The sequence below is a fragment of the Salvia miltiorrhiza genome, chromosome 1 (assembly GCF_028751815.1).
Source record: "Salvia miltiorrhiza cultivar Shanhuang (shh) chromosome 1, IMPLAD_Smil_shh, whole genome shotgun sequence".
Classification (NCBI taxonomy): Eukaryota; Viridiplantae; Streptophyta; class Magnoliopsida; order Lamiales; family Lamiaceae; genus Salvia; species Salvia miltiorrhiza.
Window position 1 is genome coordinate 11,030,417 of NC_080387.1, and position 72,089 is coordinate 11,102,505.

The 72,089-nt window shown below is 41.2% G+C and overlaps 3 protein-coding genes across 3 annotated transcripts; 2 read left to right on the plus strand and 1 right to left on the minus strand.

The window, feature by feature from the left end:
* Positions 1–26,057: 26,057 nt before the first annotated feature.
* On the minus strand, positions 26,058–26,849 carry LOC131019184 (uncharacterized protein At2g29880-like). Its single transcript, XM_057947875.1, has 2 exons — positions 26,766–26,849; positions 26,058–26,666 (listed from the first exon to the last, which is right to left on the minus strand). The coding sequence occupies exons 1-2, from the start codon at positions 26,847–26,849 to the stop codon at positions 26,058–26,060; spliced, it is 693 nt and encodes a 230-aa protein (XP_057803858.1).
* Positions 26,850–33,523: 6,674 nt separating this feature from the next.
* Positions 33,524–35,200, plus strand: LOC131006586 (trihelix transcription factor ASR3-like). The gene is made up of 2 exons (XM_057933747.1): positions 33,524–34,213; positions 34,532–35,200. The coding sequence occupies exons 1-2, from the start codon at positions 33,655–33,657 to the stop codon at positions 34,843–34,845; spliced, it is 873 nt and encodes a 290-aa protein (XP_057789730.1). The 5' UTR covers positions 33,524–33,654; the 3' UTR covers positions 34,846–35,200.
* Positions 35,201–42,407: 7,207 nt separating this feature from the next.
* LOC131019338 (protein FAR1-RELATED SEQUENCE 5-like) lies at positions 42,408–44,041 on the plus strand. Its single transcript, XM_057947908.1, has 3 exons — positions 42,408–42,563; positions 42,650–42,768; positions 42,919–44,041. Exons 1-3 carry the CDS (start codon positions 42,408–42,410, stop codon positions 44,039–44,041), a joined length of 1,398 nt encoding a protein of 465 aa, XP_057803891.1.
* Positions 44,042–72,089: the final 28,048 nt, after the last annotated feature.

Below are 72,089 nucleotides of genomic sequence, written 5' to 3' on the forward strand. Positions count from 1 at the left end.
ACGATTACTCAAGGTATGGATACATTTACTTGTTGCGCTACAAGTCTGAATGTTTTGACAAGTTTCAAACATTTAAGGCGGAAGTAGAGAAGCGACATGGTAAAAGTATCAAGTCACTGCGATCTGACCGCGGTGGCGAATACCTCAGTAACGAGTTTAGAGCATACTTGTTATAATCTGGGATTACATCTCAGTTGACTACACCGGGTACACCCCAACAGAATGGTGTAGCAGAGAGAAGAAATATGACTCTTCTAGAAATAGTTCGTTCGATGATGAGTTTCGCTACTTTACCTGTTTCGTTCTGGGGATATGCCTTAGAAACAGCTGGTTACATTCTTAACTTATTGCCTTCTAAGTCGGTTGCAAAGACCCCATCCGAGTAGTGGTCAGGGCGCAAGCCTTCTCTTAACCACATCCGGGTTTGGGGCAGTCCAGCACATGTGCTGAACAAGGATGCCGATAAGTTGAGCCCTAGAACTGAAGTAAAGTTGTTTATAGGATATCCTAGAGGAACGAAAGGTGGTTATTTTTATTGTCCTAAGGATCAAAAAGTCGTTATTAGCACTAACGCAAGATTCTTGGAAGAGGACTATGTAAATAATCACAAAAGTAGGAGTGAAATCGTCCTCGGTGAGGTCAAAGACATTGGCTCGACAAGTCAACCAACTCAGCCAATTGTGCAAGATGTAGTACCACAAGTCTCATCAGAAAACGCATAAGCTGTCGATACAGAATCTGTAATAGTACCACGTCGTAGTGAGAGGGCATCAAAGGGCAAACCGCCCAATCGATATGCGTTTGTCAATGAATCTACGGATTCAGTTGATGATGGGCTTGTCGAGGAAGATCCCTGGACTTACTCAGAAGCACTAGCAGATCCAGATGCTCTTGAATGGGAAGCATATATGGTTTCTGAATATGAATCCATAACTGCCATGGATGTATACGAGAAATGTTTGCTACTTGTTGGTCGTGAGGCCATTGGTTGCAAATGGGTATACAAACGCAAGAGAGGACCAGACAGGAAGGTTACGGCCTTCAAAGAGAGACTAATGCCGAAGGGTTATACTCAATGACCTGGTATCGATTATGAGGAAACTTTTTCCCCAGTAGCCATGCTTAAGTCTATTCGATCTCTCTTGGCCATGGCTGCCCATATGAACCTAGAGGTGTGGCAAATGAATGTCAAGACCGCATTCTTGAATGGGTATCTTGAGGAAGATAGAGACATCTATATGCTACAACCAGAGGGGTTCATCAAGGAAGGTGAGGAGCATCTAGTGTGGAAGCTCAAAAAGTCCATTTATGGACTTAAGCAAGCTTCACGATCCTGGAACAAACGTTTCGATGACGTGGTCAAAACTTATGGTTTTGAGCAGTGTGTCAACGATAGTTGCGTTTATAGGGTCTATATCGATGGGAGTCTGGTATTCCTTATACTCTATGTGGACGACATACTTCTCATTAGCGATAATGTGAATGTATTGTCTGGCATTAAGGAGTGGTTATCCCGACAGTTTCAAATGAAGGATCTGGGAGAGGCAGCATATATTCTCGGGATAAAGATTGGTCGTGACCGATCTAAGAGAATGTTGAGTTTGTCTCAAACATCCTACATTGACACTGTTTTGGCGCGGTTCAGCATGCAGAATGCCAAGAAAGGTTTTCTACCTTTCAGACATGGTGTTTCGCTATCTAAGCCAATGTGTCCCACAACGCCTGAGGAGATAGCAAGCATGAAGATAATTCCCTATGCCTCGGCTGTGGGAAGTCTCATGTATGCAATGCAGTGTACCAGGCTTGATATTTGTTTCGCCGTTGGCATTGCAGCAAGATATCAGGCGAATCCAGGTCAAGCTCATTGGACTGCTGTAAAGCACATACTCAAGTACCTTAAACGGACTAAGGAGTATGCGCTAGTTTACCAGTCTGATGATCTGACACCAGTAGGGTATGTGGACGCCGATTATCAAGGTGATAAGGACAAGAGGCGGTCTACTACTGGCTATGTGTTTAAGTTTGGGAGTGGAGCCATTGTGTGGAGAAGTGTAAAGCAGAAATGCAATTCACTATCCACCATGGAAGCCGACTATGTAGCTGCTTGTGAAGCTGCTAAAGAGGTTGTGTGGCTCAGGAACTTCCTAACTGAGATTGATGTGATTCCTAGTTTGCCGAAGTGCATCACAATTTATTGTGATAATGAGGCTGCTATTGCGAATAGCAAGGATTCAAGATGTCATCAATCCATGAAACACATTGATGGCAAGTATCATTACATTCGGTCTGTGGTCAAGCATGGTGATGTAGCTTTGATGCATATTGCGGGAGTTGATAATCTGGTTGATCCCTTCACGAAGAGTCTTCCTGGTGCGGTGTTCAACAAGCATGTTGAAGGCCTTGGAGTTCGTGGCCTCCCTATACTAAATTAAACTTTAGTATAAGTGGGAGATTTAGTAATAGCTAGAGGATATTATCAGTTTTTCAGTCACATTGTATACTAAAAGTTTGCTTTAGTATAAGTGGGAGAATTGAAGGGTTGTATACTGAAAGCAAGACTTTATGCTTGTATACATCGATTCCTTTGTTCACTGTGATTCTTCTATCTGAAATATTGTTATTGTATAATCCTATTATAGTCCAATTTATCTCATACTATAGATTATATGGTGTGTTGTAGATCACAGAAGATCATATAATAGGAAAAAGTTGAGATATAATTTGAGTTCACAATCGAGGCAACTATGGGCGAGTTGCTGGTTTAGATTGTAGCATAAATGGATAAATAGTTTGTCTTGGCTATTTATTTATGCTAGTACCTTCGTGTATTGAATAGGATCACAGTGAGATGAATTCTTATATTCTGACTAATTAAGAATCAAGATCTCGGTGACTTAAATAGTCTTAACCTTAGTTGGATTAATCGGTGTGAATAATAGATTGACTATTGCTTTGATTTATCATGGGTGAGAGTTCTCTTGAAGCTCAATATACTCGATACTTTGGGTGATAGCAATTATTATTTGACATGCGATTATATTGCAATAAGGAACTGTGTCCTGCTAATAACAGGATGATAATATCCTCTCGATGAACTTAATAAGTTTATCGTATTAAACCTTGCAGGTGGAATTAGTTCCGATACGATGATAAGTTTAAGTGGTAGCACTCGAGATGTCGTTTATAATTAAACGACTAATTAATTAATTAATTGATCGTCAGAGAAATTAATTAATTAATGGATATTGGATATCTTAAACACGGAGATTAATTAAGTCTAATACTAGCCCCGACTCACCTAAAGAATAAAGAGGTAATTCAGTATTAATTTTCTAGTGGAATAAATTAATACTTGTGTCTCGATTTTATTCTGGGCTGAATAGGAAAATCGAGCACTGGGAGGCTAAACTTTATTCAAGCTAGTAGATCCCCGCTTGGCCCAATAAAGGTTCAACTCCTTAAGTGGGGCGTCCCCTCCTCTCTTAAGCCTTTGGGCTTGGTTTGATTTAATTATGTTTTGGGCTTATTATTTAGGTATGTCTAATACCTAGTATAAGTAATAAGACAACCCAAAACCTAATTAATTAATCACACACATGAGAGTGAGGAGACGCCAACTTTGAGGGAGAGGGCTTGAAGCACGTTGCCACCCAACGTCGAGCTCTACCGTGAGAACAAGTTGGAAGATCAACACTGGAGTCTTTGATCGTCGAATTTGCAAGTAAGTTTCGAACCCTTGCAATAGGCACTTGTGATTTTTTGTATGTACTTCTTTGGCATCCGGAATGGGTCACGGGCAAATGGATCATACGTCAAACTATGGTTCCTTCAAATTGTTCCTAGGTGTAGTTCTCAATTTGCTCGGGTGTTAGATTCTTCTGACGTGCTTCCCACCAGTAATCGGCTGATCCGGTTAGTTGGAAGGACATGCACAACATCCTCTCCTGATCTTTACACCTGAGGAACTTAAAGATCCTCTCCAAAGCTCTCACCCAGTCTTCCGCCTCTTGTGGACTTCCAGTCCCACTAAATCCGGGTGGATTTTGTCGAAGAAAAAGTTCTTCGACTCTCCTCTCAGGTTGCGGTGGTGGCGGGGGTGTATCTTCCCGCCTATCATCTAAATTACGCCCTTGGTTGCGTCTCGGAGGCATTCTGTATTAACAGAAGATAAATCTCACATCAAACAACCTTCCAAGCTTCATCGAAACTAAACTCAACATACTAACTCAACTCAAGAAAACAATCACACTCAACTCGACATTCATAAAAGAAATAAAGCTCATCAATGCTAACAAAAGACCACTCTGGTCCACCATATATACCCATCATAAGATTGCCTCCTTAGAGGACTTACACAAAAAAAAACCATAGTACTTATTATGATGTCACTCTAAGCTAACATCATAAATAGTATTATGTCTCGGCGTGGACCTCATGCGGTCATTTCTACCGGCTACTCATCTAGTTGCTACTCTAGCATACTAGGAACATCTATCTATGTAGTATCTATAGGACAATATATACACATGCCTATCTAAGCATGCCCAAAACATCAAGTACTAACCTCTCCCAACCATATATACATCATAGCATAAAGGAAACAACTACTGCCAGAGCGTACTTCCCACACTCTTGCGATCCTCCTCGGTCCTAGCCTCCATCGGATCCTCCATCGGCTCCTCCTCGGCTCTAGCCTCTGTCGGATCCTCCATCGGCTCCTCCTCGTCCTCATTCTCGGCTCTAGCCTCTATCGGATCCTCCTCAAATACAGACTCGATGGCTACCAACCTCTCCTGGAGCTCCCGGTGCGAAAGACATCCCGTCAACAGGTCCGCGTAGAGAATCTGAGTGTCTGTGACGAATCCCATCTCATGCGGATCCAGTGGCTCAAGACGGCACATCCCAACTGGAACTTGATGCTCTGGATCATCCTCGGCAAACCTCTGAACTCCGGCGGGGCGAGATCCTCCAGCCTCGCACTGGTCCTGGTGACTAACTCCGGGAACAGCGGGAATAGTAGGTGAGGGTACACAGTATGGAGATGGAGTATAGTACGGAGATGGTGGCCTGTCAACTGAACTAGGCGATCGTACAACTAAAGGGACTGGAGTTGGCACTGACTCGTCACGGTATGACCCAAACTCGAGCGGCTCAATCGCAAAAGCTCGGGCCAAATCAAACGGCTTCTCGTGCGGCCCAATCGGGGGAACTCCCCAAGCCAGAAACTGGTGGCTCACCACGGCCACGAAACCAGTAAAATCTCCGTAGAGATCAAAGACATGCCCCACTCGGTAGATGTAATGGGGGCCATAGCTCCTGCTCATCTCCGCCACTCGTCCGACAGCAAATTGACTAGGCGCATGATGCCATCCAGACCAGTAACCCCTGCTCGAAGGCTGGCCTCTAGCCACAGTCTATGGTAATGTGCCAGAAACTTTGCCAACGTGTCTCTGTGGCAGATGCCGTACGTCTCGTACTCATACCTGACCTGTGCTGGTGTCGATCTCATAGTCGTCCACTTTCGCGCAGTACAAATAATCCTAGCCATCCTATAAGGAAAACTTAAAGAGGACTCGAAGAACTAACTCAGGTCAACTCAGGAAACATAAACAAGCACATCATAACTAAATCAAACAAGTACTTAAACGCAAAGCTAATTCTCTCAAGCTTTAACTCTAAGTTCTCATTCCATCCTTCTACTTAGTAGAAAATCTCTCTAAACAATGATATTAGATTCCTCCATCTAAATCATCGTGACTCATCACAACTGCTCAAGCAATTGTCATCACAAAACATCTGAAATACATCACATCATAACTCATCATATAACCTCAACAGCATGCTCAAAGTGTAACATCATAACTCAACGTATAACCTCAACATCATGCTCAAATTATAACATCATAACTCATCATGTAGCCTCAACATCATGCTCTTCAAAATTTAATAACAATTAAACTTTGAAATTTTACATACCTCGTTGAGCTTGGTGTGATGGTGCGCTGAGCTCACGGTTGTTAATAACTATTAGCCTAGTGACTCATTCTAGACTAAACTCAAGACTTCTAATTCAGAACTTTAACCTGCATGCCAAAGCTCTGATACCACTCTGTCGCGGCCCGCCCTAACTAGGGATAGTTAGGTCGTGTGATCCACGACTAGGGATGGGGTTAAAGAAGAAGGAGAAGAAAAGGGAATCATTTAAAACCGCAAAGCTTACTTATTTTAATAAAACACGTCATTATTACTCATTAATGCTTAGTAAAACAGTCTAATGAAAGACAACGTAAAACTTAATTAAAGCATTAAAGAAAGAAGACATAAAACTTAATAAGACATTAATCAAGTTATTACATCAACAGGAACCATCCTCTCAAACTTAAAGTACGACATGACATAACAAGGTACCAAAAGTACTCTGCAGTGGAAATGTAGCTAGACATATGTATGAGGACATATTCTAGACAGGTTACATATTTATTAACAACCCTGTAACTCCGCTCAATGCAGCACCATCATCACACCGGCTCAACCTGCACATTTTTTAAAAACATATGCAGGGCTGAGTACAAAAGCACTCAGTGAACACATGCCAAACATCTCATCTCATCTCATCTCATCTCATGCTTTATAAAGCTATAAATATTGTCATTGACATACTTTAAACAAAGCATAAGGGATTTATCTAAAGCCTTATGTCTGCAAACTCATTTTTGTTTCTCAAAGTTGACTGCCAGTCTATGTTCTCAAGTAAGTACCATATCTGTTAACTCATGTACTAAGAGGGAGGCCTCCCTCTGCAGCACTGCGATCAGCCAACCTGAAAGCTGACTCACGATCACTGTGTACACTAATTCTACCTCGCGTAGAACCGATATCATTTCTCATACAGATAGATAACATGCTAAAATCTCAAATATTTGGCATTGCAATAACTTCAAAATAGGTTTACAGTTCATCTGCTGAAATACAAATTTTATTGAAGAAAAAAATAAAACCCTTGATAGCACAAGCGCTAACAAGGCGAAAGTCAGAAAAACCCCAAAACGAGGAAAAACAACACCCAAAGCGAAAAACAAACTAAAAAAGACAGCAAAGAACGGAGCCTCCGAGGAAGACAGCCGGGCCCGAGCAGCGGAACCAGCGAAGTCACTCCAGAGACGAAGAAGTTCCAGAGCAGAGAAGTCACTCCAGAGCAGCGAAGTCGATCCAGAGCAGTGAAGTCGCTCCAAAGCAGCAAAGTCGATCCAGAGCAGCGAAGTCTTTCCAGAGCGGAGAAGTCACTCCAGAGAAAAGACGGGACTGCAGACGCCAGAGGAGACGAGGCGCCAGAGGAGCCAAGTCGCCAGAGGAGACGAGGCGCCAGAGGAGACAAGGCACCAGAGGAGACGGGGCGCCAGAGGAGACAAGTCGCCAGCGGAGTCAAGGAGCCAGAGGGGACGAGGCGCCAGAAACGCCAATAATTTAAACGCGTAAACATCTTGATTTTAGCGTAGAAAAGCCCACCTCGTTGCGTCTCTGCAAACAGGTAACGTCACTCTCTCTCTCTCTTTCTCTCAAGTCGTCACTTCTCAAACGGACCTTCATCGTTATGAAGAATCGATGAGAAGAAGGGTCATCATAACAGAAAACTCACATAGGGAAAATAAAACTTAACACTTAAACACTTAACTCCTCTGCCCTGCAGAGCTGAAACTCTCTCTGCAGATCTAACTCGGCAGAGCTGAAACTCACTCTGCAGAGCTGAAACTCTCTCTGCAGAGCTAACTCGGCAGAGTTGAAACTCTCTCTGCAGAGCTAACTCGGCAGAGCTGAAACTCTCTCTGCAGAGCTGACTTGGCAGAGCTAAAACTCTCTCTGCAGAGCTAACTCGGCAAAGCTGAAACTGCAGAGCTGACCACTCGCAGAGCTGAACTGCAGAGCTGACCACTCGCAGAGCTAACTCAACCCGACAGAGCTGAACTTCATCAGTCAGAGCTGAACTCAACAGCACTACAACTGCCAGAGCTGACTCGCCCGGCAGAGCTGAAATCCACACGTCAGAGCTGACCAACCCGGCAGAGCTGAACTGCAGAGCTGACCACCCGTCAGAGCTGGATTTCACGCTGCGAGAGCTGACTATGCTCGGCAGAGCTGGAATTCACGCAGCAAATTCACCAAGTTCAAACTCACACATGCTCTGCAAACTCATGCAAACATCCTACACATTTCCTACCATTTCTCCAAACATCAAACTAACTCTAACATGCTCAACTCTAACTTAGAACACAAAACTCAAGAAAAAACTTAGCATGCATTTCTAAGTTCACGCAAAGTACAGCCATCTCTACAACCTACAACTTAACATGCTTGGTAAATACAATATTAACAAAGAACAAACCTAGCATGCTCCTAAAACACAATCATAAGTTACAACGATTAACAAAAATCGAAGAACGAGTGACGACGACGAAGAACACGGACGGCTGCCCTCATGGATTCCATGGCTAGGGTCCGAACCATCCTTAACTCATTCATTAAACATGCTCGACATGTACCCAAGAACAACATACTAAAAACTCACGATGATCCGACGTCGTTTCAAAATAAAGTCGAGAATTGACGTTTTTCGACGTCGACTAAAAACGAAAATCAAACCATCAAAACGTACGTAGAGATGTTACCTACGTAAAAAGGTGCTCGAAATGGTGCTCGGCGCTCGTCTCGGTGCTCAAAACGGAGCTCAAAAGCTCGAAAAAAGCTTTAATGGAGGTAGTGTGTGTTCTTGGTGTTGTGTGTGTGTTTTGCGTGAGAAAGGTGGGCTGTGGGCTGATCCACAGCCGCCTATTTATATGGGGGGAGCTTTGGGCGGTTGGGGGGTGGTTGATGGTAGGGTAGGCCTAGATATTTAGGATATTAATCCCACTTAGTCGTTCAATATCTCGTTTTAACGACTAAATACCCGTACTCTTCGTCACTCGCCCTCTCGTACCCCACTCACTTTCATCACACTCGTAATTCTATATAAATATAGAAAACGTAAGCTCGTTCTCGAAATTCTGATAAACGAGCTCGGTTCGTTTATCGAGAAATTTCGATTTACTATTCACTCGTCGTCCAAAAATAAAAACTTTTGTCATTGGACTCGTATCGAAAAACTAAGAATATTACTCGACGACGTGCACATAAGATTTTTGAAAATCGACAAAAAGACGAAATAGCAGTATTTTACTATTCATCGTCAAAAAGTCATAAATTCCAAAAATGTCTTAACCGACTCAAATCTCACTTCCGAGTTCACCGTTCTCATTCAAATAATTATCTCGAATTATTTCAAAACTCAAACTCAAAAAATGGATATAAAATCCCACATCATTCTCACATCATCAAACGAACATCTCAACATTAAAAAGAATAACAAGAAAACATCATATAACTCCTCATCTATTTACAAAGTAAAACAAGCAAAGGATCTAAACCCTAATCACTCAAACTCGAGCAATTAAACACGTCATCAAAAGCTCGGGTATTACAATCTCATAGTCAGGAAAAGTGATATCATCTCTATTTTAGCAAACTCGACTGAAGCCTTTACGTGCATCAGTTAAGTTCCAGTAACTTAACTGATAACTCCTTACTGAAGAGTTTTCAGTATCAGTCGTCAACCCTATTTGGTCAAAACTCCTTTTTGTTAACAGGTGTCGTAGTTTGCTTGTAAAGTTTCGTTTTGATCTCTATCTTGAGATCCCTCTGTCTTAGAGGAGAAAAATAGCCCATAGGTGTATTCCTCCCCCCCCCCATACACCTATTCAAGACCCTCCGGACCTAACACATGTGCCTATATATTGGTCCTAGGCTGGGAAAATATACCGAAAACTCGATATACCGGACATACCGTACCGTAAAATACCGAATTTAAGGTATATCGATTTTTTTGGTAAGGTATGATACCGTACCAAAGATTTACGGTAATGTAAAGGTATGGATTTTCCAGATACCGGGGTATACCGGTGTATACCGATACCTCGGTATATACCGAAAAAATCAATAAATATCGTATTAAAGGTATATACCGGAACACGGTATGATACCGTATTACTGGTATACCGAATATTATTATATATACCGGTGATGCGGTATCATACCTTATTCTAGTATACCTTAATATTCGGTATATACCGGTAATAAGGTACAATACCTTATTCTGATATACCGTAGTTGTCCGTATATATTGGTATACCGAAAATCACGGTATATATCGTATCAAAATCTATAATTTTAAAATATATAATATATATTTTTATGTTTATATTTTTAAAAATATTTATAAATTTTATAAAATGATGTATATAATCTATATTATGTGAATATATACAATTGTACATGAATTTATAAATATCATCAAATGATACAAAAATAAATAAAATATAGTATATATATAGTATAAGTCATACAATAAAATAAAATTGTTTATTTTGATATCATAATATAGTTATAATATATAACTAAAATTATTGTTTTACAATAGATTATACATCTAGCATATAATAGTTACATACTATATAATAGCATAGTTATTGATAAAGTATTTTATCAACACCTAATCTAAACTACGAATTTTACCTAGTGTTTGATCGTGTGAAGCGAGAGAAAAAGTTGAATTGCTCGAGAACCGAAAAAAATGTTGTAGTATTAAGAGAGAGCGTAAGTTTACAAGATACAGGTGCATGGGTATTTATAGAATACATGCTAGGGGTAAAATAGTACTTTCGACCTAAAGGACATGCTCCCCGCGTGGTCAGGGCTATAGTGGTAATATTACCTGTAAACGGGTGATTCCTCTGTAAACGGACAATTCTTCTGCTCTGGTGCTTCCCGGGTAAAGTGGTTCCTCTGACTTCAGCGATTCCTCTGACTATGTTCGTTCCTTTGGCTAAGCTCATTTCTCTGACTAAGTCAATTCCTCTGGCTAAGCTCATTCCTCTGACTGAGTCCATTCATCTGGCTAAGCTCATTCATCTGACTGAGTCCTTTCCTCTGATGTAGATAGTTCCTCTGACCCGAGCGGTTTCTCTGTTCAGGTTGATTCCTCTGCTCTGCATATATTACTCCTCATCAGCTACTCCCCCCTCTGGTTTGGCTAGTTACTTTAAAGCGGAGTAACTAGTCAGAGTGTTCACCCGCATTGCTGACGTCACCTACATTAAATGCCTGTCTTCCTACAGCATACTTTTTCATATCCCGAGGTTACCTTTTTAGACCTTCCGTCTTTCCGTGTTCCCGTAGAAATCCTCAACCGTCGATCCTATCCCTGGTGCCACGTGTCATCCATCCCGCTACTTTGCTGTTCCCCGCGTAGGTTATACTTAGCAGTTTCAAACTCAATTTTTCCCACAGACGGCGCCAGCTGATAAAGTATTTTATCAACACCTAATCTAAACTACGAATTTTACCTAGTGTTTGATTGTGTGAAGCGAGAGAAAAAGTTGAATTGCTCGAGAACTGAAGAAAAATGTTGTAGTATTAAAAGAGAGCGTAAGTTTACAAGATACATGTGTATGGGTATTTATAGAATACATGTTAGGGGTAAAATAGTAATTTCGGCCTAAAGGACATGCTCCCCACGTGGTCAGGGGTATAGTTGTAATATTGCCTGTAAACGGGCGATTTCTCTGTAAACGGACAATTCTTCTGCTCTGGTGCTTCCCGGGTAAAGCGGTTCCTCTGACTTCAGCGATTCCTCTGACTATGTTCGTTCCTCTGGCTAAGCTCATTTCTTTGACTGAGTAATTCCTCTAGCTAAGCTCATTCCTCTGACTGAGTCCATTCCTCTAGCTGAGCTCATTCCTCTGACTGAGTCATTTCCTCTGATGTAGATAGTTCCTCTGACCCGAGCGGTTCCTCTGTTCAGGTTGATTCCTCTGCTCTACATATATTACTCCTCATCAGCTACCCCCCCTCTGTTCTGGCTAGTTACTTTGAAGCGGAGTAACTAGTCAGAGTTTTCGCCCGCATTGCTGACGTCACCTGCATTAAATGCCTGTCTTCCTGCAGCATACTTTTTCGTATCTCGAGGTTACCTTTTCAAACCTTCCGCCTTTTCGTGTTCCCGTTGAAATCCTCAACGGTCGATTCTCTCCCTGGTGCCACGTGTCATCCATCCCGCTACTTTACAGTTGCCCGCGTAGGTTATACTTAGCAGTTTCAAACTCAATTTTTCACTTTTCATCTTCTTCATCTTCACTTCGAACCGCTTCAACTGTTCTCTTGATTTTCGGTGATCTTCCGTCTTCAGTTCCGGCGTATACCTCGCGACCTTTGCTTTCCAGTCCCCTCCGCCAACTCACCTAGGTAAATCGCGCATCCTTCTCCCGTGGTACTTATATTTGGTGTAGATTAGTCATATTAAGTCTGTTGGTGCTCTGATTGAGCATGCAAACCCTAGAATTTATTATCCATGGCTTCTTCCTCCGTCGCCCCACCTGCTTTTTCCCCTTCTCCCTCTCCCTCTCCTCCGATTTCTCCACCTTCTTCCCCCGACCCCCAGAATACCTAGGACCTCCCCACTTTTCCCACTCCTCCTAACCCCCAAAACCCCGCGGCCTCTCCTGAATCTCCTCCTTCTGCTCCCAAAATGCCGAAACCCATCCCCGACTCTAGGCTAGATATCGCGGACCTACACCGAATGGCTGAAAAGTGTAGGAACCTGATGAGCACATGTTTGTGCTCGTTTTTCGTGTCTATTTTAGATCTAGATAAAGTATTTTTCCTTTGTTTTGCTAGAGTCAGTCGCCTGGGAGGGCGTAGTTCCAGGGCAGGCCCGTTCTTTGGGCAGAAGGTGCTTTTAAGGCATAATGTTGCTACATTTCGCGAAAGATGCATGAGTTTGAAGCAGAGGAGTTTGGGACACTCAAAAGCTTTTTTTGAAGACCAAAAGTCTGAGAAGCAGGATGTTGGACAAACGACCCTTTGCCCATAAGTACCGCGCGGCATTCAGTTGCATCGGAAGAAGGTTTTGGGCATAATGCGACTACGGTTCGGGGAAGAAGTGTGAGCACAAATACAAAACCGATTGGAGCTTGGAGCAGCAGGTTACAAAAGCTTAGATAAAGTTTGGAGTTGCTTAAGGCAAAACCGACCCTTTGCCCATAAGTACCGTTCGGGACCCAATTGCACCAGAAGATGATCGTGGGCAGAAGGTACAGACGGGGCAGAGAATAAGAGTGCAGAGGATGTAGATAAGGAAAGAAATCCAAAAACCTTATCCCTTGAGGTTTGAATAAGGAAAGAATCAGCCTCCAGCTGCTGCTGAAATAGAAATTTTATTGAAGAAAAACAAAACCCTTGAGAGCACAGGCGCAAACAAGGAAAGTTCGGAAAACCCCAAACCAAAAAACAAAAAACAAAAAACCCAAGCGAAAAAGAAAGAAAAAACAAGAACGAACAAGAGACGGGACCGCAAAGGGTCACAACCGAGGCCAAGCAAAGTCCACGCCAGAGCCGTCCCGGGTAGAGCATGACACAAGACCGCGCGCCAGAAAAAACAAGCGCCAGAGGAATCAAGCGCCAGAGGGAACAGGCGCCAGAGGAACCAAGCGCCAGAGGGATCAAGCGCCAAAGGGATCAAGGGAGCGCCAAAGGAATCAAGCGCCAGAGGGAACAAGCGCCAGAGGAACCAAGCGCCAGAGGGAACAAGCGCCAGAGGAACCAAGCGCCAGAGGGATCAAGCGCCAGAGGGATCAAGGGCCAGAGTAACCAAGCGCCAGGGGAGACAAGCGCCAGAGGGATCAAGCGCCAGAGGAAGCAGGATCAAGCGCCAGAGGGAACAATCCCCAGAGGAAACAAGCGCCAGGGGGATCAAGCGCCAGAGAGATCAAGCGCCAGAGGGATCAAGCGCCAGAGGAACCATGCGCCAGAGGAGTCGGGCGCCAGAGGGATCAAGCGCCAGAGGAAACAAGCGCCAGAGGAACCAAGCGCCAGAGGGATCAAAGCGCTAGAGGAAGCAAGCGCCAGAGGAAACAAGCGCCAGAAGGATCAAGCGCCAGAGGGATCAATCCCCAGAGAAATCAAGTGCCAGAGGAAACAAGTGCCAGAGTGATCAAACGCCAGAGAGATCAAGCGCCAGAGAGATCAAGCGCCAGAGAAATCAAGCGCCAGAGAAAACAAGCGCCAGAGGAGCCAAGCGCCAGAAGGATCAAGCGCCAGAGGAATCAAGCAACCTTTTCTAAGAATTCCGCATCCGGGGAACAAGCCCGCCGCGCTGTCATCAAAGGCTTGTTACCCCCTTTCTTCCCAGGGAGGTCAAAAGAAACTCCACCTGTCGGGGAGGAACTTCGAAAAGAAACATAGCTAAATCGTCCCGAGTCGGCGGTGGACGGGGTTCGCCCACCTCTCCCCCCACGACCCTGGGGTAGCGGGGGACGAGCTGCCAGAACTTTCTTCGGATGGGGGGATGAAGGACCCAAGGGACGCTGCGACCCGGACACCAAAGCACCAGTGACCGCCAACTGCACCGGTTGCGCGTTCTTCGTCAGGGAAGAAGAACCCTCCAATGGGTCCGAGCCAGAAAGATCCGCCTCCGCCGGTACTACCTCAAAACTCTTACTCAAAGTGTGCACGACAGCCGAGGAGCCTTCCACATGAATCACAGAAGAGTCCTTGATGATACTCATATCGTTTGGTCCTTTCCCAACCTCCGTCTCCAGCCCCTCCTCAAGAGCCTCGAACGTATTATACGTGGAGATACCCGATGAAACAGCCACTGGGGTGCGAGGAGAGTCCTCCGAAGGAACCTCCTGAGACAAGGAAGTAGTCTCCTTTGTACCCGGCAAATCAACTGGCTGATCTTTCGTTACCTCCCTGTCTGCCGGCGGATCCGAAGACAGCGCCTGGACAACATTCCTGCTCCTGGTGCGTCTCCGCCTAGGTCGAGCCCGGCGTCGTCTGCCACGTCGACCCCCATTTTGCCCTGCCGGCTGAGTCTGGGAAGACGGCTCACCATCTGTCTCAGAGGGGAGTTTCCTGCAATTCCCAGAAGAGTGGCCGACAGTAGAGCAAAGACAGCAAAAAGAAGGCAACTCCTCATATTTAAACTCAAGTTCAAAAATGTCCCCATCGCACTGCACATCAAGAGAATCAGGTATGGGCAGCGCTAAATTCATTTCAACAAGAACTCTAGCAAAATAACCCACGGACGCCCTTGCCGACAAGCCATCCACAAGGAGCGGAGTGCCCACATGCTTAGCAATACCAACCAAAACTTCTGGATGCCAAAATTCATGTGGTAAATTGAAAATACGAACCCAAACCTGTGCCGTGGAAGACTCCATCTTATTAGGGTTGAAATTTGGAGTCCAGGCTTGCAAGAAGAGAATTCCAACACGAAGACGCCAAGCAGATTTCACAAAAGCAACTTCAAAGTCCGCTGGAGAAGTGAACTTCAGAGTGAAGTAACCCTTTCCCAAGGGAATAACCTCCCAAGCCGAGCTAGGTTGCCAGACAGCGGAAAGCTCTGCGAAAAGATCCGCAGCAAAACGAGGCGCCTCCCCTTTTTTGAGAAACAACCTACCATGGAGAGAAAATTGGAAAGTTTTGATCTGTCTTTGCCGGAAAGCCGAAGAAAGCGACAAGCAAGGGCGGTCCACAAGCATGCCCGGTTTCAGGACAGTAAAGTTATGAGCAGGGACATCATCGGGACGCCCCGAGCCAGCTTTAAGTGTCTCAGCAAAAGACATCCCTTTGGGAAGGTGATCACGGACCTTTCCCATCAGATCCGAAGAGGGAACAGGCTGCACTTCCACGGTGCTGGAAGTAGAGTTCGTCGATCCCACCATCGAGGCAACAGCATAGTCGGCTGGGAACCTAACAGTAACCGGCGGCGTTGAAGATCCGAACTGGGTCGGATCAGAAAAGACAACCCTATTATTGCAAACCTGAAAACCATGGGAGAGAGACGGCGCCTTAAGCAAGGGGGCCTTGAGTTCGCCGAGGGTCGAATCCAAGGCCCTTGTGGCCGAAGACTGCCAGAAAGGGTCATGGCCGGAACTTTCTTCCCTTGGGGCCCGAAGAGCGGTCGGAGCCCTAGACCAGGATTGCTCCTTTTCCAACAGCGGCGGCGGAGCCCTACCCTTAGCGAAGGCCGAACAGAGACTCCAATCGAAAGAAACCTCGTACGCCGTAACTGAAGGCGAGGCTGGCGGGGAGGCCATTCCAGCCGAATTCACCAAGATTCTAGGGTTGTGTAGCAGATTTTAAGAAACCCTAGGTTGCGCCCCAAGAAGATCCGAGAGCGGAGGAAACTCATATGGTAAGAAAGAGGTCATGATGCCGACCAGAGAAGACCGAAGCCGGCCGGCCAGAAAAAAGGCCGGAGAGAGCCGCCTAGGCGGCGGCGGCGCAAAACCCTACGAGAGGCGAGAGATCAGGATGCAATCTCTGGCAGAAGAAGCCCTAATTCCAGCCCACTCCTTTTGGGCCCAGCCTGCGTAGCCCTAACTTATGCCTATAAATACCACATAGATGTGAACCATTCAGAGTGTAGAGAGGAGGGGAGGACACATTTTGAGAGACCATTGCTGTATTTTTACTTTCCATAGTTAGGTAGGAGTAGTCGCCCCTTATGGGCATAGTTGTTTAGTTTTCTGCGGCACTTTTGGCCGTAAGTACCCTTTTGCCTTAAGTAAGTTTCTATTTCAGTTTTTACTTTATGTTTTCCTTTATATCTTTTTCCTTTGTTATTTACTTTATGTTTGGCTAAGTTTTATATTCTGATTTGGGCAAGATGATCTAAGCATGAACACTTAACTCAAGAGGTCTAATTTGGGCATAACAACTGTATGAGCATATTCCCGATACACTAGGTTTGATTCCAATAAGGTTGTAACAACTTGGTTAATTAATTGATCACTAGTTAACTAGGGAGTTCTGGCCACAAGTAATAATTTGGGCACAAGGCGAAACACCATCGACCTCCAAAATAGTACAACGAGTGTTGGAGCCGTGACTACTGTGAAATATCGGCGTAAGAGTCAAGTGGGTCTATCTAAATCCTAAAGCATTCTAGGCAAAGCACAACTAGCGATAGGCCATCGCAGAGAGCGTGGATGTTGCCCGGGGTAGTTGATTTCCATTAGCTGAACCTTCTAAGGGATCATAAACTGAAATGATAGATTGGGCAAGGGGTTTTTGCGTGCGTGACGAGTGACAATAGGGGCGCAACAATTCTTATGCCTATAACCACTGGTATGCGAGTATAGTAATTTATCTTTGCACCAATGATCGAGTGTCTAGTTCATGTTTAGTGATTCAAACCCAAGTCAGAATTGTTTGTTATTTGATTTATCTACTTTTGCAATTTCAGTTTAGGTTGGAAACCTCGTTCTGCCCATAAGCACGTTGTGGTCAGAACACTGCAGGATACAAACCCCTTTTAGTGACACCCGTACAGGAGGAGTTACTGCTCAGTTCCCTGTGGATTAGACTCTGGACTTACCACTAGCTAGTCTAGTTGTGGGCACAGGATATTTTATTTGTGCGAAGCTCAAACGACGGCTTCGTCAAATTGCCGCCTGCCTAAGATTTGAACCCCAATCCAAATCCTTAGAGCCCCTCCAAAAAATGCAAATAACTCTTAGTGGAGGTTTAACGCCGGCTTGAGGCTTCCTCATCCTCCACTCTTAGTGGAGGTTTGTAACTATTTCCAAATCCTTTTTTACCAAATAACTCTCTCAGCCATTCGGAGGCTATTTTCTTTTCACATACTGTGTAGAGCTCACGGTGTTGTAGACACCAAGAAATTATTCCTTCAAACTCAATCCTTGAGACTGCAGGGTGGCCCTCTGTACAGCTTAGCCGCCCGCAAAACCTACCCCACCACTTTCCTCAATTCCTTGAATTCCCTTGACAAGGGCTTCTTGCCCTATTACTGCTCCGTGGTAACCTCTGAGGGTACTTGGCGCCAATACGGTGCCCGAGAACTAAGGTGGCACGAAATCCGAACCAAGTACAAGCCTCTCTCCCAAGGAACCCCCAGTGATGATGATTTGGGGGTGATAGCCAAATTAAACCTGAGTAACGAAAGCCCTTTCCTCTGCAAACAGCTCGCAGAAAGCAACTCGGCCTTAGGAGCCAATGACCTGTTCCCCTTGTATCCAATAGGTAAAAATCACGTGTTAATAAATATGTATATATATAATCATTACTCTGACTCTGATGATATAATGTTATTTATCTGCAGGCATGTCGTGGAGGCAGAAGTGTCGGGCCACTCTCTCATCCGACCGTCCGTCTGGCGCCGGAGGACAGGGTTCTAGAGACACCAGCTCCAGGACAGACACGGCAGAACAGCCTGCCGGCTCGGGGATGGACACCTCCCACACGGTGTCTGACATCGCTGGGATGACTACCCCTACTCAGAGCTTTCCTCCCGGCAGAGGGAAGCCCATGGAAGTTTTATCGTTGTTCAGCCCGAACAGCTAGAGGGCAGGTGGCTCCGACTCTGGCTCTGGCAGGGCAGAGGGAAGGTCCGCCATTTTTGGGGGTACCATCCCTGTAGTGGACATCTCTGAAGATGTCCCCGCTCCCGAGGAAGTCCAAGACATCCCTACTCCTGTGTTTACCAGGAAGAAAAGGAAAGGGGCCTTGCTAGGCCTTGTAGAGAAGAGGAGGAAGGAGAGTCTGCAGAAGGGGAGCAGGCTTGTGGAGGAGGGAGATCCGGCAGGTTAAACGTTGACCACCTCCATGGATGCCGAGGAGGGCACTCCTCTGGCCCTTCCCGCGGAGGCGTCAGAGGCCTCTACTTCAAAGCCTGACTCGTCCATGAAATGACGAGATTATGTTAGAAAGTTGCTGACCTAGATCTACCCCAAGGATCGGGAGGCAACTGTGAAGATGACGAGACCGAGGTTGGCCAGCAGCATCGGCCAATTGTGGATTCAGGTACCCTGCATTTGCATTTGCCTTGTAAGTATTTGGTGTTTACCTTTTGATTACTCTGCTCTGACATTTTTCCCGTTGATTCCCTACAGCTGGAATCCCAGATAGGTGAGGCCATCCAATGCTTCGATGACTACGGTGCATTGGAAAAAGACCTAAAAAAGGAAAGAGAGGCGCAGGCGACACGCGACCAGGAGGTCACGGTCTTGATGGAGCGCTTCAGCAAGGCAGACACGGAGGCGGTCGCGCTGCGAGCTAGGATTGAGGAGTTGGAAGTGGAGAAAGCTTCACTGGCCTCGGAGCTAGAGAGGTCCAAGAAGGAAGGGTACGCGAACTTGGCGCGCTTCCGAGATCGGTACCAAGGGGAGTACAGGGAGTCCAAGCGCCGCTGGAAAGCAGCCTGCGAGGGTGTTCTGAACCGGGGTTACGCGCTGGGTGCCCAGGACCAACGGCTGGAGTTCTTCGTCTCTCCTCGGGGCCAGCAGTTCCTAGACATAATGCTAGAGGATACTCTGGCGGCATTCAAATCCCTGTAATCCACACACATGCGCCAAGTATTTGTCTTCTTAGCCACCATCACAGCATTTGAGATCCATTCTGGGTATTGTACTTCTTCAATGTGACCGGCATCTAGTAATCCCTAGACCTGTTCTCTGATTGCGGTATCTTTCTCGGCCCCAAAGTGCCTTGTTCTTTGTTTTACTGGTTTTACATTGGGATTTACATTGAGGCGATGTTCCGCCAACCCTCTATCAATGCCTTTTAGGCCGGCTGTGCTGAAGGCAAACACGTCCGCGTTCTTTTGAAGGCAGTCAATCAATCCTGCTTTGATTTGTTCATTCATAGATGACCCGATCTTCGTCTGAAAACCCTCCTTTCCCGGGAACAGCTCGATCATGTTACACACGTCGTTAGTAGTTATCAAGGCAGATTTCTCTGAACCTTCCCGAGTATTTGACAACTCTGTCAATTCTAGCCGTTCCTCTGCCAGAGCTGCGACATCACCCGTCTTCCCTCTTTTCCTGGTATCTGATCCCTCTGTTATCTTTTCTCTTTTTCTGGCTTGAGGAGTGTGTAAGCATTCACACATGGCATTCCTTTGACATTTTCTGATCACCCCACTCCTCCCCCATTCTTCTTTCTCTGATCGGGAATTTCATCTTCAGGTGGAACATTGAAATGACTGCTCTGAATGCCATTAGAGCAAAGTGTCCAAATATCACATTATAAGATGGTTTGGGCATATCCACAACCAGGAATCGTATCATCCTAGTTTTGCAAGCATCCGCCATGCATAGGGTAACTGGTAGCTCCACGAACCCCAGCGGCATGACAATTTCACCCCCAAATTCGAACAGAGGAGCGTTCGTGGGCTCGATACTAGCTTCAATCCCCATATTCTGTAAACATTCCAGGTATAGAATATTCACCGCACTCCCTGAATATACAAAAACGCGATGTACAATGCAAGATACTATATGTCCCGTGAAAACCAGTACGTCATCGTGGGGGTGCATGAGCGTTCGCAGGTCCTCTGACCCAAAAGTAATGACCGGCTCCTCCGCTGCACTTGTGATCTCCATTACTTGTTTGGGATAATACCCTGACCTTACCGCCCGCACGACTTGTTTCTTGGCCCGATTGGAAGTTGGTATCCCATTCTCACCGAAAATCATGTGCACTTCCCTTCTGGGCGGGTGGGGAGGTGCCCGACCCTACACGCCCCTCTATGTTGATCGCAGTTTTTCTCCGAGCGTCGGTCCCGATCATTCCCTTGAACTTATCTGTGGTCGTTTCCCTGGGGCGGCTGACTCTAACCCTCATTCCCTCTGGCGATAAACTGGTCCAAGTTGCCCTGGCGCAGTAAGAACTCCAGTTGATGCTTGAGGTGTCCACAGTATCTAGTGTAATGCCCGTAGGCGTTGTGGTATTCACATAATTTGTTGTTGGGCCCCTGCTATGGCTGTCCGTCCCTATAAGTGCTTGGTGCCCGGAAAAATGGCTGATTCTTAATCAGATGGAAGATTTCTTCTTGTGGTTTATTCAGGGGAGTGTATTCAGTGAAGCGGTTGACCTCGTTCACGGTGCGCTGTTGGTGGGGTGGTGTCTCCGTCTGAGGAGAAAGTACCCTAGGGGGCAATCCTCTGAAGGGTACCCGCTCTTGATTCTTGGTGTTCTGTTCAGATGCAGCCTCGGCCCTCCTGGCCCTATGTTTGTCGTTTTCAGCTTTTCGTGCCATTCGGGCGTCTTCCAATTGTAAGTACCCCGATAACCTTGCCATGATGTCGTCAAAATCCCTGGCCGGTCTTATCTGTAATTCATCGAAGAAGAGTTCTGGCTTCAACCCTCTAACGTACGCGCAATTTTTGATTTGTGACTCCGCCTCTGGCACCTCCAGAGCAGCGAGGTTGAACCGGGCAGTGTATTCACGCAGTGCTTCATTTTGATCCTGTTTTAAATCCATCAAAGAGATGGCTAATTTTCCCACCCTCCGCGAGCTTGCAAACTGTTTGACAAAGCGTGTCCGAAGGTCCTCAAAAGAATGAATAGAGTTCGGGGCCAACGTTCCGAACCAAAGCTGAGCTGGTCCAGATAGAGTGGTGGAAAATATATGGCACTTGATGCCCTCTGAGTACATGTGCAGTGTGACCAGTCCTTCAAACCGGTTGAGGTGTACCTCAGGATCAGTGGTACCATCATAATCAAGCGACATAGGCTTGTAGTTCCTTGGCTTTTCATCCGCCAGGATATCCGCAGAGAACGGGCTCCGGCTGTTAGTGGTCTTGGCTCTTGACGTCTTGGCATGTTTTTCATTCCTGTATCTCCCATGTTCCCTTTTTTCTTTCGGCGAATCATGGGCATGGTGGCGTTTGTGGTCTTTGTGTTCGTGCCTGCCAGAGGTGTACTCTTGCTCCGGTTCCTCTGACCGTTCAGTCCGACGGGACTTCTCTGATCGATACGATTTCTCTGCTCTGCGGGATTTCTCTGACCTTCCTGATTTTTCAGTCCTCTGAGACTTGTCCCTCAGAGTATCCTCCAGATCTCTGAGTTGATTCTTTAGCTGTGACACCTGGTTCTTCAGTCTTGCAGTTTCTCTTGGTTTTTCTCCTTCAAAAACAGGGGTAGCGGAATGGCTATCAGATTCACCGACCCTTTCCCTTCGAACGATGCTGCACAGTACCGTACGGCTCCCCTCCGACCTCCTCTCTAGTTCCCTGTCAGCGGGGAGCTTCTGTGTCTCCTTGGGCAGTGCGGGCTGCTTGGCGGTAAATAGTTCGTTCACCTCTAGAGCAGTGTGAGGTAGGAGCCCAATGCCTTGTTGATCAGGCCTTCCCGTCACAGGGGCGGTCGCAGGGACAGTTGGTGCGAGCGGGCCAGCTAGTGCTTGACGCACAGCAGTGTAGTTCAGCAGAGCCATCTATTGCTCCGCCAGAGTGAAGTTTAGCAGCCCACCACCAGACGTGGGGGTTAGGCCTTGTGGTTCGGACCCAGCAGTAACCAGAGCAGATCTCTGGAGGGTGATGTTCTGCCCCGACAGCGGGGTAGTGGAGATGTTGGGGAAGCCCGGTGGTGTCGAGAAGACAGCGCTGACTGGCAGGTTGCTCAGCAGAGACATGGGCACTTCAGTGAGGGCAGCAGAGTTGAGCCCAGTGTTGTCAAAATCCTTCTCAAGAGTGCGGCGAACATAAGCAGAGTCCATGGTACCTACACCTAAAAAATGTGAGAAAAGTCCCAATAAAAGACATATCGAACCACCTTTTATCAGGGGAATCCTTGTTTTAAGAAATCCCAAATACTAGTGCGAAGGCCATTATGAATTTTCTCGTGCTGGCTTAGAAACCACTATGAATTCCCGACCCAAATACATCTATGCACCAGGAAATAAACCCAGGGCATAGATCCAGACACAGAAGATGAATAACAGAGATTTCCCCTTAGATTCAAGTTCGAACTCAACGGAAGAAACGGATCACCCAAAGAATTACCCAGAAAATCCAAAAACAAGTGTAAACAAAGCAACAACCATGAGATCGTTAGCAAAACACATTAGATACGGCAAACAACAGAGATCATACGAGAAAACAGGATATTCGCACACAATTATCATGACAGCATGAAAAATAAACATAGATTAACACCCAATTCTCGATCTCACCCACTTTCTAAACATGCACATGCGAGAAAACGATAAAACCCATGGATTTGTAAATTTTCAAGCGGATCGGAACGGAAAAAGTGGATCTACTGCTCCGAATCCACCTAGGTACTCAGATCATCGGATGAATTGGGGCTTGCGCACACAAATCCGCGCGCAATTGCAGATCTGCATGCGCAAGCTGGACTCACGCCTTAAACTCATAACTTTCCCACAGACGGTGCCAGCTGATAAAGTATTTTATCAACACCCAATCTAAACTACGAATTCTGCCTAGTGTTTGATCGTGTGAAGCGAGAGAAAAAGTTGAATTGCTCGAGAATCGAAGAAAAATGTTGTAGTATTAAGAGAGAGCGTAAGTTTACAAGATACAGGTGCATGGGTATTTATAGAATACATGTTAGGGGTAAAATAGTAATTTCGGCCTAAAGGACATACTCTCCGCGTGGTCAGGGGTATAGTGGTAATATTGCCTGTAAACGGGCGATTCCTCTATAAACGGACGATTCTTCTGCTCTGGTGCTTCCCGGGTAAAGCGGTTCCTCTGACTTCAGCGATTCCTCTGACTATGTTCGTTCCTCTGGCTAAGCTCATTTCTCTGACTGAGTCCTTTCTTCTAGCTGAGCTCATTCCTCTGACTGAGTCCTTTCCTCTGATGTAGATAGTTCATCTGTTCAGGTTGATTCATCTGCTCTGCATATATTACTCCTCATCAGTTATAATATTAGTATTATTATTATAAATAATATTACGTCTAACATATAAATTATATGTAACTTATAACATCTATATAATTTACTATATATATTGCATGAATGCATACAAGTATGCGAATATAAATATCATCAAATGATATAAGAGTGAATAAAATATAATATAGTATGTAAGTTATATAATTTAATATAGTATAAATTATTTATTTATTTTTTACTTGGGGAAATTGGGGAGGGAGAACAGTGGGGTTTGAACCCGGGACCTCACTGTTCACACAGGAGGTCGCACCGCTTGGTGTCCCCTTGGGGACAGTATAAATTATTTATATTGATATCATAACACAGTATATTATTTATATTGATATCATAACACAGTATATAAATAATTTATACTATATTAAATTATATAACTTACATACTATATTATATTTTATTCACTCTTATATCATTTGATGATATTTATATTCTCATACTTGTATACATTCATGTAATATATAGTAAATTATATAGATGTTATAAGTTACACCTGATGGGTGTTAATTTATACTGATATCATTAATAATAAATGTATTACTTTTTATTTATTTGTGATATATTTTAATTATTATGTCATTATTACATTTGTTAAATATTATTCATTATCTAAACATATTTTAAATAAATAAGTTATCAATTTCGTACCGTATTGAATTTTTTCAATTTCGGTAATACCGATTATTTTGGTATACCGTTAAAGTGTGGCATACCGTGAAAGTACAGTATACCGAAATTTGGTAAGGTATACCGAAATAAAGGTACGGTAAAGGTTTTGTATATTCTCCATACTGTACTTAAGGTATACCGAACTAAGGTATACCGTAGGTAAATATAAGGTAAATATACGAATTTTCTCCATACCGGAGGTAAAGGTAAGGTATAAGGTATAGTCGATTTAATAAGGTATACCGTACCATCCCACCCCTAATTGGTCCTCTTTTGACCTATTTAGGGTTCCTAGCTTTAGTTTTTCAGTTTTATAGCTTTAGATTTTTATTGTTTTCCAGTTTTTAGAGCTTGGATTGGATTTCCACAAGATTGAAGATTAAAGATCATTCTTTCAATTTTATTTATTTCAATTCTTTCAATTGCTTTCTTTTTAATTATGTTTATGTTTTATTTTAATATGTCTGGCTAGTTTTCTTATCTGATTCTAGGGTTTGTAAATAGTTAATTAGATTCATGTGATTTATTTGTTAGTACCTATTTACCTTCCAGTTTATGATTCATAATTCCTGGTGTTTGAATTCTTGTGGATTATCTGGCCAATAATTTGCATGTGTAGCTATTCGGTTTGAGACCTAGCGGAGATAACTGTTTAGCGGATTCAGGAATGTATGATATGATCTTAACCTTGAGACCTAGCGGAGATAGGTGGATCATAGAGAGCTATCCTTATGAGCTATTGGGAGTTAGTAGATTTTCTTGAGACCTAGCGGAGCTAGGGAATTTACTAATCTACGATCGTTGATGGTCTAGTGAAAGTAATTGATTAATTAAGTGATCTCTCATCATAACTGGATTAAATTGGTTAATAGGATTAATAGATTTATCATGTGGATTTAGTTAATGAAATTACTACCCTAGGATCAGTTGTCTTTATTATTTGATTTTTTTCTACGTGATTTTATTTGCTGCTGTTTGAGTCTAGTTCTAGTTAAATCCTCCTTATTTTCGTTTGTCTGTCTACTATTTTAGTTTGTTTAGCATATAGCTATCTGAAACATGAGTTTTCTCTCTAATGATCCGGCATAATTTCATAAAGACATCCGGATACATTCTATACAACTGCCGAAAACTGTTTGGATCTCCGTCGAGCATGTTACGTACAAAATGGTATCCTTCCTGAGTCTTTGGTCGTCGCATCAAAGAATTGTCAACAGTGCGCGGCATCATCGTAACATTTCCTAATAAAATTAGTAATGCCTTAGTTGCCATCATCAAGAGCTTAAGCTTTTCATAAAGTTCAAGCTCCTCTTCTGTTTCAATTTCATCTTCAATTTCCTCTTCAATTTCATCCTCAATTTTATCTTCATAATTCATGCTGCCATATAAAAAATAAAACAATAATAAAAATAATAATAAAGGCATTTTACTAAAATACAAAAAAAAATACGAATTCATTAATGATCAAAAGAAAGTTTAAAAATAAAACACCAACAAAACAATGTACTTATAAAAACATGGTCAACCAAAAAAAAACATAGTTTCCAAAACATGACTGAAATTATCACTATCCACTAATCTTTAATCTTAAAAGCTATCCAACGTGCTCGTTCTGCAACAGTCATTTTCAAAAATCCATATTTCTTTGTCTTGGTATCAAGCAAGTCAAATGCTTTCATGCGAACGTCGTCATCCAAATTTAGGATTTCTTTGATAGCATCCCAAGTTGTATAAGATCTTTCTCTTTGTCTTTTCTCTAGCATAGTTTCTCGTTTCTCTAAGAGGCTATGAACTCCATCAAAAGTGTTAGTTATTTTTTTAACTTCTGACATGAAATCATGATGCGAACTATTTTCAGTATAACCAAAATTTATGTCAAACTGTGCTCTACTTCTTTTGGCAACAGCTCTTCTCTGAGTGGAGACCTCAGACACTTCAGGGAATACCAAGGGTGATTTGGATCCAGATGATGGTGGATCATCTTGAGCTAGTCCTACAAACGCCTCATTTTCAGCATCATAATCCAAGTCTTCTATGTGCGGAGCTCTATTTTCATCAACTCCTAATGTCCTCACATCAGTAGCACTACTCAATCCAATTGAATTTTTTCCTACTGCCACACCATTTCCAACAGCAATTCCCAAGTCATAATAATCCGGACAATTCCCTTGGCGCAAGTATGCCTCTTTTGGGTGAGCCAAACATAATAAAGAACAACTTTATTAATTAACTATATTATTTTAAAAAAAATGTTTGAAAAAATTATTGCTACCAATGTTTACCTGGCAGTACTTATCCCATACTTCATCAGGAGCCGTGAACTTTTTGGTATTGTTGTCATATCCAAAACCAGAGTTAAACTTCATAAGTGTTGAATAAGCTAACCAACGGTTCTTAAACCATTTGATACGGCTTAGGTAATTGTTATAAGTCTTATTACACCCAAGTCTTTCATTAAGAACAGGAAGTATTCTTTCTTCAACAGTTGCTTTGCTAAAGATACCACTATTATCACGCCATCCCCGATTCGCAGACTCAACCAAGATTTCTAACAACACTTCGCTTTGTTCCTTAGTCCATGGTTCATAGGCTGCCCTTTTTTCATATCTTTTTGTTGAGAATCTCCCATGATAATATTACTAGACACAAAATACATATACGTATATAGTATATAACAATGAATAAAAGAAAAAATAAAGAAAAACAACAAAAAATAAAATCAACTCACATGAAAATTTTAAATACGATGCTAACAATTTATAAAGATACAAGATTTATGCAATAGAAAAACTGAATAAGAAAATAATATGAAGATACAAGATTTATGAAAGAATACCTTGCTAATAGCCAATGCAGAACACAAAAATTAGTGTTCTTTTTCGTGTAGCCAATGCAGAACACAAAAACTAGGGTTATTTTTCGAGTCTGCTGTGTGATGAAATAAACTGACGGAGGCCACTATTTATAAAAGACATCGCTGGGCCCAGCGATCGCTGGATGCCTCGAGCGGCCACTGGGTGCCTAGCCATCGTTGTAGCTCCTCCATCAGCGGCCGCTAGGTGCTAGGCTGCGCTAGCTTCTTCAGCCGCGTCCGCTGGCACCCAGCGAGCGCTGGAAACTCTCAAGATTTGAATTCTCGTGGTCTGAGGTCGGATTTGTTCACGTGTATTTTTTCAACGAAATCAATGAAAGTCATTCCAACTTTAAAGTCTGCAGATTTTTAAATACCTCTAGATTTTCATAAACTTTTAAAAGTCTTGAACAAATACACCCAGATTTTAAAAGTCTGCATAAATCTATTAAAGTCTTGAACTAATACACCCCCCTTAATTTAAATAATTGAATATATTAAATAGGGCTTTATTAAAAGAAGAAAGAACGAAAAATCCAAAAGAACCCTTGAAAGCACAAAAGAAAACAGACTAAGGGCTGAGCCTCGTTAAAACCTCCAAAGAGAAAACCCGCAAGGGAAAACCTCTAAGGAGGAAAAAGAGTACTCATCTAACAAACAAAAAAACAAAACCACGAGGAATTGTCGAGCGGAGAGGAAGCCTCAGAAACTCCGGCCGAACCATCGCCCCTAGGAAACGCGGCTAAGCAACCCAAAAAAAAGAAAACAGAAAACATCGAAGATGAATGCGAACAAAACTGTGCGTCGCATGAGGCCACCAGCCTGTCGACCTCTCCGTATTAGCCATAATATCAGCCACAGCATTACCTTCCCGGTAAATATGAGAAACCATAATCTGCATATCCATAAGTAAATGCAGCGTACGATTCCACGAAGCCGCAAATCTCGAGGGAACGTCCCGAGTGCGAGACTGTAAAAGCCACACAACATAAGTCGAATCAGCTTCAATCTAAAGGAAGAGCCATCCCCGATCATGAGCAATAGCAATAGCAGTAATGACCGCTAGTAATTCAGCCTCGAACGCATAACCACGACCACCTTTAGTGTGGAAGCAACCATGGACCCAGCCAAACTTATCCCGAAAAACCGCACCCGCAATTATAAGACCTGGCGCACCCGAAGCCGAACCATCAGTGTTGACCTTAATCCAATGACCAACAGGAGGCCACCAATGCACCTCAATCATCAAAGGCGGCAGAGAAGCCCGAGAGACAACTCCAATATTACGAGTGATCAAATAATCCTACCACGAACTAGAAATAGTACCGATTTTATCAATAGTCCCATCCATTTCATTTAACGCCACTTTCACAAAATTAGTAATCGATCTTGGCTCGAACCTGTCATCCTCGAAGACGACATGATTCCTACCCTCCCAGATCCGCCATAACATCGAGATAATCCCTAACTTTCAGAACGAAGCAATCTGCAGACTGAACTTGGCATTCCAAGCCATGACAAGAAAACTATGAATATTCGGGCTCTGCGCAAAGTTATCATGCTGAAACCAACATAAAAACTCCATCCAAATCGGCTTAATCACCGAGCACTCCCAGAAAAGGTGAGAGATCGTCTTCTCTGAATCACCACTAACGGGACACCGGTTAGGCCCCAAAATACCCTGGCGAATGATAATATCCAAAGTCGGTAAACGATTCTGAATAATACGCCAACAAATAATAGAACGCCGCACCGAAATATACGACTCCCAAATCCAATCACCCCAAACGACTTTGGGGTAGCTATGGCAATTATGAGAGTAAGCCAGAGCAGCCGTGACATCACCCCGAACAGAAGGTTTCCAAAATTTAGTGTCTTCTCTCTCCTCAATGGACAAAAGCAAAATATCGCAAACAGTATCAGGAAACCGAATGATGAAGGCCTCAGAGAAGTGCCAAACTCCTTCAAAAAAATAATCCGCAACCGACTGATGAAGAAAGTCATGCATGAAATGCGGGACCTGAAGCTTATCAACAAGCCTATAGCCAAGTCAGTCATCAAGCCAAAAATGAGTACTTGAGCCATCTCCAATCAAAGAGTAAGAATTTTCCACCAACTTACCAACATTCTCACGAATACTCATCCAGACCGGTGAAGAGGCCAAAGAAGTTTTGGCATGACCAAAAATGTTAAGATATCTAGTGCGAAGAATGGAGTAAGCAAAATCATTACCTTTAATCCACTTCCAAGCTATCTTCATCATGAAGCTTTTATTCATAAGCCCAAGGGAACGAAGACCAAGGCCTCTCTCCGTGCGAATAGCACACACATGGGACCAACTAACCGGGCAAGTAGGTCGCTGGTCCACCTTGCTAGTCCATAGGAAATTTCGACACTTCTTGTCCAACCGGCCAACGATAAACCATCATAGAATGAGTCACCGAGCTCTGAATGACCGAACGAATCAGACAAAGTCTCCCAGCCATAGAAAGTTGCAAACCTTTCCAACGAGAGAACTTCTGCACAATCCTGTCATGGATGGCAGTGAAGTAAGAAGCTCGAGAGCGACCGATGAAGATTGGAACACCAAGATAAGTAACCGGGAGACAGCCCACCGCAAAACCAAGCTCACGAGTAATATTACGACGCATGACCGTCGTCACCCCAGAAGCAAAGAAAACGAGATTTCTCCACACTGCAAATCTGACCAGATAAACGCCTATAATAATCCAGGATCTCTTTAATTTTATGCGCATTCTTCAACGAAGCTTTGCAAAATATAAGAATATCATCAGCGTAAAGCAGGTGAGTAGGAAAATTCGTCGCCCATAATGTGAATGAAAAATGAATCTTATTTAAAAATTAATTTTTATAAATAATTAATTGTATAGTGAACAGAAAAAATGACCAATCATGTATAGAAAATTTCTAAAAAATATAAAAGACTAACTTTTGTAGATATCCTAAAGAAAAATTGACTATTTTTTTTTATGAATGGAGAGAGTATATATATATGAACCACATAATTTGTATATATGGCGCACTATAAATGTGACACGTGGCAGATGTCTTTGAAGGCTTCAAAGACAAATACACACATGGGTAAAATAAGAATAATTTTTTTGAAATAATAATAATAATAATAAAAATAATAATAATAATAATAATATTTTTTTAAGCAAAAAATCGGCGTCAAAATTATGCATATAAGTGAACAAAAATATATGTAAACATAAATACAAATATGCATAACATTCGATAGAAATATGCATGAGAATGTATGACCCATCACGTGCTGATCGTCGTTGGTGACTTGACGAGTCGCATAGTATTATGTATATTTGTGTGTAATATTATGTATATGTATATTTGTGTTCAGTTTTATGCATAGGACTATGTGACACCATCATGTAGCTCTCGACGCTGGTCATCTAACTGGTCGCATAGTCCTATGCATATTTGTGTGTAATGTTATGCATATATGTGTTTATGTATATGTATAAATATGGCGGCGGCGAGCAACACCAAGAGACACCTGAGGGGTCGCATAGTGATATGCATATTTATGTGTAATGTTGTGTCTATTTGTATTTTTGTATATGCATATCTATATTCAACTATATGTATATATAATTATGCTAGCGGCCGTGCGAAAAAGAAATTGATTTTTTTTTACCAAAACAAAAAAAAAGTTAAAAAAGAATTATTTACTTTTTTAGAAAATTTTATTTCTATTTTACCCTTACGTGTTGCATGCTTAGTACGCTACATAGTCAAATTGCGTGGTTCATATTTTGAACAGCGAAATGGATATTACATGATCTCATCCCTATATAAGGGTAAAGGTAACTTTCTGTCCCATCGTTTTAGCGAGTTCTAAAAAATGTCTCAACCTAACAATAATACTAAAACGATACCCAACCTATCACAAAAATATCATATGTCCTATTAAAATTTTTCAAAAATCGAAAACTGACGTAGATTACCGGAGTTACAACATGGCATATCGACATGGACGAAATATATCTAGCTAGAATTTTTTTTAATATGCCCCTTGAAATAAAAGCAAAATGATATCGTTTTATATAGACGCGTCTTTGAGATTTCAGGTGTTAGACGCATCTATATAAAACGATGTCGTTCTGCTTTTATTTTAAGAGGCATATTAAAAAGTTTTCCAACTAGATGTATTCCGTCCACGTCGATATGCCATGTTGTAATTCTGATAATTCACGTCAGTTTTCGATTGTCGAAAATTTTTAATAGGACACGGATAATATTTTTGTGATAAGTTGGGTATCGTTTTGGTATTATCATTAGGTTGGGACATTTTTGAGAATTCGCTAAAACGATGGGACAGAAATTGACCTTCAGTGATGGTGATTGGTTATTAGAGCACCTGCAACGCAGCTACTCGAGCGCCTCCTCGAGTAGTGCGTTGCACTCGGGTAAACCGTTGCGGGGGGAGGTACTCGAGTAATACTCGAGTCTTCGAGTATGCTCGAAGGGGGGAGAGGGAGGGCGCGTGCAATGCACGCGCCCTAATTAAAAAAAAAGGAAAATTTGATAAATTCGAATTTAAATTCGAATTTTGACTGCAATTCCTCGATTTGCGCACTTTGACCGACCGTTTCCAATTTTTTTTTTTTTCTTCTTCTCCTCTTTAAAAAACCCCAACTTCTCCCCACCATCTTCACACCTCTTCTTCTCAATTTTTCTTCTCCATTTCTCCATTTCTCCATTTTCTCCTCCATTTCTCTTCAAGAATTTTCTCCGTCATGGATCCACACAACCCTTTCTACGATCCAAATTGGTGCCCCGATCTCTCCTCCAATTATCATCCCGATATGGGAGGAATCAACTTGGAGGAGATCCCGCCCGAGGAGGAACCGGTCAGTGCACAGCAGAGTGTCTCCCCACCAAAGAAAGGCGGCCGGAGGAAGGAAATGGCCACCAAAATCAAGCACGACAAGGAAGGAAGGTACCGTCATACTTACCTTCCCGAGCATACGGATCTCATCATCCAAATTTGGGCGGAGAAGACCAACAACGCCATCCGTGGGACGGATCAGAAGGGAGAGGCGTATTGGGGCCGGATCCGCGCACGTGTGAACCCCGTCCTCGACGTCGACCTTAAGATCAAGCAACTTCAAGGCCACTGGTCCCGGGTGAGCGCGGATGTGCGTCTCTGGGAAGCTATTTGGGTGGAGACGCGCAACAATTGGCCCTCCAGTCATTCGGATGATATGCTTCGTGACAAGGCCCAAATCCTCTTTAGGGCTCGAAGCCCACACAGGGCCTCCTTCAATTTCTGGAACGCGTGGAAATTTCTCCGGAACAATCCCAAGTTCAAGTCGATGTACCTCCTTGGAGACGTGCATGCCTCCAAGAGGACAAAGACTACAGAAGAGGGCGGCTTCACCACCTCGGCGTCGGGCGAGGAGATCTCTTCTGCCCGGCCCATTGGCAACAAGGCGGCGAAGGGGAAGGGGAAGGCATCAGCGTCGCATACGAGCTCGGATCCTCCACCGAAAATAGTGGAGAGGTTGGACAGGTCCGACCAGCAGATGAGGGCATTCACCGCCCAGTACAAGCGGAGGAACGATATCAAGGAGAGGGAGCTCGATATGCAGCTCCTGAACACGGATACGACGCACATGACGGAGGCACAAAGGGCATTGCACGCGTCCATGGTCGCCGACGTGCTCAGGCGTCGTGGTCTAGACTAGGACGTAATATGATGTTTTAGGTGTTTTCGTTCAATGTAATTTTTTTTTTATGTTTTAGGTGTTTTTAAATTTTTATGTAATTTTTTTTATGTTTTAGGTGAATTTAAATTTTATGTTTAATGGCGTATTTAACTAACAAAAATATGTTATTTAAATTATGCAATTAAATTTAAAGGAAAAACATAAAAATCAAAACTAATGTTATCAAGTAGGCTATGAAGGAATCCCAATGCAGCACTACCTACTCAATAACACAACCACTATCAAGTAGGCTATCAAGTAGGCTATCAAGTAGACTATCAAGGAACCCATTGCGGATGCTCTTATACTTGTATAAGAGGTGCCTTTCCCTCTCAATATGTGAATTTGCAATCTGTATATATATATATATATATATATATATATATATATAGCCAACTTGCAAAAAAGAAGGTATTATAGAAACCATGTTTGCGTTAATATCCCTGAATTAGCACTGAACAACACAACGTGTTGGATGAAAATATTCATATATACATTGATCAAACAAAGCTCAAGAACTGAAATTCTTTGTTCATTTTGTCTTTCCCTCACGAGCTAGGCTGGTGTTGCATGGATCTGACAATAGCTAATGAAGGTGGCGTGCAGCGCGACTACAGAAAGGGGAACTGGAACCTTCAAGAAACGATGGTTCTGATCGAGGCCAAGAAAATGGACGACGAGCGGCGGATGAAGCGAGTGGGAGACAGCACGGAGAGGGGGAAGCCGGCGGAGCTGCGGTGGAAGTGGGTGGAAGATTACTGCTGGAGAAAGGGGTGTTTCAGGAGCCAGAATCAGTGCAACGACAAGTGGGACAATCTGATGAGGGATTTCAAGAAAGTGAGGGAGTTTGAGCGGAGAGCCGCCGACAAGTCTTATTGGAGAATGGACAAGATTGAGAGGAAAGACAACAACTTGCCCTCAAACATGCTGCCGCTCATATACGAGGCGCTCGTCGCCGTCGTCGACAGGAAACCTCAAACAACCACGCCGCCGCCGCCACCCAATGTGCCCACCACTCTAATTAATGTTGAAAAATCTACCGCCCCTTCTTTGGGTGTCCAGTCTCCTCTTCACCCTCCGGCCATTCTTCCTCCGCCGCCCACCTCTGCTCGCCCATTCCCTACAGAAGGTACTCCTCTTTCATTCCAAATTATTGCAAATTAATTTACACCACTCTACCCTGAACCTATAATGCAGTTCAAATACAACATAGGTTATAGATGTCTGTGTCTTTTTATAGTTGAATTAATCTTGTTTCGTGATCGTGGGTTTTTCCTTATTCTCTCAGAACCCCAATTTCAGTCAAGATTCTGTACCTTAAAGTGAAAACCCTTGTCTTAATATTTTGCTCTAGCAATTTATTTAAATCTTTAATTATGCATGGATTTGGCGTGTCATTTGGTATTTATGGGATTAATTAATCTAATACTAAGTTTGCGTTACCCAGATTCCGACACTAGTGAGTACTCGGGTTCAGCAGCGAAGAGAAGAAAGAGAAGAGACGGCGGTGAAGGAGGAGAAGTAGGGTCTGCAATATCAAAGGGTGCCTCCATCATTGCAGAAGCAATTCAGTCATGTGAGGATAGAGAGGATGAAAGGCACAAACAAATGGTGAATTTGCATGAGAGGAAACTGCAAATTGAGGAAACCAAGGCTGAGATCAATCGACAAGGCATTAATGGACTCGTCGACGCCATTAACAAGCTCGCCAATTCTATGCTTGCTTTGGCAGCCCACACAACCAAACCCTCTTCAAAATAACATCATTAATTCTTATCCACATGTATTCATATACTCATTGGTATTAATGGTACATAGATTTAGATTAATCATCTATCTCTTATTTTCATTTAATTCTCATGATCGATTAGGTGACGTCGTCTGACAATGTGGGTGTGCCACGTGGCGTTGTGTGAGGGAAAAAGGTGATAGTCAAAGAAGCTAGGAGAGAGAAAAAATAGTCAAGATTTGAGTACACTGCAGCATCATTGCAGAGTAGCGTTATTATTGGTGTCAGTGTTGTTGTTTTGTCAAGGGCCTGCCTGCCTACACTCTCTCACTCACTCTTGTGTGTGTCAAAATAGGGTTGTAAACGAATCGAATCTAGTCGAATATCATAATTTCGTATTCGTATATGAATACTAATCGAATCGAATCGAATATTTATATTTCGAATCAAATATTTATCGAATACGAATATCAAAATTCAAATATCGAATCCAATACGAATTATTTGATTAGTTTACAATCGCAATGACCAAGCGCGACTTGTGATGAAGAATGACTTCAATTTACAATTTTGATTTTATAAATTGTAAAGTTTTACTTTTAAAATTGTGGAGAATTACTTTAATGCATGTATATTATGATTCTTTGCATTTTTTCTTTTTAAAATTGTCAATTATTATATAATATTATAATTCTTTTTATTATATTTCCTTTATAATATTATAATTCTTATATATATAATTAAATATTGATGAATATAATATTAAATTCATCCAATAAAGTGATGAATCCACCACAACATTTACAATCTAAGGGTGAAAATTAGTTCATAATTTATTTTAGCCCCTCCACACACACACACATATATACATATATATAATATTTAAATATTTAATCATGTATTATGCGATTATCGAATCGAATCGAATATCATAATTTCATATAAGTATTTGAATACTAATCGAATCGAATCGAATATTTGTTATCAAATACGAATCGAATAATTTCGAATATGAATAATACAATTTCGAATCGAGCAAAAATATTCGATTCATTTACAACCCCATGTCAAAATTAACAATTTTCACTTCTTAAATAAAATAGAAAACAAAAGGGGTCTTGCCAACTAGTTGTATAATGCGTCCAATTTCCACGAGAACAACTTTACGTAGAGAAAAAAAAAAAAAAAAAAAAAAAGCTAGTAGTAATTAAATAATAGTATCCACTAGAATAACTTTACGTAGTAATTTAAATAATTTTATAGTATTATTTTAATATAATAAAATTATATGTATATAAATTATTATATTAATTAATTTAATTTAATATGATAAAGATATTTTAACTAATTAAATATTATTACTTTTTTGTTGCCATAATAGAACTATCTTATATATCAATTTTAATTTAATTACATACTAGTACGTCTCCCGTGCGATGCACAGAAATATTGTATGTATGGTAAATTTAATATTTTATTAATAAATATAAAAAAATTCTAATCTATTACTTTTATTATGTAATGATAAAATATAAAAATTTTAGAAATATACATACATTGTTTGTATAATTTTTTTTGAGCTTTATATTTAATTTTGGTAAATTTTTTATGTTGAAAATAACTATGTGATTAGGTTAAACATGTGCCCATGTTGGGCCTAGCCCGCCCGACCCCCTTCCCTCTCCTCCCTTCCCTCTTTTTGCCCTTTTCACCAATCAATCGAACAAAGTATCACTTTTTGTTATTAAAAGTGTCATTTACATGCATTAAAATTATTATTAAATGCGATTTTATATACAAAGAAAAACAAAAATCTAAAAAATCCTTAAGAGCACAGAGAAGCAAATTAAGGGTCGAGCCTCGTTAAAACCTTCTAAGGAAAACCCGCGAGAGAAAAAGCCTTAGGGGGAAAAGGAGTAACATGCAAAGAAACACCGGGGAAAATGCCAACTTGAACTCCGGACTAACCATTGCCAAGGCCGCATTATCCCAACAAAAGTTAGAGGCGTTAGGGGACATGCAGAGCTTCGGCATTAATGCACCCCGACAATCTCCAACCCACATGCCAGAAAAACCAAAACATAAAAGGGTAAAAAAAAAAAAGCCCAACGCTCAGAGCAACAATGACAAAAACCACTGAGCACCAAATAACTCTCAATGCCGACGGCCAACAAATAAAGCCCATCACAGAGGTGCCATCGAGGCCCGACCATTTAAACCCCCGCTCTGAGCTCACCCAGTAACTGAAAAAAGATTTAAACGATGCCTCAATCCCAACAACACACAAATCCTCCATATCACCTAAACCTCTGTCAAACTGAGACGCCCTACCGAGCTTAACTAACCATCGACGCCAACCTCCCAAATAAGACGGTCAGCACAAGAAACTGAGCACCAGCCAAGTGTTTGACAAAAAACCCAAACACGGCCATACAAAGATCGTCAACCCCGAAAAAGAAAGACCGAATGCTGCTCAACGCTAGGCCAAAACTCCAGCAGCAACACTCGACATACCCACAAACCATGCTAGCAATTAATTCGCCTTCCGGACATGGCTATGACTCAACATGTCGGTGCGCCTCCAGCTCATGAGACCACCATCCCTCCGTCCGACTATTATTTGCCATGATATCTGCAGCTTGATTCCCTTCACGAAAGATATGAGTAACTTGGATCTGGAAATGAGACAACAAATCAAGAGTCTTATACCACAACGCAACAAAGCGCCAGGGAACCGCTTTCGAGCGATGTTGAATAGTGTGAACAATATATGTAGAATCAGATTCAATCCACAACTGACGTCAATTTCTAGCAGAGGCAATTTGAATTTTCGTAATGATCGCTAAGAGCTCAGCTTCAAAAGCATAATCAATTCCACCCTTCACATAAAAGCAACCGCGGACCCAACCTCAATGATCGCAAAAGATACCTCCCGCAGTAATGATACCCGGGGTCCTCAGAGCCGATCCATCCGTGTTGACCTTAATGTAGGGAGTAACTGGAGGCCACCAATGAACGTTGGTAAAGACAGGAGGCGGAGTCGCACGGGGCGCAACACCAATGGCACACAAGGTAGTGTACTCCGACCAAGAATTGTGCATATGGCCGAGATTAGGAAAGTTATTCAGCTCACAGAAGGTGACTTTCATGATATGAAGCACACACAGATGCTCAAACTTGAGAGAGTCGAAAACATAATTATTACGAGATGTCTAAATTGCCCAAAAAAGAGTGATGATCCCAGCTTTCAAATAATTCATAACCTGCATACTAAGCTGACGACTCCAGGCCGTCACTAAAAACTATGAATATTAGGAATATATATCAATACCATGAGAAAAGTGAAACCAGCTTAGAAGTTCCTGCCAAAGAGAACGAACACAATTGCAGTGCCAAAAAAGATGATCTATACTTTCACTGTCGTCATAGCAAAGCCAGCAGAAATTCGCCGTAATAATCATGTTTCTGATAAGACCGTCGAGAGTGGGCAATCTCTCGTGGATAATCCGCCAACAAATGAGCGACTTCCGTTCTGAAATGAATTTCTCCCAAATCCACTGACCCCAACAAACTTTGGGAAATCTGTGACACGTGTTGGCGAAAGCAAAATCAGACGTGATGTTGTCATGTAAGGAGTGCTTCCAATATCTCGTATCATCCTCCAATCCAATGGGCAGAATAAGAATATCACACACAATGTCCGGGAAAGCATCAATGAAATCATGTATAAAATGCCAAACCCCAAAAACTAATGGAAGATCCATCGCCTATATAGAAATAAGAGTTGTGAACCAGCTTAGGAACTTCATCTTTAATCCCCATCCATACCGAAGAAGGGGCGACAAAAACTTTAATGCGACAGAGAGAAGCCATATATCTAGTCTTCATGAGATCATGCCAAAAACCATTCCCAAGAATAGTACGCTATGCCATCTTCATGATGAAACACCTGTTCATGTGGGTAAAAGAGCGAACACCCAAACCACATTTCTCTTTAATAGTACAAACAGAAGCCCCACTTCACCGGGCATGAAGGCTTCATCCCAATATTTCCACTCCATATGAAATTGCTGCACTTCAAATCCAACTCTCTCAGAAGAGTCCTAGGCCAACGGTAAACCATCAAAGAGTAGGTAAGCGAACTCTGAATCACGAACTTAATCAAATAAATCCTACCAGCCATCGAAAGATGAAGCCCTTCCATTTTGCAAATTTATTGTTGATACGGTCATGAATGGCTCTAAAATAGGAAACACTGAAATAGGAAACAAGAACCCGCCCACTGAATAAGGGCACGCCCAAATGAATGAATGGCAACAACCCAGTGGCAAAATTGAGGATGCGATTAATCGCTCTACGAGAAATTAAAAGTTAAGACTTTGTCAGCAAAGAAAATTTAGGATTTGTTCGGATTGAAGTGCTGCCCAAAAATACCACCATAAAAATCCAGGATGTTGAAAAGAGTTTGAGCATTCCTCACAGTGGCTTTCCCAAAGAAGAGAATATCGTCGGCATAAAGCAAATGAGTAGGAAAATCATGAGCCCGCATGAACTTCATAGGAGTGAGATGACGCGATTGCACACAATTATAAAACAGCTTGCTAAGGACATAGCTGTCGCAGCCCGGCCTAGGATAAGGATAGCTAGACCAGGTATCATACGACTAGGGTGGAGAAACGAGACACAGGAAAATAATTGAAAAGAAATTAAGATAAATAAATAATTAACAACTCACATAATCAATGAATCTTATGAGGTTCACCATCATTAAACTTTAACGAAAGAAGTTTAAACCAAATAGACATCATAACCAAGATTGTCAATTTCATACACAGGTGAAGGTTTTGAAACATTCTACAACACGTCAAAAGTGATAAGAGTAATAAAGTGTTGCAGCGGAGTACATCATTGGACATTATGTATGAAGACACAACATCCTGAGCCTATCACTATTTACATTAACAAAAAGCTCCAGCTCAGCACACTTCCATCTTCATCCCAACTTAACCTGCACATTTAGAAAGATATGCAGGGCTGAGTACCAAAAGCAGTCAGTGAACACGTGTCAAAAATATTTAAAACTCTGCATGATAGTGATATATATTGAACTTGCCACTTTCAGCAATACACAAGTGATTTCTAAAGCGCCTGTGTTTGCTAAACTATTTTTACTAAGTAATAGCAAGTGTCTGCGCCGACTAGGTTCTCATATAAGTATGTACCATATCTACTAATCTCAATAAATACGTAGAGAAGTAGGCCTCCTTCCCAAATGCAACGACAAGCTAACCCAAGGTTAACTGTCAACTGTGTGTACACAAATCCTGACTCGCTCAGGACCCGAATTCGTTCTTCTATGTAGATGGTATCATACAAATTTCAAATATTGGCAAGTCAATAATTTGAAAATAAATGCATACACTTAAACTTTATATAATAAAGTATGCATCTTTACTTCTTGAGTTAGTAAGCCCACCTAATATGTTTCTCAGGTGGGCTTACTAACTCAAGAAGTAAAGATGCATACTTTATTATATAAAGTTTAATTGTATGCATACGAAGTGAGTAAGAGAAACTTTCTCTTACTCACTTCGTACCCTAGTATCACGCTCGTTCCTAGCCGGAACCTTTAAATAGATAAATATTTTTTTGTAAGAAAACTAAGTAAGGAAAAAGATATATATCTAACATTACAACAATAACTCATGTTTAACTATTCATTAGTATCCTAACATTTCCTCACATCATATCATCAATATACTAACACCACTTCCCTGAACTCAATAAGAAAAAAAAATAAAAGAATGAGTTAAGAGATGTTCATCAATTCTCAACAAATATATGCATATATAGTTTAATAAACCAACATTTTTAATCATCTCAATCTCTTTAAAAGAAACCTCAATGAGCTAAAATTAAACTCAATCAATGCTACTAATCTCAACCATATGCATAAAAATAGAAACTTTATCACTTCCCTACTCTCTATACAATAGAGCCTTACAAAAGAATTGGGTAGTAGGGCTGTTCTAATATCAATAATTAATAGGATCATCATAATATACCTATATCCATCAAACAATAGCATATAAACCTTCTCAACTCAAAAGCTCCAATTTCCACTAAACTAACAAAATTAATCTCACAACCTATGTGGTGTAAACTCATAATATACTCATATATGACATAATTCCAGCTCAAGAACACATATATGAACTCAATTATTCAAGAACGTATCATAACTCTTCAAACTCAAACCTAGGGTTTACACTAACTTGAGCAAAATCAAAATTAAGTAAGAATTTATGCAATTAACCATCATAATCATGCTTAGGAAGATTAGAAACGTAATTTATCTCAATATTAAGATCATACTTCAACTCTAGAATAAATCTCCCAAATTTTTGAAAACCCTAGAATTGAAAGAATAAATTTTCTTCAAGCTAGAATGGCAGGAAAACAGAGAATCGAAGAAATTCACCTTTATTTTCAAAGTGGTGCAACTATTGTTTGAGATTTCTCTATGAATCTCAACCTGAAGAAAGAAAGTGATGCCTCTGTTTTTTTTGGGGAAAAAGTCGAGAGTTGTAGAAGAATAGGAATGAAATTTCTTCAATTCTACACCACCTATATAGGTAAAGTCTATGCTACGCTGAGTTTTCTACGCCCCATACTACGATTGCGACACGTATCCTCCTTCTTTGCACCACAACTTTTTATCTTTTCGCCCAAAACTCGGGCCGGTTTAGCAATAGCACTTTGGGCCGTGGTTTCTCATCCTTATACCAGTCTCGATTGCTACGCTGGTATCCGTACCAGCATTATTTTTCATCCCATTAAATTTCGACACGTCACTTAAAATTTTGTTTTGCTTCTTCCCATTAACTTGTTCACCATTCTTCCGACTTTACCTCCAAAGTGGTATTTTTATTGTCCAGAAAAATCTTAACACCTAGATTTTGGCAAGCTTCTAACGAAAGCTCCTTACTCACCGTTGATTGTTTTGTTTTTGAAATTCTTTTCGACCCTTGTCGTCTTTCGTCGTTCATTTATTCCGGAGACTTGTTATACGCAGGAGGAAGAAGGAGGAAGAAGGTAATGAATTTGTTAAATTTTATGATTTGTCAATGAAAATTTTATTATTCCAACATGATATATTTGTTGAGCAATGAAACTAGTTTTGGCATCTTTTAAGAAATTTGGTTTCTGGGAATTTCCTCCCGAGTTCTTATGAAGTATGTGATGTTTAGACTAGGGTTTTGCGAACACCCAATTAATGTTATGTCTTTATTTTTTTTTCGAGAAAATGTTTCCTTCAATTTTGTTTGATAAGCAGACCGAAATACCATGCAATTTTAGGGCTTTATTTGTAATATGTGGAAGTCGTAAAAGATTTGTTATAATTGATTCGTTTTACATGTTTTTTATTTTATTTTTTGCGTTATGATAACCGAGAACTAGTTTTTGTATTAGTAAATTATTTTAGTTTTTGTTTTGCTTTCGAGATTTCTAAAGTTGTCGCGTTCTGTAGGCATGAGTTTTGATTTGAATATATCATATGCAGAGACCATGTTCGAGGGCAATTTTAGTGGTAATGGTAGCCCGGATGCGAGGCAGCATACTGATTCCGGAAATAGCAGCAATGGGAATGGTACCTCTCGTGATATTGACAATAGTGTTGAGAGTGATTCTGTACATGAAGTTCGTTCGGACAGTACAGAATTTGGGAATGGTTGTTAGGCGGATCAAGGTATGGAGGCGGAATGCAGTAGTAGAGGCACGTTTTGTACAGAGACTGAGATTGGTTATGGTATAACTTCCATTGATGCCTTGAAGATTTTAATAGCTAAGCGGCTTGAAGTCGGTAGTCTTGTTGACACCTTAGATGATGTCTTTGATTTATACACCGAGTATGGTCGATTTAATGGTTTTTCAGTTAGGAAAGGAACCCAAAGGTATTTCTTGGGAACAAAGATTCCAAAGATGAAGTTATATCATTGTTCCTGTGATGGGCGACCTGATAACAAGGCCTCAGTTCGGAGAGTTGCCGCTTATAAAAAATAGTCTCATCGGAGTAATTGCAAGGCAAAGCTCTGCGTTAGTAGGCCTGATGAAGATGCTCCATGGAAAGTGCGGACTTTTGCAAAGAAACACAACCATGAACTGTTGAAGCACTCAGAGAGTTATTTGCTTCGATCTGCACGGAAGATGTCGGATGGGAAGAAACGTTTGATTGTTGGCATGAAGAGCAGTGGAATAGGAGTTAGTAAGGCGTTTCGATTTATGGAGAACGAAGCAGGTGGTAGGCAAAATGTTGGGTTCACACGAAATGATGTTTACAATGAGCTTGATCGTGAAAATAGAAAGATGTGTAGAGTTGACAACGCCGATGCCAATAAGTTGGTGGAGTATCTAACTGAAAAAGGCTTGACTGAGCCTTCATTCTATTGGAAGGTAAAACTAAGTGATGATTGTAGACTTGAACACCTATTTTATCGGGATAGTCGTTGTCTAATTGATTACCAACATTTTGGTGACGTCGTATTCGTTGATGCCACATACAAGACGAACAAGTACGACTTGATGTGTGTTCCAATTGTTGGTATGAATCATCATCGTTCTAATGTCATGTTTGGAATTGCATTGTTGTCCAACGAGAGAACCGAGTCTTATCAATGGTTGTTTCGCACTTTTCTTGAAGCTATGTATCAGAAGGAGCCATCTATCATATTTTCTGACCAAGACCAAGCTCTTATGAATTCGGTTGATTTAACTTTCCGACAGTCATCGCATAGGCTTTGCCAGTGGCACATCAACAAGAATGCCGTGCGCCACTTTGGTAAACTAAATTGTGATGCCGACTTCAAGTCATTATGGTATAGATGCATGAATGGATGTGAAAATGGGGAACAATTCGAGTCTACTTGGAGTAGTATGATTGGGCAGCACGGTTTGGCGAAGAATAAGTGGTTTTGCACGATGTATAATTTGAGAAGGCGTTGGTCATCGGCGTTCACCCGAGATAAATTCTCGGGTGGTTTACATGCTACATCTCGCAGTGAAGTGACTAATAGAGTTCTTAAAGAGTTATGCAAATCAACCTCTAGTTTGCATGCTTTTGTCGTTGGGTTCGAGAGGATGCAAAAAACATGGCGCACGGGAGAGTTCGAGGAAGATGCTCTGAATCGAGGCCGTCGAGGTATGTTCGTACAACATACTAGTTTGTAAGCACTTACTCCAACGAAATTATAACATTTTTACTTACAAAATGAAAAAAAATCATAGTTTCGTCAGGATTAGTTTGTACGAGGCTATTTTGAATAAAATGTGATACTGTAGTGATACGTCGTTTTCATCCAGACTGAATAGATGTGTCACACTTTCCAAGTAAATATCTTCAATATCTTAGACAGACTTATACTCCATATATTTATGACTTACAATTTATTTTTTTGATAAGCACTTACCATGTACTTTAATAAATATATAAATATACGATTTGTCTGCACAATGTTATGATATGTCGCTTTCAACAACTTTGCTTAAAATATTTTCGCAGCATGCTTTAATGAAAAAGTTGAACTAGGAAGCGTGTTGGACTTGTCTTCCACAATTCCTTTTAACCTACTGCTACTTAAATTTTTTCGGAAGCAGGTCACCATCGAAACTTTTTCACATGCATCCATTAACACTTGTCCTTGCTATCGGCCTGCAACCCAATGCGTGTCAAATTCCAAATTTTAATTTCTACGTGTCCAAGTAAATTACAATTCACTATGAAAATATTTTTAAAACGCAATTCCTCATTCTGAAACGCTATCGATTTACTTTCCTCAACAACAACAATAAAAAAACCGCTATCGATATACTCTGATGATTATTTTTATATGTTTTGTAACCTTACATTGAAATTAGCATTATATATAGTATAATATTTCGGTATGGTCATGAACAAAATACACGACAAGCCAACATGCTTTTAAGCGCGTTAACGAATATTTTTTAAAGGCGAGAAAGTATAAATATTCGTAGTTTAAACAAATTCCGAAGACGTCATATTTTTTGTTATTAACGTACAGTATTCGCGCGTCCTATTATGGTCAAAATATATACACTATGAATATTAACTTAAGTATGAAAACTACAATGAAACTAAAACTACGAAAAAGAGGAATTACGTGACATTAAAACTAAACAAGAAATTACAATGCTTCGTTACAACAACAATAACATTCTCTCAGATTAATAATTAGATAATATACTGAAAGGAGTGCGGTCTACATGGCAAGACAAAATACAATCCTGGGATACTACGACCGAGATAAATAAACTTCCTACTAGTCGAAAAGCCGTAATTGACCGCGAAATCAATTTCTTAGCGAGGGCCTCTTCATGTTGTTCCTGACCATATAACAAAAAAGTAAATTAAGTGTCGCAGATCTGGTTTAAAAAAATATACCAACAGTGCATTAGTAATATAATTATTCATTGTCTGTATGATGATATGTTAAATTACGAATCAATTGAAATGTGATGATTAATTGTTAGCGTACCCGTAAAATAGAGTTCGTCGAATTTCAGTTCTATGACGTTAGCCCTTGCACTAGGAGTCTTGCATGTGGGACACTAATCAAAGGAATGAAAGTCATATGTAACGTAATTAGCAAACAAGCCTGATATACCACAATCAAATTCCAACGATACATTCAAATATGATAAAGAAATAACATAAAAACGATAAAGAACGTAATTCAAATATTGTTTGGGAATACCTCCATCTCACTGTCGAACCACTTATTGATACATGACAATCCGTAGACATGGCCGCAAGGCAACGTACTGAATCACGGTTAAATTCATGAACGAAACGTATTTACACAATAATATTGAAATACATGTAAAGAGTTATTTAGTCGTCACATAATTTATGATTCATGAGAAAATTGGGATGTACCTCAGTCTGTGACTATCAGCGACAAATGTATGTTTCCGACAGATTCCACATAGAATCGATAGTTGCCCTTCGGGAAGCTGGAACTCCGCTTCGTCAATTTTGCCTTCACCTGATGCCTCACCCTCATCATAATCCTCGTTGAAGTCGTTGTAAAATTTTTCCCCATCGATCCATTCGTAATCGTCGACGTGAGTTCCGGACAAGTGACTTTCAAGCCAATCCACATATTCCTCGATGCTCATGTCGCCTTGATCCATACCGGAATACACAAACGGAGGGGCTGTACGTAATCTAGCAAACTTATGCGAGAGGGCTAGTTCACAAATATTTGAAGAATTCTCAAAGGAATATAAATACATGTACCGACCTTTAAGATGACCAGACTGACCAAATTGTTTACATAATATATTCCACCATTTATTAAGGCATGTGAATAGCGTAGTAAATAAAACTTGAATTTGGAAATCCCCAATTGAATTTCAAGTAATCACACTTGAATTTGGAAATCCCCAATTGAATTTCAAGTAATCAAACTTGAATTTGGAAATCCCCAATTGAATTTCAAGTAATCACACTTGAATTTGGAAATCCCCAATTGAATTTCAAGTAAATTTAATTTTACCCAACAGCAAATTTCCATGCATGTCCATCTCCGAGGTTTCGTCGTACGCAAGTCTTCATCATAACGAATGATAAGCAAATTTATCAATGCATCTAGGTGCTGTGCAGCAACATTAGAAAGAACAAAGTTATTTTATATAGTATTATCAAAGCTTTCGAAAATTACTTAATTTTTACACACACCCAATTGTCAAGCCAACCATCGGGCCTCCAAATATTGTTCAACCACTTTCGATCAGCAAACTTCAAAATTTCAGTTGGCAACAATAGAACACCATCCCTACAAATAATAACATTAGCTAATACTTAATAACATAGTTTTTCAAGAAAAAACATATAACAATAAATAATTACCCAATAATCTTCGAGCAATCGTCAAGCCACGACATATAGGGAATCAATTCCGAAGATTGGAAATCATTTTCATTAGGATCATAAAGACGAAGTGCGGCCATTGTTTCGCGCGGATTGTGTTTCTGTTTACAAGCCGCCACGCCTCCGCCCGGCGCAATGCCCCCGACGAAAAGTTCATCTACCTTTGGCGATTCAACTCCAATCTTACCACTTACCACTTTAATGTCTTCCTTGGAAAATTCAGCATCGGGGACAGAAGTACGTTTCTTTTGCAATGGTTTACGCAACGATTCAAATCGATCGCACGAAGGTAAAAATTCACATTCAATCTCACCATCTTCACCATGACGAACCATTCCGGCACACGGACAAATGGTCCGACTCGAAATATTGTGACACATTGCTTCCAACATATTGAATTTTGAAGCCACTAATTCTTGATGAATCTTGAACTGCTCATTCATGGTCCACATCAAAGATAGTATCTCCTTCATTATAGGGTTATAAAATTAATAATCCACTTATATAAAGTCGTGTAAAGAACAAGTAAATATTAAAGAAAGTAGCTCAAAGACTCTTACATTCAAGCTTGCATCACCAGGAGGTATCCGATTATTAGGGGTGACGTTGTTGATGTTCGAAAAGCTAGCACTTCGCTTGGTGTCGTCACACTTCTTCTTCTTGTTAACCTTGGAATTTATGCTAAGGTTGGGCGAATCACGCAACCGAGAACTTTTCTTCTTACATGGGCGCTTTTTACCTTCCGCAGCATGGCTATCAGTGGAATCAAAATCTAGTCTTCGTCCAACATACTTTGAACTTTCAATATCAATAAAAGGACCCGGCGATGCAACATGCATCGATGAATCCATGCCGCGAGCCAACAATTTCTGCCTCTCAATGTATGTTAATATCAAGCGAACCTACATGCATAAATAAGAATAAAATAAAATAGTGATGAACTAAATTTGTGATGCACAATAAATAGCAAATTTCTTACAGGATTAGAACCGTATTCGGGCAGGAAAAACTTCTATAAAACATCCTCCACTGCTTTCGAATTTTCACTGTATGACCATCTCAAAATCCTAGGAAACATCGTCATTTGATCGGGGTTCAGAGACGCGCAAAATGTGCCAAGGGCGGGTATTACCTCATACACCCAACATTGCAAGGCATACACAAGTCCATAAACTTCACATGAAGTCTGTGAGTTTTGACTATCTACATTTGACACATCTATCTTTAAACGATGCATGGATTTCAACAAACTCTCAAATGCAACAAGCCCCCACGGGAAGTCATTAAATTTTTCCGTATCGTCCAACAAATGCATATAGCCCAACTCAATTCTCCGGAACTAGGATCATTCATAACTAGCAATCCGTAAATAATTAGTAAATAAGCGAGATTCAAACTCTTAACAGATTCACCACGAGTAGAAGCACATTCTTTTCGAAATTCATTTTCTATATCAGCAAATACTAAATTTTCTTGTGATGCAAACACAAGTCCGTGGAATTTCGAGTGTTTAGGTAGTGTTGCGCTACCACTAAATTTTAAACCACTCATGAGACAAAAGTCAGCAGGACCGAATTCAACTAAGTTGCCGGCAAAATTGAATTCTAAAACATTTCTACCCAGACTACTACCATGCAATCGCCGACATAACAAATTAAACAACTCCATTTGGAATTTTATCGCACCAATCTCAAAGAAATGGGCGAAGCATGAGTTCTGGATGAAAGACAAATTGGATTGTGATAATTGAGCTCTAATGTCATCAATATACCACAACTGTGCTCTTGTAGTGATCATGACACCTACGTAAACAAATAAACAAAAAACTTATTACAAATTTACCAAGTCAACTAGAATATAACAATTTCTTATGTAATATAATAAACTCTTAACTCATAAGAGATTACTTTTCAATTTTTTTTAAAACTATATAACATAATATTTGGTATATGAAAAAATCTTCTAAGAGCTTATGATGTTTAATAAGTCGAAAAAAATGAAGAAAAAATTAAGAAATTAAAATCGTGTATGGACAGTAATACTTCATAATGCTAACAACACAAAAATGGGTGCTTTTAATAATTCAAAAACAAAAGATTTATTGGGGACAAGCAAAAAAAATACCACCGCCCAAATTCAAATTTTCCCTTCATTGTTAAAAAAATTAATAAGGACAAATAAATACTTTCACTTAAATTATATTTGAATTCTACACCGGAGGTTTAACTATGGCCCACTATGAATACCATGCAAAAATCATCTTCTAAACAAAAATATTGAATAAAATTTTCAAAAAAAATAAAATTTGCCTCCTGTTAGGTACGAAATTAAATATGATTACAACACATTCAAGGGTTTTTCACTAACAATTTGCGTCATCTTTTCACACAAATTAAATACTAGCAGTAACACACATTCAAGGGTTTGTAAATAACAATTCTCAACAAAAATGAAAATACTTCGCGAACACTATTAACGTCACGGACGATAAACCAAATACATTATTAAAAACAGGGATAAAAATATTAACAACACTAACCCGGTGGTTTGGATATTGATGGTTCCATCAACACATTTGACAATAACAACTCTTTGAAGAAATTTTCAAAAAAAAAAAAAGAAGCTCAAACGTTCACAATACTGGAGAACCCTGGGAAGAATGGTGAACAAGTTAATGGGAAGAAGCAAAACAAAATTTTAAGTGACGTGTCGAAATTTAATGGGATGAAAAATAATGCCGGTACGGATACCAGCGTAGCAATCGAGACTGGTATAAGGATGAGAAACCACGGCCCAAAGTGCTATTGCTAAACCGGCCCGAGTTTTGGGCGAAAAAGGTAAAAAGTTGTGGTGCAAAGAAGGAGGACACGTGTCGCAATCGTAGCTATGGAGCGTAGAAAACTCAGCGTAGCATAAACTTTACCACCTATATAGCTATCCCTTATTTATTGGGAATTGTGCACTAAGAATTAAATAAAAACATTTGATACAATGAATTTGAGAGTCTAATTTGGTGGCCTATTGATCGGCCAACTTAAAGAAAATATCAAAAATATATACTTTAATTTTAATATAATGGAATTCTAAAAACTTTAATAATGAAAGAATCTATCATGAAAAAAATTTATAAATAAAAGAAAACACTTTAGAAACATATTTTGATAAAAATTTTCAATTATAAAAATTTAATAGAGCTATCTATCAACAATTCACCTTCAAGAAGATAAAAATAAATACTCTCATATTATTCACACTATTGATTTAGTAATTGATCTTAATTACTAAACCAATAAACTCATTAGTAGGTAATACTTAGATAATTAAATAGCATCTCAAGCTATTTAATTTATTTAATAAATATATACTAACAAAAATATTATAAAAATATACGAGGTATTACAATAGCAACACACCGATTGAAAAAGCCTATGTTTCTTATTTTGATTTTTCACAGACTTCAGGAAACAAATATGAAGAATAATCTAGTCTATATGACACACCGTATTATGGTGGTTTGAGTTCACATCATGGTGATTAGAGCTCGGCTCCATGACAATAATTTTCATGAGATGACCAACCGTTGGAAGAATCTGCATGGAATCATCCAAAAATCCTTAATGAAATGTGTATGAGAATGAATCAGGTGCAGTCAGATGACGCGTGTAACGAAAAAGCAGAAGTGTCGGATGCTGCAGAAGATGAGGACGATTCTGATGGAGATGATGAAGAATACGTACGAGCCGCACACCGATCCTAATGCCTCTGAAGATTTATCAGACGATGACGTTATAGATTTTATGGCGACTGAGCGAGGATCTAACTAATTGGTTATTTCCGATGATTCCATCGAATGCGATAACTTCACTCCTTGCTCTCAAAAATGACTCTTCAAGAGTTGTGGATCTGGTAGAGAATTCTTTTTACAATAGCAAAAAAAGAACTATACCTTGTTGTCGGGTACATGTTACACTACGCCAAAAACGCGCATACATAACACTACATACATAAGTAACATGACAGATATTTTGAAAAACCGTTATGTATGAGCGCACTTTTAGGAAAAGATAACGGTTTTGACAAAAATCCGTTATCTATGTAGCGTTATCCATTAGCATAGATAACAGTTTGAGTTGATGCGTTATGTTTATGCGTCATCTATTAGTTGCATACATAACGGTATTACAAAACCGTTAAGCCGACCGTTATCTATGAGCATCTTTTTATGTTATTCCGATGTTAAGAAAAACGTTATATATGAGTGTCATTTACAACGGTTAATTAAACCGTTATGTATCAGCCCTTTGAAAACTGTTATGTATAAATATAGTATATAGTATTTTTTAAAAACTTATATTATATTATATTATATTTAAAAATAATAAATAAATTGATGATTCTAAAATATGAATCTATTTATAAATATAGACTTTGAAAAATTAAAAACTCATAACATTTTTTTTTTCATTAAGTAAAAGTTATATAAAATCTGAAAATATTATTAGAAACCTAAATATCAAAAATTGATTAATAGTAAAAGTGAAAAAAAAAAGATTTGACTTAACTTTCATGCTTAACCCTATTCACCTTATTCTCACTCCCGCTCAAAATTTTTGTTCCCTCAAAATTTCCTAAGTCCTCGCTCCCTCAACACCAAATTTCTACAGCACAGTAAAGACCGTCCCACCGCCACCGGCGTCTCACCCACCGTCGCACCGCCACCAGCGTCTCACTCACCATTGCCTCTGTGTTCGCGGTCCCTCTCTCTCTCTCTCGCAACACAGGATTAGCCCTAATTTTTTCTCTGTGTTCGCTATCTCTCTCTCTCTTTGAGAGAGAATCACCGCCTCTGAAATCCACGCTGTCGGGGAGGGCGAGTCGGCGTCCTCATCTTCCTTGTTGTTATGCCTTTCGCCGCCTCTGAAATCCACGCTGCAGGCGAGGGTGAGTCGGCATCCTCATCTTCCTTGCCGTTATGCCTTTCGTCCGACCTCTCTTCTCACTCTTCGCACATTTCTTCTCCCAATTCCAAAAATTTCAGAAAACACACGGTCACAGGTTGAGCCCTAGCACTCTATTCTGTTCGATTCTGGCCTTCCCTGACTCCGGAGAAGCCGACATTTGGTAGCCTCTAAAATCTGGTGAGGTGTGCCTGACCCGTTTGCTATGCTCTCACCAAATCAAAAACTTTGCTCACAAACCGGAGAACCCACTCTCCCTGTTCTTTCCAAGATATCCACTGCCTCAGTGCCGTCGGAGGAAGGTTCCTCCGCCCCTATGGACAGGCAGCTAGCCTCCGTCCTATTCCGAATTTCTCATTCGCAAAGGTTCGGTTTTAACTCAAGGTGTTCTAAACGAAAATGCATCAGTTTGATTTCTAGTGTTATTCCAGTTTGGTGCAGTCTGTATCTCAAACTATCTTGGTTCGAATTTGATTATGCTAGAGATTAAAACTAGGCATGTGGTTCTACTACTTTATCATAAAGTTTTCATGAAGAAGAAGATATATATACTGATGAGGACTGTAATACCCATCAGCGCTGTGCTTAGCAATAATACAGGGACATTTTACCTAATTATTGTTATTATTAATTATTGTTATTATTAAATAAACTAACCAGCGCAGGTTTAACTAAAGACTTGGGATAATAAATGAATACGAAGAGCCTGCGTAGTCGAGAGGTGTCAGCGCAATTGAAGATACTTGAAGAGCTCGCTTCACCAGAGACAGCCCTGCCAGAGGAAGCGCCTCCAGATACAACATAGCCAGAGCTACCCGCCCTGCCAGAGACAGAGCTACTCGCCCTGCTAGAGCCAGAGCTACCCGACATGCCAGAGCAGAGCTACTCGCCCTGCCAGAGCCAGAGCTACTCGACATGCCAGAGCAGAGCTACTCGCCCTGCCATAGACACAGTTACTCGACCTGCTAGAGCCAGAGCTACCCGACATGCCAGAGCAGAGCTACTCGCCCCTGCCAGAGCCAGAGCTATCCGACATGCCAGAACAGAGCTACCCGCCCTGCCAGAGCCAGAGCTACCAGAGACAGCCAGAGAGAGAGTTCAACCAGAGACAGCTCTGTCGAGAGCCCTACCAGAGTGAAGCGCTTCCAGAGCCAGTCTTGCTAAGAGTCAGCTGATGCAACCAGAACAGAGCTAAGTTCGTGCCAGAGCAGAGCTGAATCCCGCGCCAGAGCAGAGCTGAATCCCGCGCCAGACCAGAACCTAGCTCGCTAGAGCGGATTTCCAGAGCAGAGCGGACTTTCCAGAGCAGAGTGGACTCTACAGAGCAGAGCAGAGCATACTTCCAGACGAGCAGTCCGAGTTCCAGAGCTGACGGAAGTCCAGGCAGAGCTGGTGTTCCCAAAGCTGGTGTTCAAGAGCTCGCGATTCCAGAGCTGGAGTTTTCCAGAGTTGGAGTTTTCCAGAGCTGGCGTTTTTCCAGAGTTGGCTTTCCAGAGCTGGAGTTTTTCAGAGCTGGAGTTTTGGGCAAGCCAATCCACTTTTGATTGTCTCTGATCAACATATCTCCATTGCCAATGCTATCAGGAATGAGTTACCAAATGCCACCCACGGCCTATGCTACTACCATTTGCAAAATAACCTGAAGCATTACGGTAAGGCAGTGGTAGAGTTGTATCGACAAGCTGCATTTGTGTATGAAAAATCTGACTTCACTAGGGCTATGAACGCCCTAAAGGTTATGAAGAGAGCCGCGTACGATAAACTAATGGGGATTGGGCTAGAAAAGTGGGCTCGTTCGATGTATCCTATGCCTGTGCGACGGTACAGTTTTATGACATTAAATGTTGCTGAAGTTTTTAATGCCAGATTGTTGTGGGCAAGAAGACTTCCTATCTGCTCAATGTTAGAGGCAATCAGACTTGTTATTGAAAAATGGTTCAGCGAGCGACTAAGAGCTGCACAACAAAACGAGGAACCCTTGACTGCTGAGGCCGGTAAAAGGGTAGCTATTGAAGTCCAAAAAAGTCGTCGATACACTGCACAAAGGTTGAGTGGTCTAGCCACATCGACAACTGAAGGACACGCGACAACAATCTCAGAATAGGTAGTTGACCAACTCGAAAATGTTGCAACTCTACACTAAGATTGTGCGCTACTGGGTCATACACCTCGCAAACGGCTTCGCCCAACCGAATCCGACAGAGGAGAAAATGGTTGTCAATTATGACTGGCATGAGAACCTATGACAAACCACAATGAATTGATTTGAAACAACGATAAATCACAAATAATTAATGACAAATAATTATTTAATATATCTTTAATCATTACATGTGGGGCATCCAGCCATCCGGTTTGAACAGGAGCAAGTTCATGGCCCGGAAGTGCTTTTTCACGTACAGCGGAGATCCAGTCTATCTCAGGCTCCCAACCCTCAGCTATTCCGGTATGCGTCAATACATGCCACTCCTTGGGAGTAAACTCACTTCCTGCATACTTGGCCAATAAAGCTTCCCACTCTTTCTTGAGGTATATCTACAGATCAAATAAGTAATTAATAATTTATATCCGCACCAATGAAAACATATAAATAATGAAAGTTTAACCAATCCGTGTCTACTATGACTGTGTTATTCATATTTACGTCATTAAGTAAATCCCAACAACTTGAAAGTCTATGTCTCAATGTCATAAAATACAAGTCAATATCATGCAACAAAGTTAAAATCAGTACGTTAGTAGAAAATAATTTAACAAAGTTAAAATCAATAGATTATTTACTCCAGTTGTGAATTCCTGACTGACATTCTCCACCCGCGTGAAGTCGTCGTACACCCGCAAACCACCACTGGCCCTGACATACACCTCACGACCCTTACCAGCTCGATAATTAGCCACCCACTTCTCATAAGTGTCATTGCAGTGTTGTGTCACTGGACGTGGCTCTGGGCTATTAACCCAAGGCGATCTCCGAAATGTAGACGGAGGTCTCACCCTCCGGCTGTGACGCAGTGGCTGCTCTGCCTGTGGCGCTTCTTGTGCCTCAGGCTCCTCCGTCTGAGCCGGCCCTGCAAAACTAGACTGTCCCCACTCATATGTGCAACAGAGATGAGCGGCTCAGCAAAGTATATCGGCTGCTCTATCCTATACTCCGGTCGCAGGAATGGGAAGAGGCATGAGGGTAAACATAGGTTGACCAGTTAAAATTCTGCATAGTCGGTGTGTAGTCGCTCTGACCCTGTATAATGGCCTGCCACTGCTCGTTATAATCCCGGGTCTCTGCAGGGTGAGAATCATAATCTGAAGGGCGTGGATCATAATGTTGGGTCTCTGGATGGCGTGGTTCCTCATCGCGGGTATCGTCATCGCAGGGACGTGAAGCGCTTGGCCCTGAAGCGCTGGGATCGGCTCTGTTCTTTGGAGGAGACCGTCGCTGGTAATCATCAGGGGAGTCAGACCCTCGAAAATGTTTGCTCTTGCCCCTATCCTTTTTGCCCTTGCCCTTCAGTTTATCGTATAATTTGCCAAAGAACTTCTTCATCTCCTAACAGATCGTCTTCTTGACCCATTTACGGTCCACCTCACCCTCGCTAGGACTGGATACAGGCCAAGATTCGCTCGACAATGAAGAAGTATACGGCGCTGGGCACTTTCCCAGATCAACTGAATGATGAGCCGGCTCGTGGGGTCGAGCATCCCTCACAGGGCCCCGAACACTCTGACTGCGAGTCATACGAGGTTGTCTAGCTACATCCTCCTTGTCCCCGCGCTCCTCCACAACACGGGATCTGGTGTGTTGTGGAAATTGGACACCACGAGCTAATGGGTTCTCGGGGGATTTGAATCTCACCGAGAGTTCACCCGGTGTCAGCGCTGATATGAAGTAGTTACTCTCCTTCTCGTACTCGTCGGGGTTCAGACCCAGGACACCACCCTAGAAAGCAACATAGATAATATCTTAGAACATAAGTAAAACCAGTAACTATGAAACACTAAATCTGAAATAATTGATTACCTGTCCCTCAAATAGATCTCGCAAACCGTGAAGCCGGGGCTTACCCCTGAAAATCTATCTCAAACATCTAGGGTGCACTGTCGGATCACCACTAGATGCTGCCACCATCTGTCCGAAGCCCGGGACGCGCTCCAATGCCCAAACAAATAAAGCCCACGAAGGACCGTAGAAGTGATACTTCTCGCCGATTTCTATCTCTGTCGTATAATGGCATAACATCTTATATGAATACGCGCCCCAGGGGAATCTATCAAATGCATCCAGATCATCCACCAACACCCAAAGCCACGGATGTACCCGCATATCCAACCCAAGAACAATGGTGTGAGCCACACACACGAGGACAACACGAAGGTACATGCTCCCATCCTCATCATCTACTCAACGATCCAAATTGCACACGTGTTTAATGAGCGCGTGTATGGTCATGGTTCGCCCACCGCAGAATCGTCGGTATGCCTCCACGCGACTGCAGTCGTGCTGTAATATCGCATCGAACATCGTTGGACCGAAATTGAGCCCAGTCACTAAGGCGTAGTTTGTGGGGGAAAATCTGACTTGTGCTCCGCACAGAAAGAAGCACATCTCATCGTCTTCTGACACAATCTGCCTCGATACAATCTGGTGCAATGCTCTATTGCTCTTCATGCCGGGTCTCCAATCAGTGAAATGGCCAAAACATGACTCTCTAAATCTTCCCAATAACCCTTCATTGCACTCATTGCCGACCAAAATTAAAGTGTGCATCAGATCCGAAAAAGCAGAATCCATATAGTATGTGCTGATAGTTACCTCCGTCTGGTCAATAGTGTCGGGACGAAGATATGGGACATCCGCCTATTCATTTACAAAATGAAAACCATATTAAATTTAGTAAAATATTTAAAAATAATACAAATAAAAAAATACATAAAAACAGTAAAATATGCAGCAAAAATGTGTCCGGTCGGGTACAGAATGTGTCCGGCCGGTGAAGTTTTCGGAAAAATATGTCCGGCCGGGTACATTTTCGCTAAACAATGTTCCGGTCGGACACATTTTTCCGGCCACTTCACCGGCCAAACACATCTTTTTTATTCATATTTTCATGTTTTATACACGATTTAATAGTTAAAAATTTGAAAAAATAAATTCTATATCAAAAATGCCTAATTCGAGACTCATCTAGATCAAAATGCACAAACTAACATCTCAGGTATATAATTTCATAAAGCAATACTAATTCTCGACAAAATGAACATTGTTAACATCATATATAATTTCACACCGAGCAATATAATTCATACCAAGCAATTATTCGTTAAAACTAATTAATTAATTAACTACACTTTTGTGAGAAACTTCATATATAATTATTCGTACAAAAATAATGAATTAATTAACAAACACTGTTAAACAATATAATTAACACTTAAACAATTTAATTCATAAGCAATATTAATTCAATAATTAACACTTAAACAATATAATTAAATTAAATTCAGTAAAATAGTTATAATTACTACAAAGATAATAGTAGATAAAATAGAAGATTTTATGCCGATATAGAATGTGTCCGGCCGGTGAAGTTCCACGAAAAATGTGTCCGGCCGGATACATTTTCTCTTAACAATATTCCGGCCGGACACTTTTTTCCGGAGACTTTCTCGGGCGGACACATGATATTTCTGCATAGAATAGAGTTTTACACAATTTCATAGTTAATGTTTAACTCAAAAAAATTAAAACCTGTGAAGAAGATGATGATGAAGAGGCCATGGAATTCTCTCGATTTATTTTGTCTCTAGCGTGAATGATGCGTGTGAAGTTCATTCTTCCTCTCTCTCTCGCCGTTAAATTCAAGTTTTGCCCTACCTCAATGAATTGAAGATGTGAATATAATTTGTCCCCAAGGGGACACCAAGCGGCGTGACCTCCTGTGTGTGAACAGTGAGGTCTCGGGTTCAAGCCCCACTGCTCCCCCTCCCCAACTCCCCCAAATCAAAAAAAAAAAAAGTTGAAGATGTGAATATAATGACATATGAATTGATATTCCTTTCCAACCGATGGGATATGGGTCGGCTTTATGTCTATCACCAAATATTTTTTTGAAAAAATAGATTATCCCTTCAATTAGATGAGGACGATTCTTGGGCAAAGAAGAAGAATATATTGGAAATCTCCAAAATATTTGCTTATGATTGGTGGTATAAGAGGTGAGTTGTATTGGAAAAGATATAGATATATATATATATATATATATATATATATATATATATATATATTATTAAATTGAGATTTTATATAAAAAGGAAAAGAGAAAAAACACGTGAAAGAACAAGAACGCAGACAAGGGATCCGAGACTCCAAAAGAAGCTCGTCAAAGAAAGAAAAACGAAAAGGAGCAGGAAGCCTAAAGCTTCAGCTCGCTAAACTCTAACGCAAAAATACCTAACAATAAGGATAATCCATATTATCGTGGAAATCTTCCATCTCCATTGCATCCAACCAACGTCCTTTGGCGATATTATTCATAACATGCAAGCTAGCACTTCTGCTATTATCGATAACAAAGTCCCTCGGCTTATAACCCATTTCCTCCGCATTTCGGAGTCGACTTTTTATGCTATCTTCTAGAGGTTGTGGGATGCGCGGACGCTCCATATCTTTTGGAGGACGGCCGCGTCGTTTAGGCGGCGCCTGATGAGCAAGCAATTGCATTCCCTGGTTAACCTGCTCCTCCAATCGACTGATACGACTATAAAAATCTTTTAGTTGCTGACTAACCACCCCTTGCGGGCTCACCGCAGTAGCAGTCTCAGCCGTCTTCTCAGCCGACGTCTCCATCACAATTTCCTCGTCCACCTCCTCGTCACTATTATCCAGCTGATCTGACCCTGACATCTTCTTCTGCCCAACACCGTGATCATCTGACTTTAGGAAGCCCAAATCCACGCTGTTCTCCACTCTCTCTTCCTGAAGGTCTGAAGGAATATTAAACTGAATTAACGTTCCGCTTTGCCCGATGATCGTTTCTTGGATTATTATCAATTTATCATACAACGATTAATCCTAACATGCTCCTATGAATTTAACAGCTGCACGTTGGAGTTCAGAAATACCTGAAGAATTCAGAAGAATTCGTCAATCTGTCGCTGAACAGGTCAGCCAACTTCAACGCTCCGTTTGACCCCTCAAACGACCTCCAATCGTATTTTGTGCAGAAATACGACTTCTTCGTCTTCGAAAGAGCTTTCCGTGGTCGTCTGATTCGTCTGAATCGGAGTTCTGTGGAGGAAGTTATGACCGTTTTACGGAGACTGCCAGAACTTGGTTTCCTGCGAAAATCTGACTCCAGCTCTGATCTTCTCGACTGTATCCCGCTCAATTCCCAACGTTGGATGGACAACGAGCTATGGAAATTCCCAAGACAGAATGACCACTCACGATTTCCTGCGCCTCTCTCTGCTCTCAAAACCCTAATTTTATCAGTGTGTTTTCCTGAGAGCTGACAGTTGTATTTAATAATACAGAAAAGAGGAGGAGACGCCACTTTACATGTGAGGGCCGAAAATTCTGTCTTCTTGGGCTAGGAGACATTGGGCCAGCCCAGGGACCAGATACAAGGAATAAAGATGGGCCTCAAATAAATTAATTTATCCATGGTCAGCCCAGACCATAATTAATTTATAAATATTAGTTCATTCCACTAGAGAACCGATACTGACTTACCCCTTTATTGCCGGTGATGAGTCGGGGCTTGTATTTAGACTTATTAAATCTCCGTATTTAAAATATCCGACATCCATTAATTAATTAGAGCTCTGACAGCTTAAATTAATTAATCTCTTAATAATTCCTTAAGCAGTACCACTCAAACTTTATTATTACGCCTGAACTTAATCAACCTGCAGGGTTTAGCGTAATAAACCTTATTGAGCTCCTTAAGGGGATGTCATTATCCTATACCGGATACGGGTACTAATACAGATAATCAAATATCATATATTAACCGCTATCACCCAAGATACAGAGTACTCGAGTTAGTATATAACCTTCACCCATAGTAAGTCAAAGTGATATACGAGTTAACATATATATCTGAATACTTATTAGTATTAAGATTTATAAGTCACCGAGATCTTGATTCTTCACTTAAGTCAGATAGAAGAATACATCTCAAACTGTGGTCCTATCAATACGTAATGACGTACCAGTATAGACAAGTAGCCAAGACAAACTACTTCCATCTATACTGCAGCCTAAACCAATAACTTGTCCTAGAGTTATTTCGGTTGTGATCATATTATATCTCTTAAGGTTATTCCAATTTATGGTCTTCTATGATCTACAACACACCATATAATCTACTTATATAGAGATAAAGAACATACATATGCAATCATGAATACAATCAGATAGGAGATTAGATAGTGAACTTAGGAAACATTGTATACAAGCATAAAACGTTCTTGCTTTCAGTATACAAATCCAACAATCTCCCACTTATACTAAAGCAAACTTTTAGTATACAATGCGTCTATTTACCAATCACCTAACACTTCTCCCACTTATACTTAAAGTTTCCTAAGTGGGTGCCATCAATCTGGCATCAATCGCATTACCATCTTTCAATGACCATTTGCGATAAGCCTTTTGTGAAAAGATCAGTAGGTTTCTCCAATATGTGAGAGTTTATTCTTTGAGCACATAACCTCGATTTACGAATCGTATAACTTGGTACTTACTCTCCATATGTTTGACCCCTTGTGGTTCTAGGATTCCTTAGAGTTTGCAACTGCACTTGAGGTACCACGAAGGTGATGCTCTCACGCAAACTAGGAATCACTCTTAGACCCTGGAGGTAGTGGTCAAACCAAAAGGTTTTACCTCCCAAGGAAAACACATAGCTCGAGGTAATTATTCTTTGTTCCGGTCAGCCTGGGAATCCGAAATCATATAATCCAAAAAGGAACTAAACTGTCTAACTAGTAAACTATCCTTATTCTCTAGTCATGGACTTGAGAATATAATTTACCACAGTTCAGTGTCCTTAACTAGGACTATACAGATATCTTACAACCATGCTAACTGCATAGCAAATATAAGATCTCGTACATAGCAACCCATACATGAAGCTATCTACTGCGGAAACGTAGAATACTGCCTTCATTTCCTCAACCTTAATAGGCATCTTAAGACATAGTCTTTAGATAAAGGAACGCCATATCTAAAAGGTAGCAATCCTTTCTTGGCGGTATTCATACTACAACGAGTATTCTCAGTATCAATGTAAGACACTCGAGATAAGCCCAACATTTTTTTCTAGTGATCCCTTATAACCTTGATCACAAAGGTGTATACTGTACCTCCTTAGTCTTTCATCTGAGACTGTTCGGATAACCATTACTTTATGTCTTGACAATAGCTCCATATTGTCGCCAATTAGGAGGATATTATCTACATAAAATGCAAGATAAACCACATCACCGATGACACGAGAGCGATTGACACGAGATGTTTCTCTCCCTCCCTCACATAACCTCGATGGTTTAAGTGAGCTGCTATGGGTAAAATGATCTGAATGTTCTGAGCATGGTACTTGCGAAAATATCATCATAACCTATACCCTTACATTGGGCATAACCTTTCGCCACCAGTCTAGCTTCAGAAGCTACGACCTTGCTCATTCGGGCCTGTCATTATCTTGCATACTCACTTACAACCTAAGGCATGACTGCCTCCTGGTAGCAAGATTTTCTAGTATACACCCATATTCTTAATGGATTGCTCCATTGAGGTGTGCCAAGAATCTACATTCTCGTCTTCCACTAATTCCAAGTAGATATCTGGGTCGATTCTCTTATATTCACTACCAGGGACTGAATCCAAAGATTCTCCCAAGAACATAAATCGATCGGGTTGTCCCACAACCCTCCCACTACAATGGATCTGTGGTGGCACATGTGTGTCAACAGTGCGTGCAGTGTCTTGTGGTACAACTCTTGCATACTTGGCTTGGGTGATGGAATCGCCTGTCTAATGTCTTCAATTTCTTGAAACACACTATCTGACTTGGATTAGTAATTATTCCCATAGTCCACTTCTAAGAATCGTGTGTCATTGCTAATAACCACCTTCTGATTCTTTAGGACTAATTGCAAAGATGCATAACTCATCATCGGACATATTTTTCCAAGAGTGACCTATTTCTTCTCTCCACCACACCATTTTATATAGGGATTACATGGTGTAGTAAACTGGGTTGGAATCCCAAACACTGACAATGAATCAGAAAAGATCATTCCTAACACATTATTGGCCCTTTATCCCCTTTGTCATGAATGACCTGGTTTCCATCTTTTCCTCTATACAGGATTCGCAGGTTCGAAATAGTACAACCTGGATTGAATCCAATGTACTTATTTAGACACGAGCCTTTGGATCCTATTAAGATAGATGTGACCTATTTCTAGGGTATCAATATATGTGTAAGATCCTCATGAGAGATTAGCCTTAACTTTTCTCTTTCTTTTGTTCGATGATGTAAATGCAATATAAAGGTATTTTGTAGACAAGTTATAGTATGAAGAGAGATGTTCAAAAAACCAGAATAGACAACTTTGTCATTTCTTATGATAGAAACACCACTATCAAAAATGACATAAGATCCATCTATTCAAAATTTTGGAACATGATAAGGAACTCTCAAAAAACTAAAACATGTCTTCAGGACTTAAAGACAGGTCTTCAATTGCAACAACTGCGACTCTAGTCACGTTGCCTATGAAGACTATCATCTCATCACTTCTCAGCTTCCTTGTCAGCTTATAAAAAGCCATGCAAGATATAACAATCAGTTTCTCTCGTTATCCACTACTCATAACTGAGTAGAAAACGAGCTGACATGTCTCAGTTACTATAGCAAGTGAAGTACCTTAACCCTTTGCCTTAAGTATTGAAAGAAGAAATCTCCAATACCCAATCTTATCACACCACTACTCCCACTATTTCCCTTGTCTTTCTTGCCCCTTGGACCCTTCTTCTTCCCGTCATTCGACGAAGAAGATGGCTCTCCTTTGGCAATAACAAGTGCTTGCACATCTCTTTTCCACAACTTCCTTAGCCGTAGCATTCAACAACTCAAAAGAAGTATTATCTTTCTTGCTCATAACAGCATTGAGGCGGAAGTTCTTAATTAAAAGACTTGGGAAGAAAGTTCAGGATAATATCGACTTTTGCCTCACCGTCGATACTCCCACTGAGCAAGTCAAGTCCATCAAAAAATTTGCATGACATGCTCGTGCACTGAGTTGTGCTCACTCATAAAAATAACAAGATTACTCTCATCAAATTTAAATGAGCAGCTCAGTCCAACTCTTCGAACACTTTCTTGAGATTCAGCATGATGCTAATAGCATCGTCCATGCCCTGATGTTGGAGCTACAAGGTTTGTGACATTATACTCATAATATAGCATATAGCCACATTATTCGCCTTATGTCACCTTTTATGTAATTCATTTTTCTCATCAGTTGACTCATTATTCGAACCAATAGAACGTGGAGTAGTAAGCAACACAAAAATTGTGTTAGTTTGTGATAAAGATAAAAATCCAAAAACTGCGTTTCCATTTTATATATGTGGACCGGTTAAAAGACTTTGTGCAAGAATAAAGAAACATGAGACATAGACATATCTGAAAGTAACGAACATAAAGCACATAATTCGTAACAATAATATTGTAACCTCTTGATAAAACAATATTAATGAAACCTCCAACAGCTCAAGGAATCCCATGTGCAAGCCACGCTGTGTGGACGTTTACACATGAACTCCTCAACCAGACTATTCACCTAGTCATTTAATTTCCATCCATGTCAACTTAACCTTTTGACAAAGGAAATTAATAGTTGGCACCTTAACTAGACCATATCATCATCAAGAAGGGACTCCTCGGGGAGTTGTACATTGTACTTGATATGATATCTAAGCAATGACCACAATTTAACCTTAAAAATTAAATTCTCGAAATTAGCATACTCACGAGGACCATACCGCTTTCAATTTAATTTTCTTGGTTATCTTATTTAATTCCATTCTCCAAAGTACTTGTGAAAAATTACACAAGTAAGCCACGCTGTGTGGACGTTTACTGCATAACTCCCACTACTTCAATGGATTTAAATATTTTTATTAGAAACCTCATCTGACAAACTTATGAAAGAACAAATATGAAGTAAGCCACGCTGTGTGGACGTTTACTCACATCGCCAATCATTTTGTCTAGAGACCGCATGTGGAGGTCTACATAATTTTAAGAATAAAAATTATTAAGTAATAACCACAATCTAACTTTGAAATTAAATTCTCGAATCTTGACATACTCACTAGGACCATGTCGCATTCAATTTAATTTCTTAGTTATCTTATTTAAAATCCATCATCTAAAGTACTTATGAAAATCATACCAGTAAGCCACGCTGTGTGGACGTTTACCGCATAACTTCCACTACTTAAATGGATTTAAATATTTTTAATAGAAGTCTCAACTTAACAAACTTGTGAAATCAAATATGAAGTAAGCCACGCTGTGTGGACGTTTACTTATATTCTCAATCACTTTGTCTTGAGACCGTTTGTGGAAATCCAAATAATTTTTAATCATCTATAAAATTATTAATACAGCTTAGTCTTTTTCTTTCAAAAGGTTTGTTCATGCTCAACACATAATCCTAAACATGCTCATCTAGAACGCAACATGTAAAACATGCTTGCAGAATTCTGAAACATGCTTAAGAAAACGATAACCCTACTATCATGCTCGTCTAAGCGCAATTAATAAACAAATATTAACAAGCAAAGACGAGCAAAAGCAAGTAAAGAGCATAAGGGATTAACAACCACGACATGCAAAGAACATAATTAAAACAATAAAGTTCTTCGTGACCCATTCGTGGAACCCCATATTTCTAATCTATTACAAAGAACAGAAAAGAAAAAGCTCAAAAACGTAAACTCGGCCCGAAACGCTTCAAACAGGCCCGTCTTTAAAAACTAGGGTTTGGGCCCCCTAGGGTTTGGCAAAACGCAGCTGCCACCTCCCACAGCAGCCGCCCCGGCGCTCGGCAGCAGCAGCCCGGCGCGCAGCAGCCTCCCGGCGCGCAGCCCCGGCGTGCAGCAGCAGCAGCCCGGCGCACTGCCCGGCGTGCAGCAGCAGCCTCCCGGCGTGCAGCAGCAGCAGCCCGGCGCACTGCCCGACGTGCAGCAGCAGCCTCCCGGCGTGCAGCAGCAGCAGCCTCCCGGCGTGCAGCGGCAGCCCGGCGTACAGCCCGCCCTGCCTCCGACTATTCGATGTTGATTCGTCGTCGTCTTCGTCTCGATTTTCAATTTTTACAGATTACAACGGAAAAACAAAAATAAATTGAAAACCTAATCTAACCACAGATTTTCTCGTGGTGAAAAACGATTACAACGTCAAAACGACGTATTCCACGAATCAACAAACCACGAAGAACAGCAGCAGTAAACAACGCACATTATTAATCGTACATAAATTAATAATAGAGCCAAGAAATTAATCCTGGGCTCTGATACCAATTGAAGGAATATTAAACTGAATTAACGTTCCGCTTTGCCCGATGATCATTTCTTGGATTATTATCAATTTATCATACAACGATTAATCCTAACATGCTCCTATGAATTTAACAGCTGCACGTTGGAGTTCAGAAATACCTGAAGAATTCAGAAGAATTCGTCAATCTGTCGCTGAACAGGTCAGCCAACGTCAACGCTCCGTTTGACCCCTCAAACGACCTCCAATCGTATTTTGTGCATAAATACGACTTCTTCGTCTTCGAAAGAGCTTTCCGTGGCCGTCTGATTCGTCTGAATCGGAGTTCTGTGGAGGAAGTTATGGCCGTTTTACGGAGACTGCCAGAACTTGGTTTCCTGCGAAAATCTGACTCCAGCTCTGATCTTCTCGACTGTATCCCGCTCAATTCCCAACGTTGGATGGACAACGAGCTATGGAAATTCCCAAGACAGAATGACCACTCACGATTTCCTGCGCTTCTCTCTGCTCTCAAAACCCTAATTTTATCAGTGTGTTTTCCTGAGAGCTGACAGTTGTATTTAATAATATAGAAAAGAGGAGGAGACGCCACTTTACATGTGAGGGCCGAAAATTCTGTCTTCTTTGGCTAGGAGACATTGGGCCAGCCCTGGGACCAGATACAAGGAATAAAGATGGGCCTCAAATAAATTAATTTATCCATGGTCAGCCCAGACCATAATTAATTTATAAATATTAGTTCATTCCACTAGAGAACCGATACTGACTTACCCCTTTATTGCCGGTGATGAGTCGGGGCTTGTATTTAGACTTATTAAATCTCCGTATTTAAAATATCCGACATCCATTAATTAATTAGAGCTCTGATAGCTTAAATTAATTAATCTCTTAATAATTCCTTAAGTAGTACCACTCAAACTTTATTATTACGCCTGAACTTAATCAACCTGCAGGGTTTAGCGTAATAAACCTTATTGAGCTCCTTAAGGGGATGTCATTATCCTATACCGGATACGGGTACTAATACAGATAATCAAATATCATATATTAACCGCTATCACCCAAGATACAGAGTACTCGAGTTAGTATATAACCTTCACCCATAGTAAGTCAAAGTGATATACGAGTTAACATATATATCTGAATACTTATTAGTATTAAGATTTATAAGTCACCGAGATCTTGATTCTTCACTTAAGTCAGATAGAAGAATACATCTCAAACTGTGGTCCTATCAATACGTAATGACGTACCAGTATAGACAAGTAGCCAAGACAAACTACTTCCATCTATACTGCAGCCTAAACCAATAACTTGTCCTAGAGTTATTTCGGCTGTGATCATATTATATCTCTGATAAACACTCATTTTGCATGGTTTTTATGGTTTATATTCTGTAGTTTAAGTCGATTTTACACCCGTTTCATTATTGTTTGGAGTTCATTTACTATTATTTCGAGATTTCACGTTTGGGTGTAGTTTTGACTGTTTGGATGCAGAATTGAGTGATATTGGAGCATGGAGTGTAAGGAACATGTTGAAGAGAAGAGTTTTGAGAGAATCGAGCCCAAAAATCGAGAAAAGACGAAGATTCTGGAGTCGAGACGAAAAAGGAGCAACTCGGCGGTCAAAGGGCGTTGACCGCCGATTTTTGGTGATTTAAAGGGTGAAAACGGCGACCAAGACGGCGATCGCCGGCCAGGTCGCCGAATTCCCTGATTGAATTTTGGCTTGGAGTTGGAAAAACGGCGATCGCCGTTTTCGTGTGTTATTTGGCCAGAATTCAGCGATCAATTCGGCGACCGCCGAACGGGTCGCCGAATTGGTGGCGTGTTTTATTTCCTTCCGCGTTTTTACGATTTTTCAAGTTATTTTCGGTTTAGGACTTGGTTTTTCACCCTAAGACTATAAATAGGTCCTCTTTTGACCTATCTAGGGTTCCCAGCTTTAGTTTTTCAGTTCCCAACTTTCATATTTCAGTTTTATAGCTTTAGAACTTTTTAGCTTTCCAGTTTTCAAGGCTTGGATCAGGATTGAAGATTCAAGCCGCTACAATCATTTCAATTCGGTTTTTATACAATTTGTTTTTACAATTGCGTTCAATTTAATTATGTTTATGTTTGATTTTATTATGTCTGGCTAGTCTTTTATTCTGAACCTAGGGTTTGTATATAGCTGATTGATTATGTGTTTTTGATTTATTGATATCAATTTTCCCTCCAACTTATGATTCATGATTCCTGGTGCTTAATCTCTTGTGAATTATCTGATCAATGATTTACATGTTTAGCTGTTCAGTTTGAGTCTTGAATGCGATAATTGTTCAGCCGATTCAGGAATGCATGATATAGTGTTAGCCTTGAGTCTTGAATGCGATAGGTGAAGCTATAGGAAGCTATTCTTTATGTGCTATTGGGAGTTAATTTATTCCTTGGAGTCTTGAATGTGAAAAGGGATTAATTAATCTACGTTCATAGGTGGTCGTTAGAGACGCTTGTGGATAATATAGTGATCTTTCATCAGGGTTGGATTAAAATTGGTAATTGAATCAATAGGTCAAATGCATGTAGTTGATTAGTGAAAGTACATCCCTAGGGTCAGAGCTTTCCTTATATTTGAGTTAATTATCATAGTTTTATATGCTCTTTAGTTTTATTTAGTTAATCTTAGTTTAATATTCATCTTCATAATCGTTTTACTTGCATATTGTGAGAGTCTGTGTAGGAGATAGATAGAGTGATTTCGTCTTACAGTCCCTGTGGATACGATATCCGATTGCTGTTTATACTACGATTACACCGTGTTAGTTACGGTACTTTTGTCGCTAATAAAATAGTGATCAACTTTTTGGCGCCGTTGCCGGGGACTGTTTAGATTTTGCTTTAATATTTCCAATAGGACTTTATAGTACTGCAAGTTTTTTTTTTGTTTTTATTTTTCTTTTCTAACTTTTATAAGTTGTTTTTCTGTAGGTTGCGTATGAACACTAGATCTCAAGGAAATCCTCTTTTTGAGTTCGCCCCTGAAATCGACAAGACTTTGCGCAATCTTAAGAAGCAACAGAATCAAGTTGAGGATAATACGATGGCTACTCCAGAGCAAATCCAAATTCGAGCTCTGCAAGAGCAGTTGAAGAAGCTGCTTGACGCACAGGAGACGAGAGAGGCTCCGAAACAACCAGCCATCAATGAAGCGTTCATACCACAGTATGTGTACCAGGAGCCCCCACCACTGAAAGTTAACAATTTTGAGCTGAAAACGGGTCTGATCACGATGGTTCAACAGAGCCAATATGGTGGACAGGCGATCGAAGACCCTAATGCGCACCTGGCGCATTTCCTGGAGCTGTGTAGCACGGTGAAGATGAATGGTGTCCCTGATGACATTATCCGTCTTCGTCTTTTTCCCTTTTCACTGCGGGATAAGGCGAAGTCGTGGTATCATACGCTGCAGCTGGGAAATAATATTGTGTGGGAGGATTTGGCTCATGCATTCCTACGCAAGTTCCATCCGCCTGGCCTTACATTGAAGTTGAAGATGGACATCGTGCAGTTTCAACAGTACGATGGAGAAAAGCTAGCGGAGACTTGGGAGCGGTATCAGGAGAAGCTCAGAAAGTGCCCAAGCCATGGATTTGATGAAGGCACGCTAGTGATAATGTTCTACAATGCCTGCGGGGAGCGTACACGGATGCACATGGATACAGCTGCAGGTGGCTCTCTACTTCAAAAGAGCAGTTCTGATGCATGGAACATTATTGATAGTATGGCTTCTACAAGCTACCAATGGCCATCTGAGCGAATACAATTGAAGAAGGTTGCAGCTGCTTTCAGTTCTGATCCTATTGCAGCTATGGTTACTCAACAAGCAGCGATGGCTACGCAGCAGTCAGCAATGGCTACACAGCTGGCAGAATTGACTACAAAACTTGGTGAGCTGAATGTTGGACGTCCTGAGCAAGCTGTGATAGATCCGTCAGTCATGGAAGATGTAAATTTTGTGAATGGCAGAAATTATGGGAATTTCCAGCGAGGACAGCCAGGAATGTATGGCAGAAATCAACAGTTTCAGCAGGGTCCTCAGCAATTCCAGCCAGGAGCACGCCCACATCCTAACCTGTCTTACGGAAATCCGAACAATGCTTTGCAGCCTCCACCTGGATTTTCTGTGTCTAGCGGAGGAGTTATCAATGAGCAAAAGAAAGATTCGATGGAAGACATGATGAAGCAGGTGTTGGGAAAGATAGGTGGTTTGGAAACGAATGTAGGTGCGTGGAAGACCAACATGGAGAACCAAGTGAGTCAAATAGGAAATCATGTTTCATCACTGTCCAAACAAGTGCAGATTTTGGAGACTCAAGTTGGTCAAATTGCCAACCAAGCAGCTGCGCAGCACACACCAGGAAAGTTTCCTAGCAACACTGAGATCAATCCTAAAAATCAGTGTAATGCGATTCATCTAAGGAGCGGGACTCAGTATCAGAATCATCCAGAGCTGCAGGATGGAAAGGAAAAATGTGTAGAGATCATTGAGGAGGGGGATTTGGAGACGATTGTTTGCGATTCGCCGCCTACTTCTAAGGCATCGAGTTCTGCTGCTGTGAAGGAGCCCAATCCTACTCCTACGTTTCCCAGGCCAGAATACAAGCCTGTAGCGCCTTTCCCGAATCGCCTGGGAAAGCCAAAGATGGATGCGAAGTTAGCCAAGTTTATAGAGGTATTCTCAAAGCTACACATCAATATTCCTTTACTTGATGCTTTGAGAGATATGCCAGGCTATGCCAAGTTCCTCAAGGATGCAGTCTCCAACAAGAAGAAGTTGGGGAAATATGAAACGATTAATCTTTCCGAGGAATGCAGTGCTGTGCTACAAAGAAAGCTACCATTGAAGCAGAAGGATCCTGGCAGCTTTACTATAGCTTGTGTGATTGGAGGGCAGAATTTCTCACGTGTTCTGTGTGATTTAGGGGCAAGCATCAATTTGATGCCTCTCTCTATTTTCAACCGATTGGAGATTGGAGAAATCAAGCCTACATCTATCGCTTTGCAGATGGCAGATCGTTCCCTTACTTATCCCAAGGGAGTTGTGGAGGATGTTCTAGTGCAGGTGGAGCAGTTTATCTTTCCTGCAGATTTCGTAGTATTGGACATGCCGGAGGACAAGAATACTCCATTGATCTTGGGGCGTCCGTTTCTAGCTACGGGCCGTGCGTTGATAGATGTTCAGGAGGGAGATCTGACTTTTCGTGTCAATGATGAGAAGATGACGTTGTCTATCTATGATGCGATGAAGAAGCCAGCTGAGCCACAAGTTGAGGATTGCAACCTAATTGATACTATGGTGGATTTTCCTGCAGCTGTAGAGGATCCTTTGGAGGAGTGCATCACACAGTCCTTATATCCTTATTCCGATCTTGATGAGGCGTGTGATGAGATTTTAGATTATATTGCAGAGCTGGAAGCCGTAGAGAGCCATCCCATCGATCCTGTGCCTTACATGGATATTCACAAACCTGTTGATGGGGGAAGCAAGTCCACGGAAAAAGGAGCTGATTTTCCTGCGCCAGCTGCAGCTGCAGCTGCACCCAAACTTGAGCTGAAACCGCTTCCTGAGCACTTGAGGTACCAATTTTTGGGTGAGAATGAAACGTTTCCTATTATTGTGTCTGCTTATTTATCTCCGTTGGAGTTGGAGAAGTTGATGCGAGTATTGAGGAAATACAAGTCTGCTATAGGATGGTCTATTTCTGACATCAAAGGAATTAGTCCTTCTATTTGCATGCATCGTATTTTACTAGAGCAGGAATACAAGCCTAAGGTGCAGCCGCAGCGACGTTTGAATCCGGCGATGCAAGAAGTTGTGAGAAAGGAGGTGCTCAAGTGGTTAGATGCAGGAATCATATATGTCATCTCTGATAGTGAGTGGGTGAGCCCAACTCAAGTTGTCTCTAAAAAGGGAGGCATGACTGTGGTTAAGGATGAGAGAGATGAGCTTATAGCTACGAGGCTAGTCACAGGATGACGCGTGTGCATTGATTATCGAGCTTTAAATGCAGCCACACGTAAGGATCACTTTCCTTTGCCATTTATTGATCAGATGCTTGACCGCTTGGCAGGATATAAGTACTATTGTTTCTTGGATGGGTACTCGGGCTACAATCAAATTATGATAGCCCCGGAGGATCAGCATAAGACCGCTTTTACTTATCCCTATGGCGTTTTTGCTTTTAGGAGGATATCTTTTGGTCTCTGCAATGCTCCTGCCACTTTTCAACGCTGCATGATGGCGATTTTCCACGGGTTGATTGAAAACATTATGGAGGTATTCATGGATGACTTTTCTGTTTTTGGTTCCTCCTTTGATAATTGTTTGGACAATCTTGCTCAAGTGTTGCAGCGTTGTGAGGAGACGGCACTAGTGCTAAATTGGGAAAAATGCCACTTCATGGTTCGAGAAGGCATTGTTTTGGGGCATAAGGTTTCTGCCCAAGGTTTAGAGGTGGATCGTGCTAAGATCGTGGCTATAGAGAAGTTGCCGCCTCCTACGTCTGTGAAGTCGGTGCGGAGTTTTCTTGGGCATGCAGGATTTTATAGGCGCTTCATCAAAGACTTCTCCAAGCTGTCCAAGCCACTTTGTGCTTTGCTAGAGAAGGATGTGAAGTTTGTCTTCACCGATGAGTGCCTCGTCTCCTTTGAGAAGTTGAAAACTGCACTGACCACTACGCCAGTTTTGATCACACCGGATTGGAGTGCCCCGTTTGAGTTGATGTGCGATGCTAGCGATTGGGCCGTGGGAGC

What these genes read in the sequence shown, in the direction of transcription:
- LOC131019184 (XM_057947875.1), bottom strand. Translation starts at nt 26,849, where the DNA reads ATGAAGTTTAACTCTGGTTTTGGATATGACAACAATACCAAAAAGTTC. An exon ending in TATGGGATAAGTACTGCCAG is followed by an intron (nt 26,667 to 26,765) that starts GTAAACATTGGT and finishes CACCCAAAAGAG; the next exon opens with GCATACTTGCGCCAAGGGAA.
- LOC131006586 (XM_057933747.1), top strand. Translation starts at nt 33,655, where the DNA reads ATGGATCTGACAATAGCTAATGAAGGTGGCGTGCAGCGCGACTACAGA. An exon ending in TCGCCCATTCCCTACAGAAG is followed by an intron (nt 34,214 to 34,531) that starts GTACTCCTCTTT and finishes TGCGTTACCCAG; the next exon opens with ATTCCGACACTAGTGAGTAC.
- LOC131019338 (XM_057947908.1), top strand. Translation starts at nt 42,408, where the DNA reads ATGGTAGCCCGGATGCGAGGCAGCATACTGATTCCGGAAATAGCAGCA. An exon ending in TGGTTGTTAGGCGGATCAAG is followed by an intron (nt 42,564 to 42,649) that starts GTATGGAGGCGG and finishes GATGCCTTGAAG; the next exon opens with ATTTTAATAGCTAAGCGGCT. An exon ending in GTTAGGAAAGGAACCCAAAG is followed by an intron (nt 42,769 to 42,918) that starts GTATTTCTTGGG and finishes CTGCGTTAGTAG; the next exon opens with GCCTGATGAAGATGCTCCAT.